Below are 72,089 nucleotides of genomic sequence, written 5' to 3' on the forward strand. Positions count from 1 at the left end.
TGTCATATGGATTACAAATGGCTTCAAGGATGATCATTAGTCATATTTTTGCTTACTAAGGTGTTGATGCACACTACATTGTGAGTGTAGTACTTAGTACATTGTTAGGAATCATGGCTTACAAATGCAGGATATTACTGCCTGGGGCAGATATGATTATGGATGTATATTATCATACCAGTTTCCTGTGGTATTAGCATGGTGTCATGCTTAATCTGGAGATGGTGTGACAGTGTATAGTCTGGTAATTGCAGACAAGCTACTGAGGTTAGGTATTATGTTGTCCTTAGTACCATCTTGGAGTGCAATTCTGGCTTCTTTGAGTTGTATTGGGCTGTATTGCTCGGGCTTTTTCGTAAGGGTATCTAATGAGTCCTACACAGTTCTACCTCATGGAGACTCCACACAAGGTATAGGCCAGTCAGCTGCTACATCCTCACATGCTTGGAGAAATTCAGGAGAATGTTGGATACTTGGACAGCTTTAGAAGTTGGTGTTGTAGGTTGGAGATTCACATTTGCCTTGTCCTTTGGAATGCAAAACTTCGCGCCTGGTGAGAGCTTTAGAAATGCTACATTTGAGGTTTTGCACTTAGGTTATCGATACACACAACATCATACATTGGTGGCTATCTCTTATATTCTTTGTAATAGTTAGCATAGACTTATTAGCTAGTAGTAGCTTTTCATCTTTAAGCTTTGGTTTTGGACAAATTGTAAATATTGAATCTTTATTTTTGGATTGTTATATATATATATATATATATATTAACCACTAGGCATCCTCCTAGTGGTATATTTGCTAGAACAAAACTGTGTAGCAGACATAAGAACTCAGCCAACAACCATACTTTTACCATCCAAAAATTCTGCCAACTCCAATTTACCATTCAAAAATTTTGTCAACTCCATGAAATAAAACCAAGTGAAGCCATCTTCTCCACCATGAAAAACTTCGTTGAAACAACCACTGAGGCTCCATAGCTATGGAAGTAACTTGAACCTCCAAAAACACCATCCAAGAACCTCAATTTTCTCCAAAAAAAAAAGACCACCAAAACGTCACCTTAAATCACCTAAATAATGCAGCGGAAATCAGTCCAAAGCATCAAGCAAAAACGCAGCAACAACAGTAGCTGAAACCTCCAAAATGCCGCCCTCAAACCCAGCAAAATATAGCTCCAAAACGAGCTGAAAAACACCCCCCAACCCAGCAATAATGAGCTGAAAAACAGCCCCAATTACCCAACGAAAATCAGCCAAAAACGACCTGAAAAATAGCTCCAAAAACGAGCTGAAAAACTGCAGTAAAACCTCCATTAAACCACCCTTAAACTACATAAAATAGCCCCCAACCCCACCTCAAAACAGTCCCAAAATGTCACCCTAAAACAACCTCAAAACAACCCGTCCAACCCAGCAAAAACAATACTAAAAATAGCTCAACTACTATTTGTACCCGCGCGTTACGCGGAGAATATTTTGTACTATCTTGACACTTGGCTTAATCATATGAATAATATTTTTTTGGTCCTAAAATTGTTAATTGACTTTTTATTATGATGTCACTCGGCTTAATATGATGTCCTTCCCTTTCCTTTTATTATATAAAGATAATATAATATATAATATATAGATACATCCTTTAATATAACATAGATTTCTTACTTCGTCCAAAATATATGAATTTTATTATTTTGTAAAAAATGTATCAATATTTTGATTATTTGTTTTCTACATTATATGGAATAAGGTTAGACTTTTCTTCTATTTTGTTTTCAAAATAAAGTTTTGATATTTACATATTTTACTCCGTCCAAAATATATGTTCTTTTATTATTTGTGTAAATGTATCAATATTTTAGAATATATTTTCTTCATTATATGAAATAAGCAATTAGACTTTTCTTCTATCTTATTTTCAACATTTTTATATTTTTATATTTTTAACTATGTTGCTTGTAATTATTTCAAATTCAAATTAAACTTTTCTTCTATATTTAAATTATTAAAAAAGAGTAACTAATTATTAATAATAAATAATGTATAACGTAATTTTATTAAAATTTAAATTAAAAAAGAAACTGATTATAACCTAATCTAACTAATTTTATCCTAAAATTATCAAGTGAATTCTTATTATGTTGTCACTTGTCTTAATATGGTGTCTTTGCCTCTCCTATTATATATAAATAGATATATAAATAGATTTTCGTTCCTCTCAAGTTTGTTTTCTACTTTATTCCTCCTTTTTTCCTCCTTTTTTTCTAAGTGTTGAAAGTGCAGGTTTTATAGTGCAGTGTGTTAATTTAAGAGAGGCCTAAAGAGAGAGGGAATCCTGGGGTGTGTGCTGAGTGAACGTGAAGGGTTAAGGGAAAAAGACGTGAGTGTGTGGGAAGTGTAGGGAAGTTGGTCAGATTAGATAAGAGTTAACCTTTTGGTTTGTTTATTTAATTACTTTTTTGTTCTTTTCGTTAATTGCCTTTTTTCTTAAATAACTTTTACTTATTTTAATTTTTTATATTTTTTTGAAATGAAGAAAAGAGAAAGTAAAATGCATAGCTAAAAATATTAGCCCAATACTTTTAGACTTAAATATTATATACATAAGAAAAATAAATATTTATACTATAGTTTATATTATACTAAGAAAAATACCATAGCTTACGTTTAAAATCCTAATTAAAAGAAAATAAATATTTTTTATAAATTTTCTTCTATTTTAAAATAGGGATAAAACTTATACTGTAAGAATGTGCACCTTTTGTAGTTTTATTTTTAATTTTCTCAAAAATAACCTATTAAAAATGAGATAAAAGTTTAAAATATCAAGATTAGACCTAAAAGAAATATTTATACTAAAATAATATAGAGTTCGGGTGTGGTAAAAAATTAGTTGTTCACAAACTGCATGCCTCGATCGGAGATAATAGACACCGGTATACCATGAAAACGAACAATCTCACGGATTTATATCTGAGCGAGTTGCTCTGAAGAGTAGGTAGTCACAACCCGTATGAAGTGTGCAGACTTTGTTAGTCTAGCTCCCACTTCCACTCTAAAAATGTCAAGTGTCTGAAGCAAACCGCCTGGTCTCTGATGCTCGTACTTCACCTGCTGACAGTTCAAATACCGACCCATATACTCCGCTATAACTTTCTTCATTCATCTCCACCAGTAGTGTTGCCTCAAATCCTACTACATCTTCGAGGCACCCGGATGACTAGAATACCGCGAACTGTGGGCCTCCTCAAGAATCAACTCATGAACCCATCCATGTTGGGCATACAAATCCGGCCATGCAACCTCAACACCCCATCATCTCCAATAGAAACATCTTTGGCATCACTATGATGCACTGTGTCCTTAAGGACAAGCAAATGGGGGTCATCATATTGACACGCCTTGATGCTCTCATACAAAGAAGACCGAGAAACTACGCAAGCAAGAACCCAACAAGGCTCCAAAATATCCAACCTCATAAACTGATTGGCCAAAGCCTAAACATCCAATGCTAATAGTCTCTCTCCAACTGTAATATATGCAAGGCTACCCATACTCTCAGCCTTTCTACTCAAGGCATCGGCCACCATATTGACCTTCTCGGGATGATAAAGAATGGTGATATCATAGTCCTTTAATAGCTCAAATCATCTCCACAGCCTTAAGTTCAGTTCCTTTTGCTTAAACAAGTGTTGTAGACTTTGATGATCTGTAAATACCTCACAAGACACGCTGCAAAGATAGTGCCTCCAAATCTTCAGTCCGTAAACAATTGCTGCCAACTCAATAATAAATGGGGTAGTTGTTCTCATTGGGCTTCAACTGACATGAATCATAAGCAATCATTCTACCCCTCCTCCCCTCCCCCCTCCCCCCCAACAAGCACCCAATGCCAATCCACGAAGCATCACAATAAATTATATAAGAACCCGATGCTGAAGGCAAAACCAAAACTGGAGTTGTGGTCAAGGCGGTCTTGAACTTCTGAAAGTTTCCCTCACACTCGTCGCACCACCTGAATGGAGCACCTTTCTGAGTCAATCTGGTCAAAAGAGCTGCGGTGGATGAAAATTCCTCTACAAAACAATGATAGTAACCAGCTAAGCCTAGAAAACTCTGGATCTCAATAGAAGAAGACGGTCTGGGCCAACAATGAACTGCCTCCACCTTCTTCAGATCTACCTTAATCCCCTCACTAGAAACCACATGACCCAAAAATGTCACCGAATCAAGCCAAAATTCACACTTGGAGAATTTTGCATATAACATCTTCTCCTTCAAGGTCTGGAACACGATCCTCAAGTGCTTCATGATTCTCCCGGCTGCAAGAATACACCAATATGTCTTCAACTAACACGATAATGAAAGATTCAAGATATGGCGGGAATACACTGTTCATCAAGTGCATAAATATTATTGGGTCATTTGTCAAGCCAAATGACATCACAAAAAACTCATAGTGACCATAGCGAGTCCTGAAAGCCGTCTTCAAAATATTTGAATCCCGAACTTCAATTGATGGTACCCCGATATCAAATCAATCTTCGAAAATGCCTTAGCACCCTGAAACTGGTCGAACAGATCATCAATACGCGATAGTGGGTACTTGTTCTTGATTGTAACCTTGTTCAGATGCCTTTAATCAATACACATCCTCATAGAACCATCTTTCTTCTTCACAAATTAAACTGGAGCACCCTAAGGCGAGACACTCGGCCGAATGAAACCCTTATCAAGCAACGCTTGAAGTTGTTCCTCTAATTCCTTTAACTCCACTGGTGCCATATGATATAGTGGAATAGAAATGGGTTGAGTTCCCAGCATCAGGTCAATACCAAAATTGATATCCATATCAAGCGGCATGCCTGACAGGTCTTCTGAAAACACATGTGAAAAATCTCTCACTATCAAAACTGACTCAACGGTAGGAGTATCAGCACTGACATCCCTCACAAAGGTTAGATATGCTTCACACCCCTTCCAAAACATTCGTTGTGCGATTAGAAACGACACCACCCTCCTAGGAATATGATCCATGTACCCCTCAACTCCAACCGCGCCAACCCTGGCATAGCCAATGTCACGGTCTTGGCATGACAGTCCAGAATAGCATGATAGGGCTACAACCAATCCATGCCCAATATCATATCAATATCTACCATACTGAGTTGTAGAAGATTAATTGAAGTTTCATAACCACCGAAAGTTACCAAACACGACCGATAAATACGGTCTATGATAATAGAATCTCCCACAGGCATGGACACATATACATGAGCACTCAAAGAATCACGAGATATATCCAAATATAAAGCAAAGTATGATGACACATACGAATACGTGGAACCCGAATCAAATAAAATCGATGCATCCCTATGACAGACCGGATCAATACCTATGATGGCAGCATTTGATGTGATCGCCTCGGTCCTACACAAAAAAGCATAAAAACGAGCCTAGCCTCCTCCTTTATGAAGATCCCTACCTTCCTAACCTCTACCCCTAGTTAGCGGTGCAGGTGGAGTCTCAACTGGAGAAGCAACCATAGCCTGTAAACCCTGTGGAGCCGATGAAGGTGCACTCCGCCTAAGTCTGGGATAGTCCCTCACCATATGCCTAGTATCACCATACTCAAAACAACCTCTCGGCTGGCGTGGCTACTGAAATTAAATCTGACTCGATCGACTAGACTAATCGCTGAAGGCACCTCGTGCAGGAGGTGCAGTAGAATATGGCACAAGATCTCTTTATTCCCTCCAAAAGAAAAACTAACTACACCTGATTCAAATAAAAAATCCTTGAAAAAGAACCGCGGCATAAAAAAAACTAAGAGAAAATTGTTACACAATTTAAGAAAATAAAATAATTAAAATAAAATAAAATACATTTTTTTAGATTTTCAATTTTTTTTGTATTTTTTTCTTTTGACTTTAAATCCCATAAGAAGACAGTCGAAGAAATTCATCGTCGGGCAAAGTCAAAACTAAGCAATTTCTAACTATTACAGGGCAACCCAAATTTAGAATACAGATTATTACCGGCCAAATTGTCTAAGAAACACAAGAAATAAATCAAACAACACCAAGTGGCAAAGTCAAAACAAACAAGTACAAACAAATAGGAATACCCCAACCAGCACTTAAGAAATTGGATTGTCCCCAGTGTAAAGCAACAGAAACAAGGGTGAAAAGGTGACTCCCTGGAGCCCCAGGTGTAATCATCAGCATCTTCGAAGGTGTGCAGATACTCCACATCATCTGACGGAATAGAGTTCATATCCTCATCTGGCGGCAGCCCACCACCCTTAGCCAAACACAACCACTGTTGTGTGATAGCAGAAAGGGGATGATCCTACTGCAGATCAGCCAAGTCAACCTCCCCCCTCCAAGCACGAATGCGCATATTAGAAACATCAACTATAAAGTCTCCTCCACACGAACCATCCTCTAGTCCATGGTAGCTGCAACAAGAGTAGGGTCACTCACTGAAGTATCATCAAAGGCCTTAATAGGCCACGAGACTAGAATCACCCGATCATAGTGATACTCCTCATCCACGTGATGCATCCTCAGTAGCCGAGTGATCATACTCAAGTAAAACAGACGGTGAGCCCTAAAAGGGCACATCCTAGCCATGTGCTCTAGCATAATCTTCTCGAGATCAAACTCCATCCAGGTCAAGAAAGCATATATCAGACACACCTTCACCCTTGACACATCCGTCTCACTAGTAAGAGGGAAAATCTTGGCATTGATCAAATGCAAAAGAACCTTGGCCGGACATTGGAAAGTGTCGTTCTTCATGTCCTTGTGACATTTGTTGGCGTCCCTCGACCAAGTAGCAACAGAATTTTCTCCACATAGATGGCGGTAGATGTCAGGACAGTCAGGCCTCCGAAGAAACCTCTGAAATAGTCTATGAGAATGCTTTATGAATCCCACAACTTGGTTGATCACTTGGTAGGAAAAAGGAATCCTCTTGCCTCGCACCTCTACCTCATAAACAGCATCCAAACTAGCCTCGGGCTACTACTTGGCATAAATTTCCTTCACCATATTCACATTTACCGCATCACCAGGGCGGAACAAGCTCTCAAAGCCCAAAGCCCAAATGTTATGATAGATAGCCTAATATTTTCACGACAACCCTCTATCATCAATGGTAACCTCGGGATCCGAGTTCACTACAGGAACAAAAGTCCTATACCACTACCTAGAATGCGCTTGCATAGCCCGAAAGCCAAACCTGCACCTAGGGACCATGTCAACATCTGGATCAATCTTCTCCATCTCTTAGTCCACTAGGACAGTGGGTTCTACCCGCCTACCTCCTATCCTACTGCTAGAAACAACTCTGGAGGAATCGATGTTAGCACGCTTGCTCGCACGATGAGAAATTATACCTGCACAAGACAAACACAATTAGCCATAACACTTAGAACAAAATACAAGACCAAAAGGGTGACTATCCCACACTTATGTCATTGGTATGTTCACAAGTACGATGTATATTGGGGATTCAGACAACCCCATTGCAATCAACTCACAAGTCGTCACCAACCTCCCCAACCACCTAAATACTAATACAACAACGACATAATGACTCAACTACACGATACTAAACACAAAACGAAGAAGCTATATTGCTAACTATGAAACAAAAGATCAAGAAGTTATACTAATTGACTACGACCAAAAATAAGAAGTTACACTACAAAAACTACACAAGAACATGACACGAATCGGACAACTCAATTAGAAACTAGTGTGACAATAGCATGGGGCGGTTGATCGATTAGCACTCGAGGCCAACACTTCACAATTGTAAAATTTAGAACATGACTGCCCACCCCATGCTTATCATCTATCATCAACTTCATCACTAAGCACACATAGTTCAATGCTCAAAATTCACCACTTATGTCATTTGGGAATTTTTACAAACACGTAGTAGGTACTAGTTTCATATTATAACCTATACTACAATTAGACATGAATCCCCCAAAAATGCTTACCAACAATCAAACTAATAACAACTTGAACACCACTGCAACAAAACAATAGCACAAGATGCACCAAAATCAACCGAAAAGCCACCTATTTTTGTTTATAATGCACCCCCCTCCCCCGCCATACTTTCTCACAAAAAAAATTCAACATTACCATTACACCCCAAAAACCATCCACAAGTACAAGAACTAAGCAACCCCACACTTGTACATCACAAAATTTGGCCAAATTAAGAATAACAACTAAAGATTTACTAAAAACAAAGGTTAGGAAAAAATTAAACTAAAACAATCTAAATACTCCTAATAACTACTAAGAGAAAGAGAAAAGATGAGAGAAGAAAATTTACCTTGATGAGGTATGGGGATAGGAGGATTTGAAGTTGGAAGAAATTGGGGATGAAGTGTGGAATTTGGGAGTAAGGTTGAGAGAAAGAATAGAAAAAAGAATGAGAGAGGGGAAAAGAGGGGAAGGGGTCGAGTGAAAAAGGGTGAAAAGGGATGGAAAAACGCGTTAAAAAAATAAAAAAGATTAAACTATCTTTTTTTTCAATTGCAGGTCGAAATCGTATACTATCGCGCCACGGTAGTGGAGATTTTCAAAGGTTGGTTCTGACAAATTTTATCCCTTTTTACCTAGCGCGCCGCGCTACGCGGCGCCCAATGCAAGTTTCTCAGAGTTTAGATTCTTTTTTTATATTTTGCTTGAGGGATTTTCTCCAACTTTATTTTGTACTTATTTTATGTTTAATTCATGCCAATACTTGTCCCTACACTTACCAAAACTCCTAAAACACTAGTAGTCCTAATCTACATTCAATTAAACTACTCTACAAAAGTAAAAAAAGGGTTAAAAATAGTTCTGAATTATAGTCGCCAGCTTGACTCTGTCACTTAGGCTCATTTGATCATAATGCTAGAGGATTTCTTGTCAAATCATCCAACATGGTACGGTTTGAACATGTGCCCATTCACCTTGAAGCTTTCTATCCCTTCCTCATCTTGACATTTAATCATGCCATATGGTGAGAGATGTTTCATCGCATATGGACCCATCCACCTTGACTAGAATTTTTTGGAAAACAACCTAAGCCTACTATTGTATTGTATGACTTTATCCCTTCATGAAACTCTTTTGGCTTAATCAACCGATCACACCACCTCTTTGTCTTTTCCTTAAAATTTTGCGTATTTTCATATGCGTCCTATCTAAATACCTCCAGCTCATTCATCTTCTACAATCTGTATTCTCCTGCAAGGCTAAGATCATATTAAGTAATTTAATTGTACGATAAGCTTTATGTTCTATCTCAACAGGTAGATGACATAATTTTTCATACACTAATTTGAATGGTAAAGTTCCCATGTTATTTTGAATGTAGTTCTATACACCTCTAGAGCTTTATCTAACTTTACAGACCAATCCTTATAAGAAGCACTAACCATCTTATAAAGAATTCGTTTGAGCTCACGGTTAGCCACTTCAACTTGTCCACAAGTTTGGGCATGGTGCGGGGTTCCTATTTTATGAGTTACCCCATACTTATCCAACAATGCAACGAATTGCTTATTCACAAAGTGTGACCCATTATCTCTAATAATTATTCGAAATATCCCAAAGTGGGTAAAGATGTTCTTTCGTAAGAACTTACGCACCACCTGAGCATCATTGGTCCTAGTAGAGATTTCTTTGACCCAATTAAAAACGTAGTCAACGGCTACTATGATGTACTCATAAGAATGGGACGATAGGAACAACCCCATAAAGTCAATGTCCCAAACATCAAAAATTTCACATACTAGAATAAAGTTCAAAGGCATCTCGTCCCTCTTGCTAATATTCTTTAGTACTTGTCACATGCAAGTGCATATGCTCGTGCATCTTTATACAATGTTGACCAATAGAAACCTGCTTCCATGATCTTTCCTGTAGTGCAATTTCCACCATAGTATCCTCCAACTGCTCCATCATGGTAATGGGTAAAATACTTGTCATTTCTCCTTAAGGTACAAATCTACGAATCATACCATTTGCACACAATTTAAACAAGAAAGGGTCAGTCCAAAAATAAATTTTTACCTCACCTTAAAGCTTCCTTCTTTGATCACAAGAGAAGTCGTGAGGCAACCATCCACTAGTCAAAAAATTGGCTACATCAGCATACCATGGCGGTTTTTCGAAGACCGTAGAAATGGAGATCATCTGCTCATTAGGGAATTCTTCCTTTATTTCTACTGTCTCTACTGGAGGTCTCTCAAGTCGAGATATACGATATGTAACTTGATTTTCAGTACCCTTTTTTTGTCCTTGAACTCGAGGTCAAATTGTTCAAGCAACAACACTCATGACATCATACGCGGCTTGGACTCCTTCTTACTTAGCAAATGTTTCAAAGTTGAGTGATCAGTGTGCACAATTACCTTACTCCCTATGAGATATGATCTAAACTTATCGAAAGAAAAGACCGCAACAAAGAATTCCTTCTTTGTTGTAGCATAATTCATTGTTCATCATTCAACGTTTGACTTGTATAGTAGATGGGTCTAAAGATTTTTTCTTTCCTTTGCCCCAGAATTTCTCCCATGGCTACATCACTAGCATCACACATTATCTCAAATGGTTGGCTCCAATCAGGTATCACCATAATAGGACCACTAACAAGTTTTTCCTTTATTAATTTGAATGATCTTAGGCACTCAACAGTGAATACAAACTTGATATCCATTGCTTGCAATACGGTCAATGGCTTGGTAATACCGGAAATTATTTTGATGAACCTCCTATGCTTATGCTTTTCACGGAAGTCGGTAGTGAAATTCTAGCAATTACATCAACCTTCGCTCTGTCAACTTCAATACCATGTGTAGTCACTTTGTGGCCTAGAACAATTCCCTCTTTTATCATAAAGTGACATTTCTCCAGTTAAGAACCAGATGAGTGGATTCGCGACATTTAAGCAATCAAAGTTCTTTAAAAATTCATCAAAATGATAACCAAATAAAGTGAACTTATCCATGAATACCTCAAAACAATTCCCATTCAGATCTGAGAAGATAGACATCATGCATCTCTGAAAAGTAGCCGGTATATTATACCGCCCAAAAGGCATCCTTCGGTAAGCAAAAATTCCCGCAGGACAAGTGAAAGTAGTCTTCTCAATATCTTCAGGGGAAATGGATATTTGATTGTAGTCTGAGTACCCATCCAAGAAAGAGTAACAGCCATGTCCAGCAACTTTCTCGAGCATCGGATAAATAAAGGATAGTGGAAAGTGGTCCGTCCTTATTGCATCATCCAACCTCCTATAATCAATGCATATTCTCCATCCAGTAACTATTCTTGTGGGGATCAACTCATTATTTTTGTTCTTCACCACTATCATGCCCCCCTTTTTAGGTACAACTTGTACTGGCTAATCCATTTGCTATCAGATATGGGGAAATCACTCCTGAATCTAGCAGTTTGATAATTTCTTTTTGCACTACCTTTTTCAGAGTTTTGTTCATTTTGCGTTGAGGTTGTACCACTGGCTTGCTATTTTCTTCCAGCAAAATTTTGTGTATGCAAATGGCTGGACTGATTCCCTGAATATCAGCTATGGTCAAGCCAATGGCTTTTTTGTACTTTCTCAGCATCTCCACCAGCTTTTGTTCCTATGCACCTAACAATTAAGCAGAAATAATCATAGGAAAATTGTTAGTCTCAAGAAAGCATATTTCAAGTAAGTAGGGGGATTTTCAATTCCACACTAGGCCTAGACGCCTCCTTTTTTAGTTCCTCCTCATATACTACTTGATTCTCAATCTCAAGAACTTCAGTCTCTTTCTTGATTTCAGGATCTCCATCCTCCACTATGCTAGACTGAGTGATACACCTCTCTAGAGAGTGCCATACAATCTTATCAAACTTGTATTTTTCAGCTAACTCCACACAACGTCAAGCTAGAAACACGAGTAGGAAGATGTCTCACCACTAGGATATTTCATCATTCTCTTCATCTAAAAAACCACCTTCTCATTACCTACTCTGAGCATGATTTGTCCCTTATAGATATCAAGAATTTCTCTACTCGTGCATAGAAATGGCCTCCCTAGAATTAGAGGCACCTTTTTATTCTCTTCCATGTCCACCACAATAAAGTCTACGGAGAACATAAACAAGTCTGTCCGTATGAGAATATCTTCAATGATTCCCTCAGGTATGATGGTGGTCTGGTCAGCCAGTTGTAAGGACACTGGTATGGACTTGATCATTCCAAGTTCATCTTTAAGTTTCCTGAATACAGACAAAGGTATTTAGATTTATAGACGCACTAGAATCACATAAGGCCTTGTCAAATTTCTCACTCCCCAAAAAGCATGGTATGGTTAATCATCCTAGATCTTCATATTTTTGAGGAATTATATTTTGCAATATGGCACTGCAATGGGCATTCAGCTTGACCGTTGTTGTTTTCTCTAACTTCCTCTTGCTAAACAAGAATTCTCTAGCGAACCAGCCGGTCGTTTTATGTATTTGAGCCCCGTTTTTCCATTTTATTCTTCTCTTGTTCTTAATTATTATTTTATAACTTGCGGGGATGGTTGGTTTGGGTTCGGGAAGGTTTTGAATGAAAATGAAACACTTAGTTCCAAGGTTGGAAGCTTAAGTTATAAGAGTTAATCAACGTTTGACTATTGTAATCACGACTCCGAAATAGTGTTTTGATGGTTCTAAGAGGTTCGTATGGTGATTTGAGACTTAGGCGTACACCCAAAATTTGATTTGAAGGTTCCTGGATGATTTGGCTCTTTTTACCAAAAGTTGGCAATTTGAAGGTTTAGAAATTTTATAAGTTTGACCAGGGGTTGACTGTGTGGCTATCGGGTTAGGATTATTATTTTAGAACTTGGAATAGGTCTGTTTTGTCATTTAAAACTTGTGTGCAAAGTTTGGTATATTCCGAGTTATTTTGGTAGGAATCGAACGCCTGATTGTGAATATTGTTGTTATTGAGTTTCAAAGCTTGCAAGATGTGTTTTGATATTCGATTCGTGGTTTTATATGTTATTTTGATATTCCAAGCTAGCGAGAAAGTTCATATGAGGTTTATATACTTGTGTGGACGTTTGGTGTGGGACCCGAGGGGCTCGATAAGTTTCAGAATGATTTTAGAGTGTTTTGGTTTGCTTCAGATTTTTCAAGTGCTGCAGACCTCGCATTTGCAAAGGTATGCTTGCATTTATGATGGCTGCATTTGCAGTGGCCTTCTCGTACTTGCGATGAGGGGGCTGCCTGGGGTGACCTCGCAAATTTCAAGGAATTTGTTCGCATTTTCTACAATGGGATGTCAACTGAGACTTCGCATTTGCAAAGAGATGCTCGCATTTGCGAGGTTAGAAGGGACAGTAGTGCTTTGCAATTGTGATGTGTTTGGTCGCATTTGCGACATCAGCTGGGCAGGCTGTCTTCGTATTTGCAATCCCAAGATCGCATTTGCGAACCTCTGGTCGCAAATACGACATCTGCAACTCGTTTATAACTGGCTATTTCGGAACTTAGGCTTATTTTATCATATTTTGAGTCGTAGACTTGGTGGGGGCGAATTTTGAAGGAGATTTTCACACATAGGTATTGGGTAAGTGATTTTTACTTTATTTTTTATAATATATCTTGATTTTCTCATGTAATATTACATAAAATAAATGGAATTTGAAAGGAATTTTTGTGGGAATTTTTTACTATGTTTCGAAAAATAAAAATTTAAGATTTGAGAATTGATTTGGACTCAATTTTGAAAACTAATCATATATTTAGACTCGTGGGATTATGGATAGTCGAGATCTACCCCTCGACTCGATTTTTGACAGTTCGAGCCTAGGGTTGATTTGTGTTGACTTTTTGAGAATTGGGTAAAGATTAGGACTTTATTATTTGGAATTAATTTTTTTAGCATTATTTAAAATTATTGAGTCATTTTTTTGCTAGATTTGATCCGGACGAAGGTGAATTTTAAAGGAAAGGCATTTTGGAGTATTGTTAGCTTGTTTGAAGTAAGTATCTTGCCTAACCTTGTATGGGAGAATACCCCTTAGGATTTGACCTTAAATTGCCTATCTGTGTTATGTGAAAAGGGGCGTGTACATGAGGTGGCGAGCGTTTACACGGGCGTAAATGTGGTTTATGACCGGATTAGACCTTAGGCTATTAATATGCCTTAATTTGGGGTTGTTTTTTATATCAAACATGCTTAATCACTTTGTGTCTACGTGAATATGATCACTACAATTGTATTAGTCGTAGCAATGCTTTATAAGTTGAACATTCATCCGCATTTTTGCTATTTTCATGTCCTTATGCACCTTGTTGGTAAATTATGAACTTATACTTTTGATGAGGTTTTGGTATTATCATTTTTTTAATAATTGTGTCACATATGGACATGTTGAGTGGATTGATTGAGGGTTCAGAACGAGGTCTTTGACGTGCGATTGTGTCTATCGTTGTGCGCGTAGGACGAAATAAGGGTGGCATTTTCTGTAGTTGCCCACATGGTGAAATAAGGGTAGAGATATGCGCATGTGGCGAAATAAGGAGGGCATTTCGTTGTTATGTGCACATGCAGCAAAATAAGGGTGACATTGTTGATGATGTTATGTGATGATTTGGGGGTGTCTTGCTTGATGTTGTTTATGTGTTGAAACGGGGTTCATATTTTGATCGCATACATGTTTCTTAAAAGTTTTTGTCTTATTTCTTTTTCATGAGTTGTTAGTTAAATTTGACATGGTATCGCATGCCCCACTTCTACTTGATGATTTGTAGGCAAAGATGGATTTTCTACATTGAGTTGTTATCACATGCTCTACGAGATGGTTGATATTGTTTTCCCTTATATATTTTGTTGCCAGTTATTGATATATTGCACAGGTTATTGAATAGTGAGTATCATATGAGTTGAACCTTGTCATTACTTCACCAAGGTTAGTCTTGATACTTACTGGATACCGAATGTGGTATACCCATACTATACTTTTGTATATTGTTTTGCAGATTCAGGTGAGAGCTTGCTTGTTCACGAGGATTCAACGTAGAGCCACATGCTATCGCAGTCCCTTGGAGTCTCATCTTTTATATAGATACTTTTAATTTACACTCGAATAGTATTGTATCTTTTGGGATACTCCATATGTACTCAGTTAGAGCTCATGACTCTGTACTACCTAGTTCTGGGAGATTATTGAGTATTGCCACTTTGACTTGTATTAACTCTATTTCCGCTTATATATTAATTTATGTCTTATTATATCATGATTTGTTGATTTAATTTTGTTAAGTAATACACTTACTTAGTTTTAGAGATTAGGTGTCATCACGACCCCTATCGTGGGATTCGGGTCGTGGCAATCTCCTTCAAGAATTTAGCATAAGCATGCATGTAAATAAGAACTCTGTGAAGGGAATGTTCATAAATAGTTGTTTGAGCATATCCAAGAACTGCCTAAAGCACTTGTCTAATTTTTCCCTTTTCATCTTTTGAGGGAATGGTAGAACTGGCATATGTCTACTCTCTTCAACCTCTTTTTGCACATCATTACTCTCACCCTTTTATTCTCCACTCTTTTGCTCCTCCATAGTCTCAGTATGCTTTCTCACCACCTATGGTCTAGTTTTACAACCAGATCTATCAATATTTTAGCACTTTTCAGAGACACAACCTTGATGGTTTCTTTCTAGTTATTTTCTGTGTTAGATGGTAGAGTCCCCGAAGCCCTCTCAGATAACAAGTTAGCAATTTGGCCCACTTGTCTTTCCAGATTTTGAATTGCAGTACTGTGAGTATCAAATCTCTTGTCAGACTTGTTGATGAAAGCGTTCATGAAATCTTCCATACTACACTAATTTAACGGTTGTGGATGGTATTGTTGCTTTGGCTGATTCTGAAAACCTGGAGGTCCTTGACCCCAGGGTCAAGGATTATTCTACTGACACGAGTTTAAACTCCTATTTGGTGAGCTCCACAAGAAACCTTGATGTCTTTGACCCATCGCAATGAAGTTGTTTCCACCTTGATAGTTTCCTCTATTGTAGTTTCCTACAACATTAACTTCCTCAGCTGAAGCTTGACACTTATGAGTAGGGTGGATAGGATAGGTGCAAGATAATTATTTGAGATCTAACTCTAGATAATTCACTTCTAATGTTTAAGTGAGTCTCTCGAATTCACTCAATTATTAGTTCTAACGCTCGGCAAAAACTCCCCTCTCGATTAAGTCTTAACCTCACGAGATGAACCAATTTAAGCACGTGAAGATATGTAAGAATGCGTAGTGGATTGGTCTTTAGGAGAACCTCTCTCGATTATCCTCCAACTAGGTTTAATCAATGATTCAACTAGCCTCTTTCAATTACTAAGAAGAATTAATGAACTCAACCAACAAGATAATGCAACGATATCACAAGTTATGTCGCTCTCGATTATATGAACAAGTGAATATAAATACAACAATTAAATTATTCAAAAATGCTTCAATACATAAAACTAGAGTTATAATCCATAAACAATCATCAATACACCAAATCCATCAAACCCTAAAGGTAACTACTCCATAAATATGGAGCAACTCATCACAGATAAAATTAAAGTATAGGAAAACATAAATTCAATCCAAACTCGTGTCTTGAGTGAGGAAGAAATGATGAGGGCAGTCGTGCCGCCCCACACGCCGCGGCAGTGGAGCTTTCTCAAAGTACGAAATTTGCTTCGCTATTTGATATCCAGATGTGGTTTTTGACCCCCGAACGCGATCCTGGCTTAATCTCTTGGACTTTTACTCAGACATCAAAGCTCCAAATCACTCAAATTCATTGCATAACATCTACATAGCTCGGAATCACTCCTACAAGGCATAAAAACACACAATAAGTTCAAAACACTATCAATTAAAGCTCAAAACGAATAAAGTGCAGTGAATTAGAGTGCAATAAGCAACTAAAATACGTAATTGTAGCCTACCATCAACACCCCACACTTAAACCATTGCTCATCCTCGAGCAATCAAACTACACTTCATAAAAGACATGACCTTTTTAAACAAATCTCATAATTCATCATACCAAGAATATTTAACACATATTAAGCACAATACCGTAACATCTTAGCCTCAAGATTTGACTCAAAAGAACCACGCATTATTTATAACTCGCTCACTTACTCTAACACAAAGGTTAACGATATTACCTTTCCTTCATGAATAAAGTAAACGACATTAACTTTCCTTCATGAATAAAGTACCCTCTCACAATAATAGAGAGTAGTTCCACACACAATGAAAATTAAGAACAATTAGGAACTCAAGATAGAAAGAATTCGCTCACTCTCAGAAGCAACATTCATATGCCACAAAAGATGCACCATAGGCTTGCCCGTAGTGTACTACTCTACTAATTGAGCTCATTCAGTCAAGGATCAAGTAGGACTTCATTTGGTTGTAATGTAGGTTGCGGGATGGGTGGATATATTTAGATATAAGAGTGACTACACCTCCCTAAGTCCTTTTAATACATATATTTCACTGTTTAAAACCCCACACTTATGTCAAACCATAACTCCACCTTCACAATAACATATATTAACTCCCTACTTCTTTAAGAACAATTACATCAAGAGTTACCACTATCAAAGAATGTTTTTTCACAACAATACAACTATTTTTCTTTTTCTTTTTCAATTCAAGTGGCTCTTACTTTTTCAATATAGTGCACCTTTCTCCTTATTTCATTAGTTTCACTCAAAAGCCAAAACAACCACCCCACACTTCAGCTTTTACAAAGTTCATAACAAACTCAAGTGCTCACGAGACGTAAAAAGGTTCAAATAAATGGGCAATTCGAAAAAATGGGTAAGGCTTGTGATGTGGTTTCCAAAGAAACAAGATTACAGGCTCAAAGGGGTTAACTAAGATATATAACAATTAGATGGGTAAAAGCATATAACTAGATCAACAAAGAAATGCCTAAATCACTTCCAAGACTGAACAAACTACCATTTCGCTTTGCAAACACACAGGGCAAGTTCTAGACATCAAATGCAATGCACAGAATAACACAAAACCTCACACCCACATAGCACATAACTCATTCAGGATCGGATTCATCAAGACACTCTAGTCAAAGCAGTAAAGCAAAGTTAAGATCATACAATTTAAGGTACTTATACAAGAATCAAAAACTGAGCCTAAGCGTCATAACTAAAGTACTCACTATTCCCAAGGCATACTAAAGTTAAGAGACATTGCCATCAATTCAAATCATAGCACAAGGCTTCCTACTACTAATAAAAATAAAAACTAACTACACCCGGTTCAAACAAAATCCTTGGAAAAGAACTGCGGCACAAAGAAAAACTAAGGAGGAATTAATACACTACCTAATAAAAGAAAATATTTTTGTATTTTTCTTTCGACTTTAATCCCTGAAGAAACCTGTCGAATGATATCTATCATCAGAAAAACTCAAAAATTTAAAACATTTATGTTTTTTCAATTTTTTTCTATCTCTAACCTACTAAACAAAAACTAAACTAACATACATACAACATACAACATATCCCCCACCCCCACACTTTAAGTTGTGGCATGTCCCCATGACACACAATTAAAAAGTAAGAGGTAAAGGAAACTTCCCTGAATTTTCTTCTTTTCCAAGAACTTATGAACTCCACCCCCTAATTCTGAATTAATTCCTCGTTTTTGCTCCTTAGGATTTTTTGTGGAGCTCATTAAGCCCAATTCTTTTGAGGATACCTGCAAGACCCGCTCTTTTCTTTTTTTCTTGTCCTTATCTTGAGCGGTGAATTGCTCGTTCATGATGATTCTTAACTTGCTTCTGCAATCTTTCACAGGATCAATCCATACATATTCCTGTAAATTCCCAAAAATAAAATCTACATGATCAAGGTTAGAATAAGAAAACAAAGCACAAAGGTCATTGAATATTCATGTGGCATGTCCAAGACCATTTGTTTCTCATTCTCTTCTACTAAAGGGTGCAAATGTGGAAAGGTTGATGGGGGTTTGAACTCTTCCTCCATTGCTTCATAGTCAACCAAAACCTTATTTTCGATGAATCATAGTCCTCTTGTAGAGTGGAAAGCTCTCTTTATAGATGCTCATTCTCTTAGGTAAACTCATTCTCACAGGACATCTCCTCTGTATAATTACTATCACAATGCAATGAGCTTTCTGAAAGTATATTTACCATTTGACTCACTTATGTTGTTAGGTTCTTAATGGATTCAGAAATTTGTATAAGTCCTTCTTGATTTTGTGCAAATCTTTCTTCAACACTATTCATGAACTTATACATAAGCTCTTCTAAACTACCATTCTCCTATTGAGGTTATTGTCTCACTTTGCTTTCATTCCAGTCATAATAAGGGTATTTATCCCAACCAGAGTCAGAATTATGCCCATATGAATCCTCATACCTGTACGAACTAGAAACAGAGTGAGACTGCTCAAAATACGAACCATAGGAAGAATACATACCCGCTTGACAGTCAACCGACAGATGATTTTGACTGCATTTAAAACACATAGCAGATCGCTGATAATGTTCATCTGATAACTCTTCAACCATTTTCTTAGGCTGGTTGTACTCCATCTTCACATCATTTAGAGTTCAAAATTTACAGTATCTTCTCTAACTTGTTAGGTACTACAAAACAAATCTTGAAAAGAAGTTAACTAATAAAGAAAATAAAATTAAAAAGGAAAAGAAAATAAATAAAAAAACTAAAACCTAATTCCTGAATTAGAACCAAAAACTATTTCAAACACTATTAATTGCCAATCCTTGGCAACGGCGCCAAAATTTGACGAGCTCAAATACACACACTTACATTATGTTCGTTAATCAAATATAGCATAGTATAATATCGTATCCATGGGGATTAGATTTAAACAGTATTCTTGTAGTTTCTAGCTTGATTTCTATTCAAGATGATCAACAATTGAGATTTCTATAATAAATAACTAAAAATAACTAAGAATCTAAAGATATTGACTAATGACAATCGAAATAAAGGTAAGCAAGGAAGTTATCAATGGGAGAAAATAGGGGTTGATAGGATAGGTGCAAGATAATTATTTTGGATCTAACTCTAGATAATTTACTTCTAATGTTTAAGTGAGTCTCTCGAATTCACTCAATTATTAGTTCAAACGTTCAGCATAAACTCCTCTCTCGATTAAGTCTAAACCTCACGAGATGAACTAATTTACGCACGTAAAGATATGCAAGAATGCGTAGTAAATTGATATTTAGGAGAACCTCTCTCGATTATCCTACTAACTAGGTTTAATCAAAGATTCAACTAGCTTCTTTCAATTATTAAGAAGAATTAATAAACTCAACCAACAAGATAATGCAAAGATATCACAAGTTATGCCACTCTCAATTACATGAATAAGTGAATATAAATACAATAATTAAATCATCCAAAAATGCTTCAATACATAAAACTAGAGTTCTAATCCACAAACAATCATCAATACACCAAATCCATCAAACCCTAAAGGTAACTACTCCATAAATATGGAGAAATTCATCAAAGATAAAATTAAAGTATAGAAAAACATAAATTCAATCCAAACTCGTGTCTTGAGTGAGGAAGGAATGATGAAATCCTTGTGCTCATGTTCTTCCAACCCCTCCTTAGCCTCCTTAGGTCGAAAGTATGTCAAAAATCCAAAAAATGACATTTTTTCATGTATTTATACCAAGTAGGGTTGGACCTAGACGAAATCACCTTCTCCTAATCGAAATCGGATTGTCACTCTGTAAATATTGCACAGGCGCGCCGCATGGGGCGACGCACCATGCGAAGCATTAGTGGGGAAATCCAGAGAGTTGATTTCTGACAGACAGCAGGAAAATGGGCAGCCGCGGCGCCCCATGCACTGCGACAGTGGGGCTTTCTCAGAGTACGAAATTTGCCTTGCTTTTTGATATCTAGATGTGATTTTTGACCCCCGAACGCGATCCCGGCTTAATCTCATGAGCTTTTATTCAGACATCAAAGCTCCAAATCACTCAAATTCATTGCATAACATCTACATAACTCAGAATCACTCCTACAAGGCATAAAACACACAATAAGTTTAAAACACTATCAATTAAAGCTCACAACGAATAAAGTGCAGTGAATTAGAGTGCAATAAGCGACTAAAATATGTAATTGTAGCCTACCATCAGTGTCCCATTCCCCAAATATCACATGCTGCTTGCGGCTCACTTTGTACTTTTGCTAAGGTCAAATTTCTTATTTCTTTGACCATGGTTTCTAGTTAAGCTTGCACTAATGTGTTAGAGTCCACTTGGTGAACCCCAACTGATTTTCTTTTGTGTTTACTCTCAGCAAGCCATTGGTTAGCATCTTCCAATAATTCATCATGGACTATGGTATCACTTTCTTTGTAGAACATCGAGTCATACACTACAGAAATTGGACCTATTACGTGCACACAAGTGAGAAAACATGAATATAAGAAAATAAAATTGGTTCCTGGGTTAGAATCAAAACTATTTTGAACACTATTAATTTCCAAACCCAGACAATGGTGCCAAAATTTGACGAGCGCAAAACACAATACGAAATTAATGCTTGCTAACCAAAAATAGTATAGTTTAATTATTGTCTCCACATGGATTGAATTTAAATAATGTTCAAATATTTTTTAGTTAACTGCTATCCAGAATGATTAACACTTTGATTTGAATGATTATTAACTATAATTAACTACTAAAATTAAAGCAATTATCAATTGATCACGGAAAATAAAAGTTGAGCAACACATAAATATCATTGGGAGAAGTAAGGGCCATTGACTAGACAGGTGCAAGATAACTAACTAGAGATCCAATTCTCGAGTTAGTTCACTTCTAAATTACTACTGATTCTCACGAATTCACTAGGTAATAGGATTATACTTAAAGTTAAAGTTCCTCTTTCGATTAAACATTAATTCCCAGAAATAATCCAATTGAAGCATTGTGAACAATTGCTACGAACGCAGTAACTATTTTAGTCTAAAGGGTAACTTCTCACGAATATTTTCCTATTTTCTAGTTTAACTAACAATTCAAGAGGCTCTTTCGATTACCTAGATGAATCACAAATTTAAACTAGAGCATACGATGCAAAGAAATTCAATATCAAACTCCTCTTTCGATTAAGAAAAATAATGAACAACTTTACAATATAATTCAAAACCCCATCAATTAATTCAAGCTAGTATCAATAATCGAATTCCTAGTTAAATTCTCAATACACCATGTCTGTCAAAAACCCTAAGGAAATACTACTCCATAACAGTAGGAGAAATCATCACAGATAAATTTAAGTAAGATAACATGAATTCAATCCAAACTCGGGTAATGAGTTGATGGAAGAATGATTAATTCTTGTACCTTAGAGTCTCCAATGCTTTTCAAATCTATCGTAGGTCAAAAGTCCTCTCAAAATCGTATTTTTGGTATACTTATACCATGTAAAAATAGGTTCATACGGAACTATCCATTTCAAGCCGAAAAGGAAAACTGGATTGCCGAAATGTACAGGCGCGGCGCACCATGTGCCACATTTTTAAGGATCTTCATAGGGCTATTTTTTGACAGGCAGCACAATATGCATTGCCGCGCCGCGTCCCATGCGACGCGGTAGTGCAAAAATATTAGAGCCCCGGATTTTATCACCTTTTAACATACAAAATTGGTTCTCGACCCCCGAATGCGATTCCGGTTTAATTTCTTGGGCTTCTAATCAGACTTCAAAGCTCCAAATCATCTATTTTAACTCCAAAATTGCTTCCTTACGCAGAATCACGTCCTACAAAGCATAATACACGTAATAAGCGTAAATCATCATAATTAACCTCAAACACGAATAAAGTGCAATAATTAGAGTGTAAAATGTAGTTAAAACACGAGTTACTAGCCTACCAACAACCTCCTAATTGTAAGCTTTCCTAAAAGCATGCTTATAGGTGTTCGACAAATTATTTGAATGATTTACTATGTTTAAAAGGTATGTTTATTCACTATGTTTAAAAGGTATGTTTAGATTGAAAAATAATGTGACAAGAAGTTTCAAAAAATGAACTAAGTTCTTTTAGCATATTTGGTGCTTTGTATGTCATGTAATTGTGAAAAGTAGTATATTTTGATAAGTTGGCATTTATGAGTTATACCATGATATCTTCTGCTTATTAATGCTTGGCACATCTTAATGCTGATTTTATAAAAACAGAGATGTCGTATGGCGTATGAGACATTATGTTCACATGTTGTATTAATATATGTGCTCAGTTGACTTAATGGTCTCATTATGATTGATTACGTACAAGTTGAATTGATCCTCTTACGAATGTGTTTAGATTGTCTATATCGGGTTGAAGCCCTATTCCTAGCAAGTAATGCATAATTTCCGAGGTTGAGGCCTCCATGCAATTAAAGATGCATGTAATTATCGAGGTAGAGAACCCCAAGAATGAGTTAAAGAGCTAGTTTTATTTGTGTTTAAGGAAAAACCCCCAAACATGACATCAATAATTAATGAGGTTGAGGCTTTCATGCTTGCAGAGCCAGTTTTATCGGGGTTGAAGCCTCATAGATATGATGATTGAGATGTTATTCAGTTACTCCCTCCGTATACTTAAAAATAAATTTTCATTTTTACTTGTTACTTTACGTATATCAAGAAAAGACAATTTTATTTTCTATTATACCCACAATATTTATTACTCATTTCAAATCATTTTTTTAAATCCAATAAAATATGCATCAATTAATATGGGTATCATGATAAATTATGCACTTCATTTATTATTTTTTAAGGGACGTGAAAAGTCAAAACGTGTTAAGTAAAAGTGAACGGAGGGAGTATATGTTTTCAATTGCTCAGTTGCATACTACATTATTAAGTTATCAACTTTCTCAATATTTCAGTTCTAGTTTCCTTCATAAATGTTATATGCTACTTATGCATTGGATATTTTACTTAAAGCTTGTCCTGCCACTTGGTAGGTCATCTATAAGACTTATTGGATATTATGTAATAGCTCGACCGGTCGTTTTGAGCATTATAACCACAACCCTCTATTTGATGCTTTTCATAAGTGTATTTGATATTTTATGACTTGTGAGGATGGTCGGTTTGGTTCCGGGAAGGTTCAGGAGTGAATTGGAATACTTAGTTTTATTTTGGAAGCCTTAAGTTGTAAGAGTTGGCCAAGGTTTGACTTTTGGGTAAACGACCTCGAAGTTGGATTTTGATGGTTCCAATAGGTTCTATGGTGATTTTGGATCATGGCATATCTTCGGATTTTGTTTTTAATGTTCCTAGAAGATTTTGGTTCCATTTGTCGAAAGTTGGCAATTTGAAGAATTGGAGAGTTTATAAGTTTGACCGATAGTTAACTTTAGGGTTATCGAATTTTGATTGTCGTTCCGAGACTGAAGATGGGTTCTGTTAATGTATGAGACTTGTGTGCAATGTTTGGTTGATATCCGAGGTGTGTAAGCATGAATCAGATGCTTGGTTGGAAGTTTAGAAGTTTATGAACTTGAGAGAGTTCAACATGTAGTTTGGCCTTTGATTCTTAGGCATGATGGTTCTGTATATATTTTGAGGCCTTCGATAGGTAGGTGAGTTTTTGGATCACCCAGAGCATGTTTGGTGGTGGGAGGTTTTCTGATATCTGGTGTTCATCGCGTTCACAAGGGGTGTCCCGAGTTCTTGATGAAGCATTTGGACTGGGGCTATTGTACTTCACGTTCGCGAAGGGGATATCACGTTCGCAAAGGCTAGAGACAGTTAGGCATCACATTCGCGGGGTGTTAGTTTCGTTCACATAAAGGAGCTAGGTGAAGCTTCGCGATCACGAGGGTTTGTCTGCGATAGCTAAAGAGGATTTCCAGGTGATGGCAACTTGTGCTTCGTGAACTCGAGGCTAAGGCTGCATTTACGAAAGGTAGTTCTGGCAGAGGCATTTTAAGTCTAAATTTTAAAATTTTGCCCATTTTTCACATTTTTGAGTTTTGGAGAACGAGGGGAGAAGAATTTGAAGAGAGATTTCACTACTAGTAGAGATAAGTAATCTACACTTCGATTTAATCATATATCTTGATTCCCCATGAATTTCTACACCTAAAATATAGAATTTTAAAGTAAACTTTGGGGTTTTTATTTACAACTTTAGAGAATGTAAATGGTGGTTTTGAGCATCGACTTGGACTTGGATTTGAAAATTAAATACATGTTAGGAGTCGTGAGGTTATAAGTAAATGGAACTACCCCTAAGCACGGGTTTTTTCCACGAAGGCCCAGGTTAAATTTTGTTGACTTTTTGGGAATTGATTAGAAATTAAAACATTATTATTTGGAATTGATTCATTTATTTGACTTATTTGAGTATAGTTTGATTAAATTTGAGCCGGTTGGAGGTAATGTCTAAGGAAAAAGGCAGTTTTGGAGGACTGATTGGGCTTGTATAAGGTAAGTATCTTGTCTAGGCTTGGCTGGGAATCTATCATAGGAAATTGACCTTATTTGATTATTTGCTACATTTTGGGGGCGTTGTATATGTGTGGTGGCAAGAGTATATGCAAGTGTGGACTATTCATGCTCGGGGTAATTTTTAAGCTACTTTATACTTTGAATTTACATCATATGCTATTTATGACTTGTTGTTATTCTTGTATGAATACGTGAGCTCTCTCAATCATGCTAGAACCCATGTTTTAAGCTTTTGGTACCTTGTTAAGTGTAAATAGCTATTTGTGACATCATGTTCTACTTGTTCTAGTCGTAGTCACACTGTTCGCATGCACATGTCTTTGCATGTATATTTCATATGTTTATATACATAACTTATGCTATTTATGGTGTGTATGCACACTCTAAATAGGGAAACTCTTATATGGACTGAGGTTGAGGCATGTGATTTGTTTGTGCGAGATACATTTTGTAGCACGTGAGTTGTCCGTGCGAGTGTTATTGGCACATGAGTTGTTCTCTCCGAAGACAAGTGATCATCCATTGTATGTTGGGCCCTGTGTGCGCTGGTTTGTTGGACAATTGGGGAGTGTCGGTTGATGATACCGAGTCTTATTTATGCTTAGACATTATAGACTTACATATTTGGCATTTATAATAATGCTCTGTAATGCATATCATTTACATATAATGATTTGTTGTTCCAGTATGAGCTTTCGGTAAAATTCTTGTTCGAAAGAATGTTATTATCTCTGTTAGTTGTATTTGATTATTTTATACATTATTTATGCTAGATTCTGGTATTGTATTTATTTATCGTCCGTTCAGATTAAGATAGTAAGTATCAGTTGATAAATCTGGCCACTATTTCGCTGAGGTTAATTTTGGTACTTACTGAGTACATTAGGTCAGTTGTACTCATACTATACTTCTGCATAATTTTATACTGATCCAGGTATTGGCACGAGCTGAGCTGAGGAGCATATCGTTTAGTGCTAGGAGACTCGAGGTAGTGCATCATGTTCAGCCGTAGGCCTCCAGGTCACCTTTTTTTCCTATATTGAGACTATTGTTTATTTCAGACAGTGTTGTATTTATTCATGCTATTATTTTCCGACACTATTAGAGCCCATGCACTTTTTGACATTAGTTTTGGGGAGATTGTATTATTGTTTCGCTTATTGAGGTTGGTTTTAGACTTATTTATGCTAGAAATTACTATTAGACTTGTAATATTGATTTATTTCTATTTTTGATTCGATTGTTGTGTGATTGGTTTGCGTAGCCGACATGTTAGGTGTTATCACGATCGTTGGTGGGATTTTTGGTCTTAACATACTATGACGATGTACTTAATCATTTTCTACCACACTTACTTTCCTGTAGCTGAGACAGCAGGGAACAATACAACCAGTTAGAGCCACACTCCTTTCCGCTTTGGTGATGCGCCACGCTTATATTTCAGTGGTGGCCATTCCTTCGACTCTTTATTCTATTGTTTTGGGGAATGCTTCGATGATATAGAATGTATTCTTTTCTGCATTCTAGTTAGCTCATGACTAGACTTAATGGGTTTACAGTTATTCTTTTGGGTGTATAATAACTAATGTTTCCATCGTTGGAGTTATACCTATTACAGTGTTTCAAGAAGAAGGTATGTTTAATGACTCGTTTATAACTTTATGAATTATTGTATGGATAGTAACATAATAATCAGACGGTTCACCTGACGCGAGTTAGATAATTTGGTGCCGGTCACGTGACTCTAAATTTGAAGTCGTATACTATGCAATTTTAATTTTTGGTTTCCGATATATTTCTAGTGCCCTTAAACAAGACGAGCATGAAAGAAAATAAATAATATCATTAATATATATTCAATCGAACAATACCAACGGTATAAGGATAAAATCGAGGCTAATGAGCACTCTCATTTTTTGGTGGCGCAAACGAAACAAGGACGTAACTACAAGGAATTGGAATCGAAGCCAGGAACCTCTCTTATCAAGGCTCGAACAAAACACCGCCCTCGGAGCCATCGAGACCATGCCCCCCGGATTCGGTTCGAGTTCCAAGACCTCGAAAATTATTACCAGCGACCGCGCACGATTAATAAAGGGCCGTGATATCCGTGCCCAACCGGATATCACGGAGTGAATCTCGGTCCGTATCGGTAGCAGATCAGTGATTAGAGAAAAGGAAGATTTTTTCCTTTCTTAGAATTGTACTTAGGGTAAAATATCCCTATTATATAAAGAGGAAGTTGATTATTCAATAGACACACTGTAACACGCATACCAGGACAATATACATATGTTTTCTTTGCTCCTAAAAGTGACTCAAAATCCTTAATTTTGCTCATAGTTCATCATAAGTGTTTGGCTCCGAACCGAAGGCAGGCTAATTGTTAAGCTCATAACCAAGCCCGGACTCAATAATACTACTGGTTTGGCTGTTTATTCTATCTTTAATTTGCTCATCTAACGTTATTAATCACTTGTATTAAATTAGTCCACATATCCTTAAAACCGCGTATAAATTCAATTGTTATCCATTTTTAAGGGTAAACAGTTTGGCGTCCACCGTGGGGCTAAGGATAATAGTGGTAATTTGATACAAATTTTTATAACACTCTTTGTTTTACTCTTGTTCTATGAGATTCTAATTTCAGGTCAACCTAAAAATGCCAAACTCTCGGTCTACTCACTTGAATGTTGATGCTGAATCTGGCCATCACGGCGAAAACAATAATATAGTGCCTAGCAACGAGGTGCCCTCTGCTGATCCTAACGGAGTCCCGGTTGCAGACCCAGTTGACGCCAACTCGCATGTGGCCATCGACGTCAACCTGTCGACCGACCCTGAGAACAATGTTCGCGGAGGAGCCCGACCTATGACTCGAGGTACACCCGAAGGTGAAGGCGACGGAATAAATCTACAGGTGATCTTCAAAATATTACAGACCCAACATGCAGCGATAGCACAGCTGCATAATCAAAGCCGCACCATCCCGGGAAAATGCCCGAAGGAGTGAGTAAGCCGCAGAAAGGCCGGGTGAAGTTGAGCCCGGGACCAACCACGAAATAATAAAAATGCTTGAGGAACAGACAAAGCGGGTGGGATCGGGGGAGAAGAAAATTGAGGCCAACGACAACAAAAGCGGAGACCTATAACTCCAGAGTCGATCAAATCCCAGGAGCGCCTCCAATATTGAAAGGCCTGGATTCCAAGAAATTTATCCAAAAGCCTTTCCCTCCGAGTGCGGCACTGAAGCCAATCCCGAAGAAGTTTCGCATACCCGAAATTCCGAAGTATAATGGAACCACAGATCCAAATGAGCACGTGACCTCCTACACGTGTGCCATCAAGGGAAACGACCTAGAAGATGACGAAATCGAGTGGGTTTTGCTAAAAAGGTTCGAGGAAACCCTGTCCAAAGGAGCAATGATATGGTATCACAACTTACCCCCAAATTCTATTGATTTGTTTGCTATGCTTGCAGATACCTTTGTGAAAGCACATGCCGGGGCCATTAAGATCGAGACCAAAAAATCGGACCTTTTCAAGATAAAACGAAGAGATAACTAAATGCTCAGGGAATTCGTATCGAGGTTTCAAATTGAACAGATGGATCTGCCCCCGGTTTCGGATGATTGGGTTGTTCAGGCGTTCACTCAAAGACTCAACCCCGAAGCTCCTTGGCTTCACAATAATTGAAACAGAATTTTATAGAGTACCCGGCGGTAAGTTGGGCCGACGTCCATAATAGGTACCAGTCAAAACTCAGAGCTGAGGAGGATCAGATCGGGGGCCCCTATGGGTCTATTTATAAAACTAATGACAGGCCTAAGAGAGTCGTCGATCATGAACCAAGACTGAACAAAAACCGATATGAACCGTATAGCGGGGATCGGAGGGGAAATGGATCTGGGCGTAACCCCACGAGAAACGAAAAGAGGAATGATCGAGGCCACAGTAGTCGGGGACTCATGAGCAAAAACAGTTTCAAAATGCCACTCGGGGCCAGGGAGGCACCAAATTTATTGGAATATAACTTCAATGTCGATGCTGCCAGCGTCGTATCTTCCATCGGGCGCATCAAAGAAACCAAGTGGCCTCTACTATTGCAATCCGACCCTTCCCAGAGAGACCCAAACTTAATGTGTAAGTATCATGGCACTCATGGACATAGAAGCGAGGACTGCCGACAGTTAAGAGAAGAAGTGTCCCGGTTATTCAATAACGGGCATCTCCGAGAAATTCTGAGTGATCGAGCCAAAAATCACTTCAGGAATAGGGACTCCAACAAACAGATCGAACAAGAGAAACCTCAGCACGTGATCATTGGTGGAGTTGACATCCCCGAGGGACCAATGCTAAAGTGCACCAAAGTGTCCATCACAAGGAAAAAATGAACCCGAGATTATATCCCGGAGGGAACCATTTTGTTCAACGATGAGGACGCCGAAGGCATCGTACAACCGCATAATGATGCACTAGTAATATCTGTACTTATAAATAAATCTCGAGTTAAGTGTGTATTGATTGATCCAGGTAGCTCGGCCAATATCATCAGATCAAGGGTCGTGGAACAGTTGGTCTACAAGACCAAATAGTGTTGGCAGTCCAGGTTTTAAACGGATTCAACATTGCATGCGAAAATACTAAAGGGGAGATAACCCTACCGGTGAACACCGCCGGGACCATTCAGGAAATAAAATTCTATGTGATCGAAGGGGATATGAGATATAATGCTCTATTCGGAAGACCGTGGATTCACAACATGAGGGCGGTACCCTCGACACTACACCAGGCACTGAAGTTCCCCACATCGGGAGGAAGTAAGACTGTTTATGAAGAGCAGCCGGTCGCAAAAAAAATATTCGCGGTCGTTGAGGTGATCCCGATGTCCGCAGTCTCGACATCAAAGAACACGGAGCCAATCATGAAGGAAGAAACTAAATAGCAATCACCGATATCGGCCTTGACCGAACCGGAGAAGCAAGGAGCAGACGAGGATGATGAGTACGGAGTTCTTAGGTCATTCATCACCCCTGATGATTCCAATGCCACCAAATCAACTATCGAGGAGCTGGAGCAAGTCATATTAATCGAACACTTGCCCAATCGGAAAGTATACATGGGCACGGGGTTAACTCGGAGCTCAAGAAAAAGCTCATTAAATTCCTTATAGCTAACATAGATTATTTCGCTTGGTCCCATCTTGATATGACAGGGATCCCGCCAGAAATAACTACTCATAAGTTGAGCTTGGATCCGAAGTTCCACCCGGTTAAACAGAAGAGGTGGCCTCAGTCTGAAGTCAAGCATGCATTCATCAAAGACGAGGTATCCAAACTCCTTAAAATAGGTTCCATTCGGGAAGTTAAGTACCCGGATTGGTTAACTAACGTAGTGGTAGTGCCTAAAAAGGGAAATCAATTAAGAATGTGCGTAGATTACAAAAACTTGAACAAGGCGTGCCCTAAGGACTCTTTTCCTTTGCCTAACATTGATCGCATTATCGATGCAACGGCCGGGCACGAGATACTCATCTTTCTCGACGCCTATTCCGGGTACAACCAAGTCTGGATAGACCCGGGCGATCAAGAAAAAACTTTCTTTATCACTAAATTTATCACCTATTGTTATAACGGAATGTTGTTCGGACTACATAACGCCGGTTCCACTTATCAACGCCTAGTAAACCGGATGTTCGAAGAACAAATAGAAAAATCAACGGAGGTTTATATTGATGACATGTTAGTTAAGTCCCTGCGAGCAGAGGACTATTTGAAACATTTGCAGGAAACCTTTGACATACTGAAGAGTAGGGTTATGCATTTGGATCGGATATCCAAAATACGAACTGATCCACTCAATTTCGGATTTTCGGATGTTTGGATTGGATATGGATTATGTTTTATAAAATTTCGGATATCCGAATTGGATTTGGATTGGTATAATTTTAATCTGATCCGGCCCAAAATCCGAAATTATATTGACCAATATAAATACTAGACTAAAATGTTAGGGTTAGGCTTCTTTCTTATTTCATTTTTCAGACAACCCACTTAGGTTATATCGATATCTCTCTCACATTTCTCTGTTCCGCCTCTCTTCTCCAAGAGTCCAAATCCCTGTTAATCAGATTGTGTTTTCTCATAACGTAAGTCCTAACCAACAATCTTACTGGTGGAATTTTTAAGCAACATTTGAAACGTCTTTGGAAATTCCTGGTCTTTGGAAATTCCTATGTTAGTTGGCGGCATCTGCTACAACAAGAGTATGACTTAATTCATTCTTGTTTTAATTGATAAGCACCAATCTCAATGGTAAGATACATAGAGCATTAAGAAAGGGTGAGTATGATTGGCAATAAGCCATAATAATGCGGACAATCTGATCCGACAATCCGAAATATTTATCCGATCCAAACTTTAAAATCCGATCCAATATTAATTCGGATCGGATTCGGATTGCATTTTGTAAAATTCGAAATCTGAAATTTCAATAGGAAATGTACTAAATCTAATCCGATCCGATCTGTGAACAGCCCTACTGAAGAGATACAATATGAAGCTGAACCCGGAGAAATGCGCATTCAGGGTCGGATCTGGGAAATTCCTTGGATTCATGGTGTCCAACCGAGGGATTGAGATCAATCCCGACAAAATCAAAGCTATAGAAGATATCACCATGGTAGACAGTGTCAATGTCGTTCAGAGGCTAACCGGACGCATAGCCTCCCTAGGCCAGTTCGTATCGAGGTCTTCAGATAAGAGACATCGGCTATTCTCATTATTGAAGAAGAAGAGTAACTTTTCTTGGACCCCGGAATGCCAACAAGCTTCGGAAGAACTCAAACGGTACCTTTCGAGTCCACCCTTGCTTCATACTCCGAAGGCGGATGAATAGTTGTACCTGTACTTGGTGGTATCCGAGGTAGTGGTAAGTGGAGTCCTAGTCCGGGAAGAGGAAGGTACGCAATTTCCTATTTACTATGTTAGTAGAACTCTAGGCGAGGCAGAAACAAGGTATCCTCACCTGGAAAAATTGGCGCTCGCTTTGTTAAGCTCCTCTAGAAAGTTAAAGTCATATTTTCAATGCCACCCCGTATGTATCGTAACTTCTTACCCACTAAGGAACATAATGCACAAACCTGAGCTCTCGGGCCGGTTAGCCAAATGGGCCATAGAAATTAGCGGGTACGATATCGAATATCAACCCCGAACATCCATCAAATCATAAATTTTGGCAGACTTCGTGGATGACTTTATGCCGGCCTTAATACCCGAAGTCGAAAAGGAATTGTTGTTAACCTCGGGGACTTCCTCGGGAATTTGGACCCTCTTTACGGATGGTGCCTCGAACGCAAAGGGGTCCGGACTCGGCATCATATTGAAGCCGCCTACGGGTAACGTAGTTAGGCAGTCCATTAGAAATGTGAAATTGACTAACAATGAGGTCGAGTATGAGGCCATGATTGTAGGTCTCGAATTGGCTAAAAGCCTTAGGGCCGAGGTGGTCGAAGCCAAGTGTGACTCCCTCCTTGTGGTAAATCAAGTTAATGGGACGTTTGAAGTAAAGGAGTAACAAATGCGAAGGTCTTTAGACAAATTGCAGGTAAACTTGCATCAATTCAAGGAGTGGACCCTACAGCACGTACCCCGAGATCAAAATAGCGAGGCCGATGCTCTGGTTAACTTGGGGTCATCGGGTGATGGCGATGAATTCAGCTCAGGAACGGTCGTACAGCTCATGAAATCGGTAATGGAAGAAGGCCGCGTCGAAATAAACTCAAAAAGTTTAACTTGGGATTGGAGAAACAAATACATAGATTATTTGAAGACTGGGAAGTTGCCTCTGATCCTAAAGAATCGAGAGCTCTACGCACGAAGGCGGCCAAGTTCAGCCTGTTTGAAGGGACTTTGTTCATAAGAACATTCGGTGGCCCGCTCACCATATGTTTGGGGTCGGGAGATACCGAATATGTCTTGAGAGAAGTTCACGAAGGCACCTACGAAAACCATTCGAGGGCGGAATCTTTGGTTCAGAAGATAATCAAGGCCGGCTATTACTGGATCGACATGGAGAAAGATGCAAAGGAGTTTGTACGAAGATGCGACGGTTGTCAAAGACACGCACCGATGATCCATTAACCCGGAGAGCTACTCCATTCGGTCTTATTCCCATGGTCGTTTATGAAATGGGGAATGGATATCATCGGTCCCCTGCCATGGGCACTTGGTAAGGCTTAATTCATACTGCTTATGACCGATTTATTTCTCTAAATGGATCGAAGCTCAAGCGTTCGAGATTGTCCGGGAAAATGAAGTCATTGACTTCATTTGGGACAACATAATATGTCGATTCAGATACCGGCCGAGATCGTGTGTGATAATGGGAAGCAATTCATCGGCAGCAAGGTAAATAAGTTTTTCGAAGACCACAAGATTAAAAAGATACTCTCCACACCCTATCACCCTAGTGGGAACGGACAAGCGGAATCTACAAACAAGACCATACTCCAAAACTTGAAAAAGAGATTGATCGATGCCAAAGGGAAGTGGAAGGAAATTCTGCCCAAAGTCTTGTAGGCGTACCGTACAACTTCAAAATCTAGTACCGGGGCCACCTCGTTTTCATTGGTCTACGGTACCGAAGCATTAATACCGGTCGAAGTGGGAGAACTGAGCCTCAGGTTTCGATATGTGACCGAAGAATCAAATGGTGAGGCCATGAGTACGAGCCTGGAACTATTGGATGGAAGACGAGAGGCCGCCCTAGTCCGGTTAGCCGCCCAGAAATAGCGGATAGAAAGATATTACAACCGAAGAACCAACCTCCGACGCTTCAATATCGGGGACTTGGTGTTAAGAAAAGTAACACTGCATACATCTAAATGAGGGAAAGTTGGGACCGAATTGGGAAGGACCATATCAAGTCATCGGAATTACAGGCAAGGGCTCGTACAAACTCGAAGCAGGAAACGGTGCACCGCTACCGAACAACTGGAACGTGATGCACTTAAAGTGGTACTACTGCTAAGGTACGATCTCATTTACTTTTTCATAATGTTATGAATCGGACTAACACTTGCATGCAACAGCCAAAGGAGATTGTGACTATTAGGTCTGAAAGCACGCGTTGCACTCTTTTTTTCTTGAACCGGTTTTGTCCCAAATGGGTTTTCCGCCAAGATTTTAACGAGGCAACAGTAAATCGTGCTAACTTAAATTCGAAAAACGGTTTTAAATCTGAGTCAATGGGCGCATTAACAGTATCCGAGCTCTCTCAATATCGACCTCGAACCTAATACAAGCTTTTATACGCTTTCGATTATGTACTTTACACACATAAATGAAAGAAAGTTCCCACCTTGTTATAACGTATTTTTGCCTCTTCAAACATAGAGCCCAGGGGCTATCCCTATTCGGGGACTATCGAGCCTAGGGCTATCCCTATTCGGGGACTATCGAGCCTAAGGGCTACCCCTACTCGGGGACTGTCGTCTGAAATAAATTCGGCCAACTCGGGCTACAAAATCCCGGAGGCACAAAACCTATTAAGTAGTTCCCCAACACGAAAGGCTACGGCCACCCCAAAAAATGGCTTGGAGACATTCGAAGCTCGTAATTAGAATATAAGGCCTTTATAAAAATTCAAAACCTGCTAAAAGATTACCCTCAGCAATAACATCATTTAAAATTACTTAAGCATCTTGGGAAAACTACCGGACACACCAAGTTTTCAAGGCCTCGAGCAATTAAAGTTGCATCGAGGTCGGGCCATGTTCGGACATATGAAAAACGAACGACTTATTACTACATTTGATTCAATGCTAAGGCGTAAGAAATATTTGCAAAAATAAAGATTATGAAAAGATGCTAAAAAGTGGAGACTTGAAATTGCCAGAAAGGGAAATTCTATATATTCCGAAATATACACACCGTAACACGCATACCAAGGAAATATACATCAATTTTCTTTGCTCCTAAAAGTGACTCAAAGTCCTTAATTTTTCTCATAGTTCATCATAAGTGTTTGGCTCTGAATCGAAGGCAGGCTAATTGTTAAGCTCATAACCGAGCTCGGACTCAATACTACTACTGGTTTGGCTGTTAATTTTATCTTTAATTTGCTCATCTAATATTATTAATCACTTGTAATGAATTAGTCCACATATCTTTAAAACCGCATACAAATTCAATTGTTATCCATTTTGAAGGGTAAACACCAACAAAAACTAGTACTTCCAAACGGTGTACCTCGACGGTAATATACAATACACCTAAAAAAAACTATCATAAAAACACTTGTTAAAGGAAGCATATATAATGTTCATGCTGCTCATTTCATCGATTATTTCTAATATGAGAATTGCAACTTTTCATGTTACACTAAATGTTAATATTTTATTTAACAGATGAAATTACTAGTTATTCCTCTATACTAATTTATGGAACACACTTCCTTTTCAATCAGTTCCAAAAAGAATAATATTGTTTCGTATAGCAACATTTTCACTTTAAATTACTATTTTAGTCTTAATCTGATGATATATATAGCTACAAAAATTTCTTTAGCTTGTTTTAAACCACTTTAAAAGTATTTCTTTCATATGCCCAATCAAACACCAAATAAATTGGAAACGAGGAAGTTAATAATATTCTTTTTTTGAGGTCTTAAAGTTAACCTTAGAGAATTCGAGATGATTCGAGGTCTTAAAATTAACCTAAGAGAATTCGAGATGATTCGACCGTTCAAAAAAGTTCATTTTTATTTTATTCTTAAGGAAAAATTAGTACGATACAATTTCTTGGAATAACCGGTCAAACTAAACCATTGACTCTTTAGCAAAGCTTGTTGTTCTTGTTCCAACAACACGGTAGCATTTATGAAACACCTAAGAGTTGTTAACCTTTAGACTATTTTTCAAAATATTACGAACTGAGAGAAATTGAAACTGTCGGCCACCATTCCGTTACAACCCTTTAAGATCTTCAATTTAAACTTAGAACCCTATAGAAGAAATAAACACTAGTTAGAAGGGTTGAAACAACAAGTACCTTGTTTTATTCTTCTCACAAAGAAAGACCAATATTTAGCTCCTACAATTGAGACCCAATAAGTTGATGCCCTTAGTACCAAGAATGAGTTACAAGTCCATCTAATTCCAATTTAAATCTTTTTATTCAAAAAAAAAAAAAAAAAAAAAAGACTAACAAAGTACTAATGCAGTACTAAGAATTCACCAATAATATGCCATGCAGCAGTCACCGTTATTAGCATTAATGCATGATGGTCAAATGTAACACAATGGCTCACTTCCCATTGTGTTGTTTATCAAATATTCTATTCAATATCATGAATTATCCACAACATAGCACACAAAACCCACAAGATTGATGATGAATTATCCCAAAAGATGTAACTAAGAAGTCAGTGCCAAGCGGCTACAATCTGTCCTGAACCTCTCTGAACGTGATAATCAGGAATTATTATCACATTCACAGTGAGGGTATACTGCCAAAAGAACTGTACAATGAGCCTTTTTTTCTACCTTTTTTACATTATATAAATATTATGGCACAACAACCGAGAAAATCAGTAACGTACTTAATAAAGCCAAGAAAGGGTCAAAAAGACATACTCTGCTTTAGTATCTACAACTTTATCTCCCCAGTCTCTATCTCCTGTCTGCCTAGAATCTCTGTTTCGTTAGCATCTATGGTACAAATTCCCATTCAATCTCTAGACAAGTCGAAAATCAGTCTACAACTTTCACAGGGACAGAGGAGGGAACTCATCTTCATTCTTAAGGCGGAATAAATGACCTGAAGTCCTGAAAGCCCAAATCAGAAAGTGCTTTAGATAGCTTTCCGGCAACAAAGTGCAAAGGACCAAACTACAATAACATAACATTGTGATCCTACCTGTCATTTTTACCCAATGCTGGTTTTGAACATGGCACACTGTGCGAGACACTCCGGACCGGGAGCACATCGTCGGAGGAGTGTGTAAGCATATCCTTGGTAAGCTTCCCCAGAGATCCAAATTCTAGTCTACATGATGATCTTGTGAAATCATTGGCATGCGAATTTTCAATACGGCGATGAGAATGGCCCGATACGGCAAACTCCTCATGACCTTGAACAATAGATTGTACACCTGAACCCTCTTGGGTGCATTTTCCCGAAAAGTTAGTCTCAGAAAAAGTAGGAACCCGACCATTAATGTGATGAGGTAGGTCTGATACAGCAAACTCCCCATGACTTTGAACAGTAGATTGTACACCTGAAACCCCTTGGGTGCATTTTCCCGAAGAGTTAGTCTCAGAAAAAGTAGGAACCCGACCATTAATGTGATGAGGTAGGCCTGATACAGCAAACTCTCCATGACTTTGAACAGTAGATTGTACACCTGAAACCTCTTGGGTGCATTTTCCCGAAGATTTAGTGTCAGAAAATGCAGGAACCAAACCATTAATATGATGAGGTTGGCCCGATACAGCAAACTCCCCATGACTCTGAACAGTAGATTGTACACCTGAAACCTCTTGGATGCATTTTCCCGAATAGTTAGTGTCAGAAAAAGCAGGAACCCAACCATTAATGTGGTTGCTATTATACATGTGCAACTGAGTATAAGTTCCGGATGCCAGATTCCGGTCCCATCCTTTAGGTATCTCCGGACAAGAATAATTCTGCAAGACATCCAAATAAAATCTTTACAAAAATGGAGCTTCACAAAAATTATTGACGAAAACAGAGCCTTGCATATTTAAATATGCTCAAACATTCCTAAAAGAAAAAAGAGGAGAATCACATCAAAAAGACCCTGAGCTTTAGAAAGGGAAGACTGGCATACTTAGAGAAACTGAAATACGTGACAAATGAGGAAAGAGAAGCCTGCAGAAAAGGGAGGAAACAAATACCGTATTCAGAGAGTAAGTGCCAGTTCCCCGTGCCGATTCTTTCACTTCGGAACTTAACATAGCAGTAGATGGTAGAGAGTAACAAGAAAGTTGAACAGTTGGACACACAAACATATTATTCATATTCATTTGCGAGAAAGGTTGATGTCTCAGCGGCATTGATTGTTGGACAGTATGCCAGAAGTTTTCACTTTGAAACCAAGATGGTGACGATGGATAATTGGACAGTGCAGGTGCTGACAAAGAAAACCCATGGCAACATTGTCCATAAAGCAAACTGCGTATATGGCTATCATAGTCCCCATTTAAGTCGGCTAAAGGATTTATAGCTTCCATATCTCCAGCCAAGCTAGCAGAGTCCTTTTCCCGTATATCAAGAGATAAACTTTCTAAAATGCTGGTCTTTGGACTCGAGATTGCTGAACCACCAGACCAGATGTCCTCGCTATACTCTGTACCTGACTGGTATATGCTGCTGCTCTCCAGAGGGTTATCTCTGGTTTCTACCCAAAAATCAGAGCCCAACTTCTCATCAATACAATCAGATAGGTCACTCTGGCACAAACTTCCAGGCCCACAGTTCCCATGTCCAGAACATGGTTCACTGAAGTTACAATAAGTAGTACTGTATTGCTTCCCAGAAGGAGAACTCATGTTATTTCCTGTACCTAAACACTCAGATGTACCATTCACAACATTCAGATTTGCAGAAATACAAGCTGCAAGATCATTTCCATCTCTAGATAGACAAAGTCCTGATACTGCTTGCCCATCTAAAAAGTAGCCATTTCCTGACACCATACATGACAAAGCCCCATTCATCGAGTTACTCTCCAGTGCAGATCTTGGTATTGAATATTTATAAACCATTTCCACATTATCATTCTCCAAATCACCCTCTGAAAATTTGAGCAGAATGTTATCGTCACAATAAAATTCAGCAGGGAACAATGAAGAAAATGCGCCTTCATCATCAAAATTTGGGCAAGAATTCTGTAAATGAGCAAAATGTTTGCATCCATGCCTCTCAAGGGTGTTTGCAAAGAACTTCTTGATCTCATTGGCAACTTTATCAGATGGTGACAAAAGAATGCGCCCAAGCTTGCAGGCCCCATACTTAAAAGCCCTACTTATTCGATGGAAACTACCTGGAGGCAATCAAAGTAATAATCTAGACGTGAGGAATAAAAAGAAGGAAACAAATCCACCAATATTACCAACACAAAACACCAAAAACATGCTCTTATATCTAACATAGTACAAATCATATGCTAAAGCTTACAAGTATAAGAACTTCTCGCAAAACTTATCTGTTCCTACGCAGGTCATGGTGATAGAAATTATATATGCTCCAATACTGACTCCAGTTAGAGAATAGTCAGTTGAGTAGAAATGCGTGATTACTCATAAGGTATTGGCTATAAATGAAAAGGTCTCATCACTACAAGTATTTGTTTATCAGGGATCCAGAAAGAGGTAGCAAGTACATCTTTTGCCAGTAATTCAATGAATGAATTTGACCACTTGATGACCTTGAATCCAATCAAATGGTAACTTTAGTAATCCTGTTGTGGGAAAAAATCAGAATGCAAAGAAATATAGGAACTCTTACGAAGAATCCAGAAAAAGATTTCTTCTAAATACTCAATGACCAGAACCACAGCACCAGATCATAAGATTCTTTAAATTCTTTACAACATTCTCCAAGTAAACAAAGTACAAGAAAATGTGAAGGAGGAACCGGTGCGTTTCAATTTATGTAATGTAGTTTGACTTGGAACAAAGTTCAAAAAGAAAAAAGAAAACTTTTGAAACTTGTGGTCTAAAACATGCCATAATAGTTGTGTGGCTTGAAACTTGTGGTCTTAAACATTCCAAAACATTTATGTGGCTATAAAAGCTTCTCATTAAGGGTAAGATGGGTAAAATTAAATTGTTTTCAAATATAGAAATGTGTCAATTATTTTCGGAACGAAATAATAAGGAAGGTATGTCACATAAATTGAAAGGAAGGGAGTAATTATCTTCTTAGTACAAAGTAGAAAGTAATGATTCAAGTTTACCTCTGTGGACACTGCGCCCCAGGTTATTATTTTCTTTCAAGGGGTCAATTATATTTAGATACTTTTGTTGAAATGCTCGTGTGTTCATCTCAGCGTCTCTGGATGGAACTGAGAACATTTCCATACAGTTTCTCAAGAACTCCTCACTAAGCAACACATTGTTCCTTACATTATCTGGCATATCAACTGCGGAGAGAGAAAAGAGATAACCATAAGTAAAGCATTGAAGAAGGATATATCAAATTCTTCCTGCAACTAAACCATAAAAAGATATCCAATCATTTTGTAAGTTCATGCATGACCATAGCCAAAAATTCGTAGAGGGTCATAAACATGTTAGAGATAGTGCAAGCAACTTATAAAGAATGAAAAAATATGCACTGCTTACCCACTATGTCAGGAAGGGATGCTTTGCGAACTGGACCATTCAAACTGACACAATAGATGTCCCAATCAAATTTGCTGTAGTAATCCAAAAATCGGTAGAGAACCTAAAAGAGAGCAAGAAAATGACTATTAAATAGAATCATGCATGCATACCAACCAATAATGTCCAAAACTGACAAGCATGAAGCAAGCACTTACCTCTAAAGGACCACTTAATGATGAATGGAACATATGAAATATATATAAGACCAGAATTTCCAAAGCATATGTGGAAATCAGCCCGTGGTGTGCACCAAGAATACGGCTTTCATAATAGCACCAAGCCTTAGCCAAAATAATGCTTCGCTTGAAAAGATGATTTTTACCAACAAGACGGTCTATCTGTGCTCAAGGAACAAAGAAATCAAGAAGAATATAGGATCAGATGCTCATAACTACATCTGACATTAAACAGAGTAATACGATTGTACTTATGACATATGGCTGTCCAAACTTGCACAGGAAATAAAAGGGAGATAAAGCAAATGCTCTGCGGAGTTTGAGTTTACAAGCTGACCCAAACCCCAACAACAAGTGAAAAGATCACATTTATGACATTTATTATATCTCTTTTCTAAACACCCTCCCCAAACCCCACTTGTGGGAATATAGTGGGTATGTTGTCATTGTTGTTGCATTTTTAAACACAAACTGGAAAGAAAGATAGGTAAGCACACTGCAGAGAGGAAGTTAAGAGTAGATGCCAACACCATCATACATATAAAACTAGCAAAGTTACTAACAATTGAAAATAAACATCGTCCGTGATTTGGGGACACGGTCAGGAAAGAGAGACAAGATCTGACTACTCATTATCCTACATCATCGAACAGTGAACTGCAACAGTGAATCAATACCTAAACCCAGAAAAGGGTTTAGTCTGTACCATAGATGCTTATAGAACTATTTCACATTCCTCCATAATCGAGATCCTCGCAACAATCTTTCCTAAAGAGTCCCCACAACTAAATTAGCACACAATTGATCTATCACACAAGTTCCAACAAGATTATGTGAATATTGACAATATGCTCTGAACTTTACCTGCTCAAGGAAACAAAGGGAACAGAGTCCTCCTAGCTGATTAAAGGATATGTCAATCACAGTATTTTGTACAAGGCATTTCACGAGCTTTACCTGCCACCAGCAATCCAAATTTCTCAATAATAAAACGATCAGAAGATCAATTAAGCATAGGTGATAAAACTACTGAATTATTAGACACTATTAATAGATTCTTCAAGACAACCAAAATGCTAAAGCAAAATTGTCAATCTAAAATCACAATGTAAACCTCCAAATAAATTAAGAATGCTGAAGGTTCCACTATGCCTATAATCAAATAAACTTCTTTGAGCAGCAGCATACTGAGACAAATATTTGTGAAAACAACTAGAAACTGCAGAGAGCTGCGAAGAACTTCATTCATTCAACTTGTTTCATAGAATCTTGAAAACAAAACACTTCCACCATAAAGAGTTAGAGAAAAAACCTCAGCATCAATAAATTGGGCATCCTTGACATCAAACTCAGCATTTTCTCTATTTTCCTCTTCCTGTAGAACAGCAAGAACATCACGGGCCAATGCCTCTTCACCATAATTACTGCTCAGTGCAGTCAAATCGATGTCACCATCAGGAAGGTACGTCTTCAATGGTACAGATCCATATGGAAAAACCTGTACAAGAAGCAATCAGCCTCAGCATTATTCAGTTACCGAAAAAGAAAGCAAAGTTTTCCTATTGACTAATTCAGTTCAAGGATCATCAGTTGGAAAGTAATGTAATTCTTTGTTTAAGAAAAACAAAATCGCATAGTTCAATCTGCAGCAAGATCTTCCATATTCAACCAATACCAGAAAAACAACCGGGACCTAATCTGAAGTGAGAATACTTTAACAAATTTTACCCGAAATTCAGATCATAAGAAATAAGATGATTTCTTTTTCATTTCACATCAAACTTCCATTACATATCACTAGAAAATTTAAAACTAAATGATACTAATAAGATTAACGCTGTAATATGTCATAGATATGTAAATGCATGCTATAAACACTATGTAAAGCCATTGAGAACCACAAAATTACATATAACTCAGAAATATTTTGGTCTACCATCCAGAAATTAGTTAAGTACATGTCACGTTTGAGGAGCGCTAATTTAAAGGTCAAACCATAATCCTCTAAAAGACCTTCGCAGTACCTTGTCAGACCAATAAATCCTTATAGAGGCCAATTAACAAGTAGTCCAAACACAACAGGATCCAAGAAAAGCCCATCCCGCAACCATACGTCAAACTATCAACATACTATTTATTCTCTAAGACCAAAAATCAGATAACGACACATAACATTCTTTAGAGATTTTCAAGCCCCAATATCTGGAAATGACTTGAATATTTTAACAACGGAAAAGGGTCAGATGTGTCCCTGTACTATCAAAAATTAGTTATTAGTAACCCCCCCACCCCCCACCCCGGGTTATACTATCCTTCACTATCTACCCCTGCAGTTACCCATTTTAATATTTCTGCCCCCACATTTAACGGACTCTTTCTATAAGACACGTGGCACGATCTTAAACAATCTAACCATCTACCCTTTTACCCTACCCGTTCAGCCCCGAGCCGATATCAGTGTTGTCAAAGGCGCGCTTAAGCCCTGAAGCGAGGCTCAAAACACGTTGAGTGCTTCGCCTCGCTTTGTGGGCGCTTTAGTGTCGCATCAAATCTCTAAGGCATACTTTTCCTTGCCAATGAGTGTAATCCTGAAAAGGCGACATTAAACAATTGATATTTCACTTTATCGTGAATTGTTTTTCAATTTCTTTGTCCATATAATTGTTATTCGTGCTTATAATGCTTAGTCTTGGACTACATGCATATTTTTACTTTTTCTCCCGTAGCGCCTTTTTTCATTAAAGCCCACGCTTTATTTGCGCTTTGCGCTTAAAGCACCAACGGACCTTAGAGCTTTTTTGCGCTTTTCGCCTTTGATAACACTGGCCGATATCCAAACCCACCCCAAAAGAACCCTAAATTTAATCCATACATATGGATCTTCTCCTTCGTTTATATGGAGGAAACTGTTTCAAGCCATCTAAGGCTGCTGGATTCAAAAAAACAAAATCAGATAATTCTTTAACTTCGGTATTTAGGGAAATCCGTAGTAGAAATTTCAAGTTTGAGTTTTAAGAGTTGGTTGTGTTTCAAATCGGGAGCTGAAAACTTAAATTCAAATTGTGGCTCATTGTTTGGACGATTTGGTATTCGAACACTAACTTTCAAGTTCTTTGTGATGCTGGTAGTTTGAGTTTTGTGTGGAAATTTCAGATCCACCATTGATGAACAAACTTTGAACTTTAGAAGTGGGTTTGATGTTTGAACTCGAAAAAGACGAACTGGATATTTTAATTTCGTTGATGTTTGTTCGAATTGGTGCTTTCTATTGTCCTTAGTATTGTTTATCAAGCTTCAGTTGTAAGTACACTACTTACAACTGTTGAAACTTGGATTGAAGAAGAAGAATCTCACTGCTAAAATTTCGAGAGCTATTCGTTCACAAAAATTAAAAAAACAGAAATGCCATTGTTGAACCTTGAAGGTCTTGGGATTGAACTAGATTGGAAGGTTATTTGGGACAAATTTGAACTAGATTTGGTCGACATTTGACAACTCAAAATGCAGCAATTGTTTATCTTCAAGAACTTTGCATAATTCTGAAAATTGCTGCAATTTTACCATTGCGCTTTAATGTGTTCTAACTTCATTTCTTTGTTTACTCTTGGTTAGATTAGCTTGGCATTAATACATATTATCTAAAATCTAGTTTTTATGTTCTTAAACTGAATCTAGTTTTTGTGTTCTTAAACTGTCTGTGCTAATTTTGTTCGCACTAGATTAGCTTAGGCCGGTGAAAAATATTAGTTTTCAAGGAAAGAGAATTTTGTAAAAGAAAGACCTAATGCAAAGAAAGAGAAGAGATGGATATAAGGAAAAGTTATAAATTGCACTAATGATGAAATTAAGGAGAGTGAAAAAGGAAATGTAAATGGGTTTGGAGTTACGGGTATGGATACTAGGTTGAAAATGGAAAATGGGTCTGGACACTTAAAAAACTGCCACGTGTACGCAGGGCACGACTCCGTTAAATGTGGGGGCAGGAATATTAAAATGGGTAACGGCAGAAATAGTGAAGAATAGTATAACGGGGATACTAATAACAATTTTTCGATAGTACAGGGACATATAGCATTATGACCTATGTTGCACGGACTCTCCAAAACAACTGCCGCACCCGGGTCAGATCCTCCAAAAATGCACTACTTTTGGAGGATCTGACACACACCCATCCACATTTTCGGAGCGGCCGAGCAGCATAGATTATGACTAAAATTAAGCATCCAATAGCAGTTGGATTAGGCTAAATCTGCAGTAGGATATCTGCTAACCATAGCACTTGGATTAGGCTAAAACTGTGGTAGGATATGCACAAAAAACAAAAGTGAAAGAATAAAGTATGATCATGAACTTTAAAAGAAACTGAATTGATTCAGAGGTATATATAGAATCATCTTAAAGGCGCTACTAATGACTTGACAGAAAAAGAAACATCAAATAGCTCGAGAGGAGTGTCATTAGTAAGAAAATGGCTAGCTGCTACATATTTCTACAACTTTCTAGGTGAACCATCAAAAGTTCAAACTTGATGCAGTCGGATCACGACCCCATGCTCTTAGCTGAAAAGGCAGTTATACTTCTATTAGTAAAATAAAAAATGCATTAGATAGACCATTCATCTTTCTCTTCTATTGGTGTACTGATGGGCAGATATAAATTTTGGTAAAGGAGTATAACTGCCAGAAGCAAATTCGTGGCTGAACACCACATGAGATTGAAGTAATTCTATCGCAATGATTCGAAAAGGCCCACAATAAATACCGATGAATAGATATAATTTTGGTAGGTGAGGATAACTGTCAGAAGCAATTTCAAGGCTTAACACCACAAGATACTGCCAAGATTATAGTAATTCTATCCAATGATGCTAAAAAGCCCAAAACAACTTTGATTCTCTTTTGGTTTCTCCTTCTTTCGCACCGGTACCATCATAGATTAGTAAAAAGAAGCCAAACAATAAATAGAACCTTATCTATACAGAAATCTAAGCTATCGCATATAAAAAGCGGGTCAGAGAATAATCTTAAACTCAAATAGCATTAACTAAATAAAAACAAGTAGTAATCAATTTCCTATTCAGTGAAACGAATGCAGCTTAACCACTGAATTCAGAAACGCAACTAACTGTAGAGGGGAAAAAGGGCATGCAAACTGAAAAAGGGAATTAACGAACCTCACAACCAAGGGAACATCGAATGAGTCTTTGCACGTAATCAATCACATCTTTTCTCTTTTCCTCAGTGTCAAGAGTTGGGTGAATACAATTCACCACTTCCTGAATGGTTTCTTCAGCAAGAAGCCAACGGTCCTCGCTAATTGACATAGGATCAGGGCTAGACAACAAGCTCCAACGTTGCTCCATTATCCTAACAGGGCTGTTTGTACCTCCGTAAGAACCCATAACAAATAACAACCAAAATTATATATTTCTATATATATATATATATATATATATACAGACACCTAATTATCCCCAAAACAGAGCCTAGGGCTTTTGAAAAGGCATCTGCGGCGGAGAAATACGACTGGTATTGGACTACATGGAAATTCTAGAGGGGGGGGGGGGGGGGGGGTAGAGAGAGAAAATCGGATTATATATAGAATCTATACGTATATGTGTTGTTAAATCTGGTAGTATTAATATCAAAGAAGAAAAAAATGGGAACGTAAAATTCGGTGGAGGAGACAATTCACAATTGCCCTCACACCTTCTAATTCTAAATTCTAAATTCTAAATAAAAAAGAAAAAGAAAAACCCTCCACTCCTCAGACCTCAAACCGTGTCTCTATCTGCATGAAATTTGTATCTTTACACTTTGCTATATTTATAGGTATAGGTGTACAGGTTTGGTTTGATTGTGTTCTTGAATTGCCGCGAGTCGACTTTGCGACGCTACGAAAGGGGAAGCCTGAATATGCCTACAGATTCATTTATGTGTCGTTTTTTGGATATTATATCCATCTTTACGACGTCGTTTATTTCCTCTTTTCTACCTTTCCTCCAATCCCTTTTTTTATGATTGGGATTCCTGGTGACGATGGTGGGCTCCGTTACATGTGCTGGTATTTTTAAAATAATGTTTTTTTCATGAATAAATAAATATAACTCCAAAAGGCAATAACGATATGAAACTGCTTTCACCGCGTAATTCCATTTCCTGGCTCGGCCTCAACAACAAACACACCCCCCCCCCCCCCCCCAAACCACACCGGTCCTGCCAAAACCCCAAATGTAAAATATATAACCCCTTATGTCAATGGAAAAAGCAATTAACTACTTTAGAGATTTAATCAATTTACATTATGTATGTTGACGGGGACAAATTTGATCTTTTTCAATTTTCGATAAATATTATTTCATCATAATAATTGACTTGTTCGAATTTTCGTGAGATGAAGAAAAAAACAAAATTGTTTGTTACCTTAATATGAAAAACCTAGTTCCGATTCCGAAAAGCGATTTGGTCACTTCATTTTATGGTAAGTACAAATAATTTTTTGAGAAATTTATCTTTTCTATCTTTTTTTTCTTCTATTTTACGTTTCTTATATGTTTGAGAAATGCAAAGACAAAAGTCGAGCTTTATAGCTAATAAGTGTAAAAATTAGGAAAGAGATTTGACCAAATCTTTTTGTGGTAAAGACAGAATATGATCTTTTGATAAGTTATTGCATTTAGTTTCTTAATTAAGGATTTCGAATGTGTGTGGAGTACAAACAAGAAAAGATCATGTTGTTAAATATAGTTTACTATAGTATGATAATTTTTAATCATTTAATATATGATTATTTGTTCTTTGTACACATAATATATTCGATTTTACCTGATTGTAGTAAACACAAATATAATCTGTTGATAATTTTATCGTATTTAGTTTCTTAATTAACATTTTGAATGTTTGCAAAGACAAGACAAAATTCTGCCATTAAAAATATTTTACTATAATACGATAAGTTTTATCTTTTAATGTATGACTATCTATAAAAATATAATCTTTTTATAATATTTTTGAATTCTTTTGAAGCGAAGACAAGACAATGTTATGCCGCTAAATACATCATACTATAATTCGACAACCTTTGTAATCACTGATGTATGATTATTATTTTTTTTTTATACATATATATCAGATTTTATTTGATTATGTCAAGCATAATGTATGGTTCATTTCTTTTCTTTTCTTTTTTTCACTTGAGCAAGTGTCAAATCAATAAATTACTAATGAAAACTCCATTCTTAATAATGATATTTTTGACTTTTGTTCTTATGTAGGTATCTGTTACATAATGTTAAAGTCAAGTATCCTGGTTGCTCTCATAAGGAGACAAGTTGTTATTAATACTCAATAGTAAATTATGGAGATCTCATAGCATTTATGATATGTTTATCTACATATGTTCACTTTAAGAGGATAGTATTTTTTTCGCAAAAATAAGGTAGATTTTTCCTCTAAAAAATAAATGATGATGTTAAGGCTGTACTACTTTCATATTTCACAATGTGACTCATGCTTTAAATTTCATAAATGAAAATTATTAACAATCACGCAATTGTTAGTCTTTATGAGCTTTTGTTTTAAAGTTTATATTGAATGTTCCAAAAGTTTATAGATAGAGATACTACTAAGCTATCTTTAATGGTCACGTATATTTCATGATCAAACAACAAAATTATATCGTTTATACGTAATATATGACATAAGTATTTTATTAGGAATATATATGGAAATTTAATTAAATATAATATGTTAAGTGTAATGATTATCTAAATTCCGCTCGAATAAGACAAATCAAATCATTCCATAATGAAAAAAACTATATAGTCATTTTCAACTTGGATCAACGTAATCCTGTGATAAATGTTGTAAATTTCATAAATAAAAATGATTAAAAATCATGTGTAAAGTTTAGTTAAATGTTCCAAAAGTTTCAAAATAAAGATAAGACTAAAGTATCTTTAATTGTCACGTATATTTCACTACCAATTAAATATAGGTGAGAAGTAGTCTTATTTAAATCAGTAATAATTTATATATAATATTTAGAGTCGATGAATTAAAGATAAGTAAAAATCTGTCTGTAATTTATCCGAATCTCGCTTGTATACGACAAACATCAATCATTCTAAACTAGAAAATTATCTATTCATCGATACTTCAGTTTATGATCAACGCAATCTGAATCAAACAAAATCATGTCATTTCTACATAAGATACGACAAAATTATATTATTAGCAACAATTAATATTTTATATTTAGAATCGGTGAATTAAATATAAAAAAATTGTAACTATTACCTAAATCGTGCTCGTATACGAAAAATATAAATCATTCTAAAATGGAATATTATCTATTCATCCGTACATCAGCTCATGGTCAACCTAATCCAAATCAAACAAAACATCTCTTTACACAATTCTATGGAGTATAAACAAGTTGCACACATTGTTAAAAATCCATAGAGTTAACTAAAATTAGTAATTTCTATAGGTAGCATTTTCTTTTATAATATAAAATTCTCGTGTACTCTTCATATCATAGGGGTTTGTTGAGAGATGAAAAAAGGAAATAAACATCTCTCGCCGTACTACATGTATACTATAACAGTTGAAGAATTTGAGAAAAAGTAAAATGGGAAGCAAGATCAGAATAGCATATATAGACATTAAAAAATTTAAAGCATAAAAGTTTCAAAGAATCATCACAAATCGAATAAAAAGAAAGAAAGAAAGAGTATACAGATTCATAACGGGAAAATGATTTACTCTCGTTACCTTAGGAAGTGCAACCTGTTTGTAACTAGAGGAGCCTTTGAATCAAATTCTCTTCTCGGAAATAGTTTTTTTTTTTTTTTGTGTGTGTGAGTGAGTGAACAAAAAACTGAGATTGGGAAATTTATGGGCAGCGAGGGGAAATTAGAGTAAATTACACTATATATAAATAATAAAAAGAGGGTTCTGACTGTTGGGGTTGGGGGGTGGGGTTGCAAGCATAGCCTTTAATTTAACCAGATTAGTTTTAAGTCAAATATACAGAACACACGAGTACCAAGGGTAATTTGTTCAGATATGACCATATTTAAGATCTTTCTACCTCTTTTTTATTTTATGTCAAATAGCAATAAATCAAATCTACAAAAGAGACAAAGACCGAAAACGTATTAGAACTCGGTGCACCTATTAAACTATGTATGTTAATTTTATTATCATTAAGAGATATATTGAGGTAAGAATAAACATTAACCGATCATGATTAGTTAATGTATAACCTCTTGTATATTGCTTTGATGATGCACTAAATGCAGATATATATTTTATTTCGTGTCCTTCCTCGTAATTAGATACTACTTTTAATGCAGATAAAAAAAATTTGGACCTCTTTTTAAAAATAACTATTAATTGAGTTGTCGATAATTATATTTTGTTCTTTAATCGTATTCGTATTGTTAGTACAAGTATAAAGTTTTTCTTTCTAAAAATTTTTTTTTCCAGAGAAATGCCTTTAGTATTGAAATTATTCTCAAGATAATTATGACAACTTCGTTAGTATTAGAATTGTTACACAAATAGGCGGTCAGATTCAATGTTTACTTTTTCTAGCCAGAATACATAGATTATACATTGATTTTATATAGTTATACATGTATTGCACATGAATTATACATATATTATATATCTGCTGACTAGTTTTAGTTTAAGAGATTAGGTGGCGACTATTTGGGCTAATTATTCTTATACATACTAATAGTAGAATCTGGGCCATGGTGTGAATAGAACTCCGGTGATGAATCAGGTATTAAAAACTGAAAATAATAGTTATACGTTGGTAGAGCAGGTGACAAGAAGCAAATGTAAAATAATTAAAGAGGAAAAATGAGTTACACTCTTCAATGACATAGATGATCATATCTTTCTATTTGGAAGGAAAAATATTCACTACTAGAAATTCGGTAAAAACAGACCAAAAAAACCAACTAACGTTGGTCGGTAATGGCGGAAAACCGACCAAAGCGCGACCATTTATGTGTGGACGGTATTTTTGTGATCGGAAAGGAATACCGACCAAAGTTGGTCGGAAATTACCGACCAACTTTGGTCGGTCAATTAAATTCAAAAAAAAAAATATTGCAAAAAAAATCGACCAAAGTTGGTCGGTATTTTAATTATGTAATAAAAAGATTCACCATCTGGGAATCGAACCGGGGTCTGTACTGTGGCATGATACTATTCTACCACTAGACCATTGGTACATTTTGTTTTAAGATTGTCTTTTATTTGATTTATACTCTTTAATTGTATTTTCGCACGAAAATAACCGACCAAAGTTGGTCGGTTTTATTAAAAAGTAAAATTACCGACCAAAGTTGGTCGGTTTTTTTAAATGACCCGCCGAATTAACCGACCAATTTTGGTCGGTTTTTTTAATATTAATTTTTATTTATTTTAATTGAAAAACCGACCAAAGTTGGTCGGTTTCGTAAAAAAAAAAAAATTAAAAAAAATATTTTGAAAAACCGACCAACTTTGGTCTGTTTTTTGACCGACCAAAGTTGGTCGGTCGACCTTGGTCGGTTTTTGTCGAATTTTTAGTAGTGATTACTAAAAAATATAAAGAAACTACATAATAAAATTCTATAATTTAATTAAGGATAATTAAATATTGTTTGAAAAACTATCTTATGTCGTGCAAAACACATCTTCTGAAGAACTACATATTCTTGCTATATACTTGGAGTATGTATTATAGTCCTACCCAGGGGCGGATTTACCTCCGTCTGACACCGCTTGGTCGAAATTTTCTGTTAAATACACATATAAATAATATTAAATTTAGGTTATATAAAATAAAATGACATCATTGAACGTAAAGAACATCTTGCTTTATTGGTCGGGCACTTCTTCTCCTGAGCTCGGGTCTCGAGTTTGAGTCTCAATTTCGACATGTAGTTTAACATATGTTTTTTCCGAATTTCTGTTTTTTAAAAAGTAATGCTCCGAAGGATTGAACCCAACACCTATTTTAAAGCAAGTACGAACAAAACCACAAGTAGTACTGCTTTTTGTGCCTTCCATCTGCAAAAGTTACCCCAAATAGGCTATTATAAATATATTTCAAAAAGTGTAAATTCGTCGAGTCGAGTTGTCATATATATATATATATATATATATATATATATATATATATATATATATATATATTCCGGATTTCTGTTTTTTAAAAAGTAATGCTCCGAAGGATTGAACCCAACACTTATTTTAAAGCAAGTACGAACAAAACCACAAGTAGTACTGTTTTTTGTGCCTTCCATCTACAAAAGTTACCCCAAATAGGCTATTATAAATATATTTTAAAAAGTGTAAATTCGTCGAGTCGAGTTATCGTAATATATTTGCATTATATGTTTTATTAATATGTTTTGAATTATTTTTAAAAATATAATATTATTAAAATAATTTATTCACATATTTACTGTTTTAATATCGATACCACTTATGAAAAATCATGCGTACGCCCCTGATCCTACCTCTGCCGAACCCCAAAAGAATTATGAAGAAATATAAAAAAGAAAGAGGACATCAATGCTCAAAAACATAAATAAATATACGATGACATTTAATAGAAATTAGTTGTATTATACGAAAGAATATGTTGCATTGTAATATCTTGAAGAAATGCAATACGTTATAATACCGGGAAGAAATACAATTCAACTTTATCGATACAGGTAGCATTGATTTTTTTTCCTTCTTAAAAATAGTGAATAGTGCAACAAATTCGTGTGTATGAATTATAAAATTGGGATAAGAATAATTCCATTTGAAGAAAATTGTTTACCCTTAAAATGGACAATAATTAAATTTGTACGCGGTTTAAAGGATATGTGATTTAATTTAACACAAATAATCAAAGAACAATAAATATGTTTATCCTAAAAATTGAGTAACAATTAAACTTATATTGTGGTTTTAAGGATATGTGATTTAAACCAGCAATAATTGATAAACAACAAATTAAATAGATAAATTGGACAATAAAATAAATCAAATCGGTCTGCAAACAATGCCTCGACCTCGATTCGAGATAGTTTCGAGGTTAGTTAATAAGAACAACACAGGATGGAACAAGCAGTGATGGACAGTAAGTAAGACAAAGAAAGCATCGTATATGTATATTCTTATCAGTGAATCATGATGCCCTATAAATGATTGGAACTCCTCTTTATATAGTAGAGGAAACATAATTATGGTATGTCTCTAATTACAGAAGGAAATCGTATAAACAACTAGTTAACCGCTTCTGATTTGGTCCGTTCCGAGATTCACGCCATGATCCTCGACCAATCGTGGATATCCGTCCCGAGATTCACGCCGTGATCTTTGACCGGTTACTGATATCTCGCTATTCCGTTATTATGCTCCCCTCGAAATCGATCATACTTGATCTCGATTGTTGCTGATCTCGGTCTCAACGTGCTTTTCGATCACTAGGCTTGATGTCTCATCTTCGAGCTCGAGTCTGATTTATTATGAGGCTACCCCCGATGCAACTCCCTTGTCTCGATCAAACAGCAAAATCGGGTAGGCCCGATTTTGACCGTATACAGATAGTCCCCTCATTTCTTGGAGTGTAACGAGAAGAAACGAACTGAGCCTTTGATTTAGTACTTCGATCAATTATGACGTCAATATCGTGACATAAGCGATTGAAGCGTCGCGTCTGCGCAGTTCCCAAAGTCATTAATCAACGCCAGTTGATGGTCGGCAACCAGTGCTCTCAAACCGTCAAAGTGGCTATTATAAATAGACCACCTTCATAATCTTTTCAAACTTTACTTTCAAACTTCTTTTAATCTTCAAAAGCTCTTCTATTCTCTTCAAGTCCATCAGCTTTGTCGGTTTCCATTTGCCAATCTCTTATTAAAATGCAAATTTCGCCTTTTCCTTCCTTAAACCTCATATAGCAATGGCAAAAACATCAAAGACCGTTCCTCAAGAAGAAAAGGCCTCCTCATCACGGTCGGCCGGTGGCAAAACACTGGTGGAGCCACGCATCGAAGAGTGCATCCCCGGGCAATGTGAACTTACTTCTGACTTTAAAGTCGAAAAACCCTCTTTGGTTCCTGGCCGATGCGAGCCCGTGTCTAGATACATCTGTTCGATATCCGAAGGCGATCTCGAGCAGGTGAAAAAGGACTGCCACTGGGAGAATAAAGAGGTGGTGATTCCTACCCCCGAAGAGGACATCATCACTCATGTGAAAGGGTTCTTAAGTGTGTATACTTACCCTTTCACACTGGGTTCTGTCGATCCCGTCATAATCGACTTCTGCCGCCAATACCGGGTAACCCTAGGCCAGATTTACCCCTCTTTTTGGCGTATTGTCATTTTGCTCAGATTCTTCTCGAGCAAGATCGAGGGGATGTCTTTCACCCTCGATCATCTCATTAGGCTATATAGCCCCCGTCTTTATCGGGGCGGACTGATAAGGCTTCAGCGCCAGTCCACGAAGGTGCTATTCTCGAGCATAGATAAGGACAAGGACCGAGGATGGATGTGTCGGTTTGTCCGAATCAGGACCTCCGATTTAATCCCCACCGAGAAAATGCCATTCCCCGAAGAATGGAACATGAAGCGTAAGTAGAACTTCACCGATAATGTTTGATTACTTGTTATGTTTCCTTTACCTCTTCTCATCTATATTCTTCTTTATGGTGCAGCTTCCCCCTGGTTTCCTGGTGCAGTCCCGGACCTTACAGGTTGGGTTCGACAACTGATTTCAACCTCTTCGTATTCTGAGCACTCGTGGCGTGATTTGGCCAAAGGTCGATGGGAGGCCAAAAATCATGGTACGTTCCCCTGTCCATGTTTGATGCTTTCCTGTGAAATACTTCTTTTTAACTTGATTTCTTCTCATATAGGTCTTGGAGATAATGTCGTTATGAGGCCACCTCCCCTCGGGGAAGAGGAGGTCCCGAAGCATACCAAAGATAAGAAAAGGAGAAGGGCCTCGCCACCAGATACCCCAAGGCCCAAGAAAAGCAGGGCTCGAAAGTTGAAGACTGATCTCGCCGTTCTGACTGCCGATGTAGTCCAAACGCTACGAGATGAAGACGAGTAGGGAGAAGATACCGACTGCCTGCTGGTGGCTCGGAAGAGGGAAAGCATCGAAGCTTCAAAAGCTACTGAGCTGGTGACAGTCAAGGGGTTTCGGTCGCAGACCGAGGTGATCTCGGGGGAAGGTCCGAGCAAAGTCCCCGAATCATCGGGTGTTGATGATGCCTCCTGTCGTGATGAGCAACCGGCAGCTGTGCCCGAAGGGTCTAGTTCTGAGGCCCTTCAAAGAGAAGAGAATGCCCGAAGTGACTCGCTCGGGGCAATTAATATTGATAATTTGCCGCCCGGCCCCACGTTCTCTGAGGGGTAGTTTCGGGATGCCCGGTCCATGGGGACCCCCGATGTGGGGACGGCCCCTGAAGGGGATGATATATTTTGTGGTTGCTTTGCGGGGGTCTATCATGTTTCCGACCTTGACACATCACTCATTTTTGATGAGGCTCAGCGGCTTCTGAACCAAGTGAGTTTTAGCCCATGCTACTATGCTTGCGTTTGTTCTTATTCCTCTAAGTTTGATTTCATTTCTTTCTGTACAGGATACAATGCTCCATCGAGAAGCGTCTTCCAAGTACTGAGCTGAGCTGGCCCGATGTGAGGCTGATCTCAAAAAACTTACGGAGGAGAGAAACGCCCTCAAACTCCTCTATGTGCAAAAAGAAGAGGAGATCATGAGCATTCGAGCGGAGCTGACAAGAACTCATCGAGATTAGACCGAGCTCATTGAACGGGTAATGTAAATTTTTGGGAGTTTGTTATGTATTAACTTGATATTGGAAACTAACACTTTGATCCTGCAGGTTCAGCAGAAGGCCAAATTGGTTGAGCAGCTTCGTGAGGAGGCCAAGATGAAAGAGGCAGAGACTTTGGGGTGGAAGCAGAATATGGACCGTCTCGCCTCGAAGAAAGAAGCGGTTCTGGCCCAACTATCTTCGGTTGAGCATCAACTCCAAAGTGTGAAGGAGGAGAACTTGGCTCGAGCCCAGAAGGTTGAAGAGCTCGAGACTCGGTTGGCTGCTGAGCTTGCAAGGGCCACATCCTAGGCAGAGGCGCTCGTGGCTTCTTACCGAGCTGACGCTGAAGCCACTAACACTCGGGCAAAGGAAATTTTTGATGCTGCTGAGGTTAGATTGTCCCGTGTTGCCGAGCATGTTAGGCGCCAGTCTCGAAGAGAGACTCTTGAGGAGGTACATACTCGTGGCTTCGACCTCACGGCTGATATCGAGAATGTGAAGGTTTTGGAGGATGAGGTCGGAGCTTTGTTTTCCGATGAAGAAGACTCTGCGAGTGGATCTGAGAGCGGAGATGAAGATGAAGCTCCTGAAGATGCGTCTCCCAAGGCGGACTAGGCACTTAGGATTTTTCTCCTTTTGTTTTTTGTGTAAGACCTTGAGTGGTCATTGTAAATACTTTGCATATATGAAAGATTTCTTTTCTTTCTCGTTTCGTCTCCGATTTCTGATTTATGATAAATTCTGTTTTGCCTTTGCCTTGTGAAAACTTTGTTGCAATCGAGTTACTGTAGCCTTTATAATCGAGTGAGAAATAGCTCGAACTCAGAGTAGAACAAACCCTTAGGTTTTTTAGTTAAGCGAGGGCGAGTCCCCGAGCTTAACAATATGTTCAGGATTTTAATTTCGGATGGCTTGATCGAAGCTGTAAATGTATTGCTTTTATAGCCGAGTTCGAGTAAGTTTCGAACTCACAGTAACAGACCCCTTAAGGTTTTATATCAAATAATGACGAATCCTCGAGCTATATTGTATTTGAGCTCGGAATAGTAGAACCCTTAGGACCGAATTAAGTGAGAACAAAATCTCGAACTCTAAGTGTATTGGCCCTTAGGCTCTTTAGATTAGGCCGATATGGCCTCTAAAAGATGGCTATTGTTTCCCTTTTTCGGCTTAGAAGACTTAGTAAAGAAAATGTCTTTATGTCTTAACACGTATTCTTTACCCATTGGGTTTTTTGAGGGTTCGATGTCGATTGAAATCCCTTTGCTTTTTGTGTCTTAGCACGTTTGTGTTAAGATAATTTGATACCTCTTAAGGTTTTTCGAGGGCTGATTTTATCGAAGCCCTTTTGATTACATGCCGAGGGTAGCCTTTTTTAACCAGTTTTTCAAAGAATTCGAAGGCCTATTTTTATTGCGGAATTCGGACGTCTCCGAGCCGCTTTAATTTGGCCGTAGCCTTTGGGTATGCCTCTTGGGCTTATTTCCCAATAACACTTCAAACTTGTTCGAAGTGTTAGTCCCCGAGAGTGATGCCCTTGGCCTATAGATCGAGGGGTGCCTCTTTGAGGTCTTATGAATTTGAGTTTAGATTACTCGAATATGTCGATCGTCGACGGCAGTCCCCGAGTATACGAGGTATATTTGCACTTGGCCTTTGAGCCATTTCTCACAAAATCATAAGCATGGAGCTTGTATAGTAGAAAATTTTCTTTGAGACACAAGATGTTTGATATAGAAAGAATGCTTCTTTGTATAATTTATACATGCGTACATATTTTTCCATTGGGGTTCGACTAATCTATATGGACACGGTTCATTCGACCGTTTGGCCCATTACAAAGTTTCTCTATCGAGACCCTTTGACACGAAGTATTTTCCTCGAAAATGTAACATCCGAGGGTGATGCCCCCCAGTATTCGAGGTTGATTGTAAAGAAGCCTTGGATACTGTTTAATCGTCCTCAAGTAGCACATAATTGTTGCCTCGTTAAAAACCTCTCCGGAAAAACCCACTTGGGACAAAAACTGATCTAAGGGAAAAAGAGTGCAACGCGTGCTTTAAAACCTGAGGTCTCGATATCTTCGATCGATCATCTGCAATGAGTTAGTGTCGAATATATAAATGAAAAAAGGGAATAAAGTCATACCTTAGCAATAATACCGTTTGAGAAGAGATATGCTCCAATTATTTGGCAGTTATTCGCCGTCCATCGTGCCAAGCTTATAAGATCCCTTTCCGACGATGACGAGGACTTGGTAGGGTCCTTCCCAATTTGGGCCGAGCTTCCCTTCATTAGGATCTTGAATGTTGATGGTGACTTTCCTCAGGACTAAGTCCCCGACTCTGAAGTGGCGAAGGTTGGTTCTCCTATTATAGTATCTTTCGATTCGTTACTTTAGTGCAGCCATTCGAACGAGTGCGGCTTCTCGTTTTTCATCCAATAATTCGAGGCTAGTATTCATAGCCTCGTGATTTGACTCTTTTGTTGTATGTCGAAACCTGGCACTGGGTTCCCCGACTTCGATTGGAATCAAGGCTTCGGAGCCATATACTAAGGAGAACAGGGTTGCCCCCGTACTGGATTTTGACGTTGTTCGATATGACCAAACGACTTCGGGTAGAATTTCTCTCCATTTCCCCTTAGCGTCGTTCAACCTTTTCTTTAGGTTTTGAATAATAGTCTTGTTCGTCGACTCGGCTTGTCCGTTCCCACTAGGGTGATACGGCGTTGATAATATCCTTTTTATTTTGTGGTCTTCGAGGAATTTCGTCACTTTGCTGCCAATAAATTATTTTCCATTGTCACACACTATTTCGGCAGATATCCCAAATCGACATACGATGTGATCCCAGATGAAGTCTATAACCTCTTTCTCTCTCACTTTCTCGAACGCCTGTACTTCAACCCATTTAGAAAAATAGTCAGTCATAATTAAAATGAACTTGGCTTTACCTGGTGCCGATTGCAGAGGGCCGACGATATCCATCCCCAATTTCATGAATGGCCTTGGGGATAGGACTGAATGAAGTTATTTTTCGGGCTGATGGATCATCAGTGCAAACCTTTGACATTTATCACATTTTCAAACAAACTCCTTAGTGTCTTTTTCCATGCTATCCCAGTAGTATCCTGCTCTAATGATTTTGTGAATCAGTGATTCGACGCCGGAGTGGTTCCCACAAGTGCCTTCATGGACCTCTCGTAGAACATAATCGGTGTCTCCTGGTCCTAAGCATACTACCAATGGTCCATCGAATGTCCTTCTGTATAATGTTCCATCTTCAGCCAATGTGAATCGAGCAGCTCTGGTTCGTAGGGCCCTCGACTCTTTAGGGTCCGATGGGAGCTTTCCGTTCTTCAAGTATTCAATATATTTATTCCTCCAATCCCAGGTTAAGCTTGTAGAGTTTATCTCGGCGTGACCTTCCCCGATCACAGATCTCGAGAGTTGAACGACAGTCCCCGAGTTGATCTCATCTTCCTCGACCGATGACCCTAAACTTGCAAGTGCATCGGCCTCACTGTTTTGTTCTCGAGGTACATGCTGTAAAGTCCATTCCATGAAACGATGCAAGTTTACCTGCAGCTTGTCCAAATACCTTTGCATTCTATCCTCTCAAACTTCGAAAGTTTTGTTTACTTGGTTCACCACCAGTAAAGAGTCACACTTGGCTTCAATGACTTCTGCTCCTAAGCTTTTAGCTAGCTCGAGACCTGCAATCATGGCCTCGTACTTGGCCTCATTGTTAGTCAACCTAGAAGTTTTGATAGATTGCCTAATTGTGCTACCCGTGGGCGGCTTCAAAATGATGCTAGCCCGGACCCCTTCACATTCGAAGCACCGTCTGTAAAAAGGGTCCATACCCCCGATGATGTACCCAATTTTAACAAGAGTTCCTTTTCGACTTCGGGTACGAGGGTTGGCATGAAATCGGCCACGAAGTCCGCTAAAATTTGAGACTTGATGGCCGTCCGGGGTTGATATTCGATATCGTGCCGACTGAGTTCGACGGCCCATTTGGCCAATCGGCCCGATAGTTCGGGTTTGTGCAAAATATTACGAAGTGGGTAAGTGGTTAATACGCATATGGGGTGACATTGAAAGTATGGTCTTAACTTTCTAGAGGCACTTATTAGTGCAAGTGCCAATTTCTCCAAATGTGGATATCTAGTTTCTGCTTCTCCTAAGGTTCTACTTACATAATAAACGGGAAATTGCGTACCTTGCTCTTCCCGAACTAGGACACCACTTACCGCGATTTCCAATACTACCAAGTACAAGTAAAGTTTTTCATCTGCCTTTGGAGTGTCAAGCAATGGTGGGCTCGATAGGTATCGCTTCAATTCCTCTAATGCCTGTTGGCATTCCGGGATCCAGGCGAAATCGTTCTTTTTTTTGAGCAGATAGAAAAATCTGTGGCTTCGATCCAATGACCTCGAAATGAATCGGCCTAAGGCAGCTATCCGTCCAGTCAGCCTCTGCACGACTTTTACACTGTCCACGACGGTGATGTCTTTGATGGCCTTGATTTTTTCGGGGTTGATCTTGATCCCCCGATTCGATACCATGAAGCCAAGGAACTTGCCCGAACCGACACCGAAAGCACATTTCTCGGGGTTGTGCTTCATGTTGTATTTCCTTAAAATCTCGAACGTTTCCTGCAAATGAGCCAAATGGTCCTCTACGTGCAAGGACTTAACTAGCATGTCATTAATATAAACTTCCATTAATTTACCTATTTGTTCTTCGAACATTTTATTTACTAGGAGTTGATAAGTAGCTCCTGTATTTTTTAGCCCGAATGGCATTACATTATAACAATATGTTCCATACTTGGTGATAAATGAAGTCTTTTCTCGGTCGTCCGGGTTCATTTGTTTTTGATTTTACCTGGAATAGGCATCGAGAAAAGTAAGGATCTCGTGGACGGCCGTGGCATCGATCATGCGATCAATATTAGGCGGTGGAAAAGAATCTTTGGGGCACTCCTTGTTTAAATCCTTATAATCTACTCACATTCTAAGTTTGTTCCCTTTTTTAGGGACTACAACTACATTGGCTAACCATTCGGTATATGTCACCTCCCGAATGGACTATATTTTGATAAGTTTAGCTACCTCATCCTTTATGAATGCGTACTTTACCTCGGACTGGAGTCTTCTCTTTTGCTTCACCGGTTTGAACCTAGGGTCCAGGGTTAGCCGATGCGTCGTTATCTCTGGTGGGATCCCTATCATGTCTAAATGGGACCAAGAAAAACAATCTATGTTATCAATAAGAAATTGAATAAGCTTTTTCCTGAGTTCGGGGGTTAATCCTGTTCCCAGGTATACCTTTCGCTCGGGTAGGTACTCAGTCAATATAACCTGTTCCAGCTTTTCGATCGTTGATTTGGTGGCGTCAGAATCTTTGGGAACAATAAAAGTTCGAGGGGTCAGAAAATCCTCCTCCTCTTCTTCTTCTTCTTCTTCTTCTTCTTCTTCTTCTTCTTCTTCTTCTTCTTCTTCTTCTTCTTCTTCTTCTTCTATCTCCTGCTTCCCTGATTCGGTCGAGGCTGGTGGCTGTGATTGCTATTTGACTTCCTATTTACTTTTGATGTTCGACCTTTCCGAGGTTGATAGTGTCGATATCGGCGTTACATCATCGATCGCAAATATTTTCTTTGCAGTATGCTGCTTCCCGTATACTGTTTTTACACCGGCCGGCGTCTGGAATTTCATCATTTGGTGGAGAGTCGAAGGTACTGCCCTCATATTGTGGATCCAAGGCCTTCCGAGTAGGGCATTGTACCTCATGTCGCCCTCGATTACGTGGAACTTGGTATCTTGAATGGTTTCATCCACGTTCACCGGTAGAATAATCTCCCCTTTAGTTGTTTCACTGGCCATATTGAAGCCGTTTAAGACCCGAGCTGCGGGCACGATTTGATTTTGTAGGCAGAACTGCTCCACGGCCCTCAATCGAATGATATTCGCTGAGCTACATAGATCCACTAAAACATGCTTAACTTGAACTTTATTTAATAAGATAGAAATTACCAGAGCGTCATTGTGGGGCTGAGAAATGCCTTCTGCTTCTTCGTCATTGAATGATAAAGTGCCTTCGGGCACATAATCTCGGGTTCGTTTTCCCCTAGTGATTGATACCTTAGTGCGTTTGAATATGGGTCCCTGTGGAATGTCTACCCCACCGACGATCATATGAATGACATGTTGGGGTTCCTCCTGTTCATTTTTCCTGTTGGCGTCCCTTTCTCTGAAATGATTCTTGGCTCGATCGTTGAGGAACTCTCGAAGGTGCCCTTCATTGAATAGACGGGCTACCTCCTCCCTTAATTGCCTGCAATCCTCGGTCTTGTGACTATGCGTGCTATGATACTTGCACATCAAATTTGGGTTTCTTTGGGAAGGATCGGTTTGTATGGGTCTGGGCCACCTAGTATCTTTGATCCTTCCGATTGCCGATAGAATACTCGATGCATCAATGCTAAAGTTATATTCTGATAACCGAGGTGCCTTTGTGGGATCGACATACTTGTCAAAACCACTTTTGCTCATAAGTCTCCGAGAATTCTATTCTCGATCACTTCTTTGATCGCTCCGGGCGAAATTGCGTCCTGAACCATTGTTCCTTCGATCTGTGGTATATGGTTGATATCGGTCTCTGTTCGATCTTGGCTCCCTATCGACGTCCCTCTGGTTTTTAACTACCGACCTGTTTGGATGTACTGAACTGGAAGGGGCTCTTAATTGGTCGTCCTCGACCCTGATCTTCGATTGATATCGATTGTGCACATCTGCCCAAGTTACAGCTATATACTCGATCAAATTTTATTTCAACTGATGTGATGCTATCGAACTCCGCTCGTTCAACCCTTGGGTGAAAGCTTGAACGCCCTAATCATCTGTGACCGGTGGCAACTCCATGCATTCCATTTAAAATCGGGATACGAACTCCCTCAACATTTCATTATCCCTTTGTCTTACCTTGAAAAGGTCTTATTTCCTCGTTGCGACCTTTATGGCCCCGGCATGTGCCTTTACGAAAGAATCTACTAACATGGCAAATGAGTCGATGGAATTTGGTGGCAGGTTGTGATACCAAATCATTGCTCCCTTCAAAAGGGTCTCTCCGAATTTTTTCAACAACACAGATTCGATTTCTTCATCTTCTAAATCGTTACCCTTGATGGCGCATGTATATCAAGTAACATGCTCGTTGGGATTGGTGGTCCCATTATATTTGGGTATGTCTGGCATACGAAACTTCTTTGGAATAGGCTTCGGAGCCGTACTTGGAGGAATCGGCTTTTGTACAAACTTCTTCGAATCCATCCCTTTCAAGATTGGCAGTGCCCCCGGTATCTGGTCAACTCGAGAGTTGTATGTTTCCACTTTTTTATCGTTGGCTTTGATTCTCTTCTCCCCCGATTCAATTCTTTTGGTGAGCTCCTCGAGCATTTTCATTACCGCAGGATCAGTCCCCGATTCGTTACCATTCAACCTTTCCGGGACTGGCTCGGTACGGCGAGTAATTTCCGGCTCGACCCTATTCAGAGCTCTATGTTGATTTTGTAACTGAGCAATAGCGGCTTGCTGAGCCTAAAGCATCTCGAATATCACTTGGGGACTGACTCCTTCGTCTCCTCTACCCTGTGTTCCTTGGTCACTAGATCGGCCTTCTCTACGTACGCTCCCATTGAGACCTGCGCCTAGGTCCGCATTTAGAACAACGTGCAAATTGACATCGACTGGGTTGGCAACCTATGCTCTCCCGAAATTAGTCTGTGGCACCTCGACTCCTGGAGCAATCACATTTTCGTTTTCACGTGGAATCCGAGGCCGTTGTCACCGTGTGTGGATGTGTTTTGTGAGTTTGACATGTTTTAAACTGAAAGCAAAGATACTTGACAAAAGCAAGTGTAAAATAGTACGTTTTACCAGAATCAGTACTGAACAATCACTATTATTCTTAGCCCCACGGTGGGCGCCAAACTGTTTACCCTAAAAATTGAGTAACAATTAAACTTATATTATGGTTTTAAGAATTTGTGATTTAAACCAGTACCAATTGATAAACAACGAATTAAATAGAAAAATTGAACAATGAAATAAATCAAACCGGTCTGCAAACAATGCCTCGACCTCGATTCGAGATAGTTTCGAGGTTAGTTAATAAGAACAACAGAGGATGAAAAAAGCAGTGATGAACAGTAAGTAAGACAAATAAAGCAGCGTATATGTATATTTTTATCAGTGAATCATGATTCCCTACAAATGATTGGAACTCCTCTTTATATAGTAGAGGAAACCTGATTATGGTATGTCTCTAATTACAGAAGAAAATCGTATAAACAACTAGTTAACCGCTTCTGATTTGGTCCGTTCAGAGATTCACGCCATGATCCTTGACCAATCACGGATATCCGTCCTGAGATTCACGCCGCGATCTTCGACTGGTTACTGATATCTCGCCATTCCGTTATTATGCTCCCCTCGAAGTCGGTCATACATGATCTCGATTGTTGCTAACCTCAGTCTCAACGTACACTTCGATCTCTAGGCTTGATGTCTCATCTTCGAGGTCAGGTCTGATTTATTACGAGGCTACCCCCGATGCAACTCCCATGTCTCGATCAAACAGCAAAATCGGGTAGGCCCGATTATGACCATATACAAAATAGTTGAATTGAAATAAGAAGGAATGATCAAACCAAAGTGACACAGTAATTAAGCCTTGCGTTTAACTTAAATGCCAATGATCGGTCTAGATTGAGCCCTCAAGATAGAGCTTGGATCCGAATAAACAAGTAAATAACTGAAGAACGCTTAAAACGATTGCTGAGAGCTAAAGTAAATTTTATTGCCTTCTTATGCGTGAAAAAGTCCATCCAAAAATGAAGGGGTCCTCCTCTTTATATAGTAGAGGAGATTTAACCCTAGCATAAGCCTAAATGAAGTAAAAATATTTTACTTCCTTCTTTCCCAAGAAAATAAGATCTGCGGCCAATACCGAGTGTGATTTGCTCCGCTTCTCGTTTGTCTCTTTCAACCACCTTTTCTTTACCCTCGATTCTTCACTCGATCTTGATTCCCTCCGGGTTCAGCCATGCTCGAGACCCGTTATATCATTTGTCCGTTATTGGTTCCGATCTGTGAGTATCTTCGAGCTCACCTGAGCTAGTAACAAGTAACGTCGTTCCTCGTTTCACAACGGGAAATTAGGGATAACTCTATCCTCAATTTTACACGTATACAGATAGTCCCCTTACTTCTTGAAGAGTAGATTATAGGAGCGATGAGAAGTGACCAACACCCCGGTTCCTTCCCTCGTAAGTCATGCGTAAGCCGACGAACCGAAATATCCTATTAGTTACGTCGCTCTAACTTTGGACATGTGTCAGTCGTAAGTTGAGCACGACAGTTATCGAATTCTAAATGTCTCGCAATCATTACTCTTTCCCTATAAAAGCTCTGATTTCTCACTTTCACTTTTGTTTTTACTTTCTTACTTCAAATTTTCTTATGTTACCTTTGAGCTTTTCATATCTTCATCTGTTTGTCCATCCTTCATTCCCATCTCCTCAAACCTTCACAACTTGTTCTTCATACCTTCATATCTTCATAGTTCATCTTTGATTCTTCATACCATATCTTCAAATCTTCATATCAAATCCCCAGATCTTCATATTCTCAGATAGAGATAGCGAAGACCTCAAAATCAGTACCTCAAAACACTATACCGATGACTTCTTCCTCGGCCACTGGCACCGAGGCAGTGCCTCCGGCAGTATCCCTCGAACCTCCACTTATTGATTTTATCCCCGATGGCTGCTCCATAGATAATGACTTCAAAGTCGAGAAAGACTCCACACAAGGAGTTCGGGGCGAGGAGGCATGGAGGTATATTTGCTCTATTACCAAGGAGACAATCAAGACTGTCTGAGAAGACTGCAAATGGGAAGACAAAGACGTAGTCGTTCCCAGTCCTGACGAGGACATCACAACACACTTGGATGGGTATTTAAGTGTTTACACATATCCTTTCACGTTTGGTCCTATTGACACGGCAGTCCTCGAGTTTTGTAAGAGATATAACATTCGGGCAAGTTCACCCATCCTTTTGGAGGATCGTGTCTCTTCTCCGCCATTTTGCAAACAATATGAAGGAGCCACAGTTCACAGTTGATCACTTTCTTCGAGTGTACAACCCCCATATCTTTCAAGGTGGGTTAATCAAACTTGCCCGACGGGCAAAGAAGGCTCCCTTCTCCTACATAAATGAAGATAGGGACCTAGGTTGGCAAGGGAGGTTCGTTAGGATAAAGACCGAGGACCTCATTCCTCCCGAATTTATGTCATTCCGTGAGAAGTGGAACTCGAATCGTAAGTTTACTTCCTCTTAAGTCGTCAAAGTTTTTTCTTGTATTTACTTTTCCCATTCATGACATATCTTATCCGACGTGCAGCGGCCCCCCGAGTCCCCAATGCGATCCCGCATTGGAGGGAGTGGATAGAGGGTATATGCAAGCAACTCACCTACTCCGAGTGTGAGTGGCGTAACCTCTCCAAAGGCAAGTGGAAGGCTAGTTCCCATAGTGAGTGCTTTTTACTTTTAAATCTCTTTCTTGTCGCTCTTTATTTCGGCATTGACACAACCTTCATTCCCTCTATCACAGGCTTGCCAAAGACCACTAAGCTTTGGGAAGTCGTCGGTACCGTGGTATCAACCCCGTCTTCCAAACCCTCCACCTCTCTACAGTCCGTTGCCGATGTTGCTACAGAGAAGGAGGAGAAAACGAAGAAGAAAAGGATATCCCTCGAATTCTCGGATGCTCTTGCTGAGGTCAAGAAAAGAAGGCGGATCGTGCTTAGGGTCAAGAACAACACCAATAAAAAGACTTCGGATGCCCGGGCCTCTGGCTCCGAAGCCCTTCGTCAGCTCAAGGATTTTTCCTAGGATGACGAAGATATGGAAAACACCAGCCAAGAGCCGAAAGAGTTGGAAAACACCGATCGAGGGTCGGTGGATTTGGAAAATGCAAACCAAGAGCTGAAAAGATCGGACAACACCGACAAAGAGTTGGTGGCTCTTGAGGCGGATGCTCATGAAGCCGAATCATCAATAACTAGGGGACTTGAAGAAGAACATGCGGTTGCTGCTTCGGAAGAAGCCCCTCCGGTCCCAAGAAGGGTAGTTTTTTAAGGTGATGCTGTTATCCATATCCACTAGTCACCTCCCCTGATGAAGGCCACTTTAAATGAGGGTCGGGCCATTGAAGAGAAGCCGGCCAAAACATCCTGGGCTGTAGATGATGCCAGTAACTCATTTTTTGAGGGTGTGGACATCGGTGTGTTGGAAGACTACTCTAGATTTGACCATCTGGAGATCCCGAAAAAGGTTGTGAAATCGGAATCAGGTGGGGCGAGTCCGAGCTCAAATCTTGAGAAGTAGTTTCCTGCCCCGAGTGCGGACCCCGAGCAAAAGAGGACGGTCATGTTCTCGGTGCCCGCGGACACTAGCATGTTGTCCGGGCCAGTCGGAGTGGCCTATCTCCGTTCCCTGGTAACCGAGGAGGACCAAATAAAAATGAAAGAGGTAGGAGGGCCAAGCCTTTTCAATAAAGCTCAGCATGCACTAAATCGGGTATGCCTTCTTTCATTTTTATTTTAACGAGTTCTTGTTTCTCTAACTGTATTTAACAGTCTTTTTCCTCGGTATCTCAGGCCTCGGTGCTTCACCACAAGAGCTTCCACCGTTCTAGGATGGAGGTGAGTCATCTCGAATTCAAATTCAAGGAATAAGTCCAACAAACAGAGATGTACGAAGCTCTCTGTGAGCACAAGGGTGAAGTCCTTAGGGACACGACTGACCTCTCCACCCTTCAGGCTGAACTGCAGAAGGCCGAGAAAGAGTCCTCAAAAGCAAAACATGATATTCCTTTCTAGTTGAGAGGGTAAGAGTGCTCGAGATTGATAATGAAAGGCTAAACGTCAATGCTAACGCCACAACCTCCCAAGTACAGGAAAAGATAACTCTGATCGACCAGCTCAGGACCCAAATGAACGGGGTCAAGGCTATAACCAATGAGCTGAGAGGCAAAATGGATCGCCTAGCATCGAAGCGAGATACCACCAAAGAGGTCTTGGCATAAACCTAAGAACAACTCCGAGTGATGAAAGACAAGGCCGAAAAATGGTCTCGGTTGAACGAGGAGCTCCGGGCACAACTCGCTTCGGCCGTGGCAGAGCGCGATTCTCTTGGTCAAGAATATACTGCGCTGAAGTACCAATTGGAAGTTGCTTCGATCAAGACTCGGATGCCTAGGATATGCTGGCCCGGCATAAGGATAATGTCGAGATAACCGAAGCCCGGATTATAACAAAGGCCGAGTACGTGAGGTGGCTATCTCGGAGGGAGGCTTTCAAGGAGATCCCAGCTGGAGGATTCGATGTAGCGACCAAGATTGAAGAGGCCAAGAGGTTCGAAGCCGAAGCGAAGTATCAGGCCGAGGGGTCAGATTGCGAGCTGGGCTCTGATGAAGATTAGGCAGGGAATGCCTTAGTTTATGTTGTTTTTGTTTCTCTGTACTCGTTCATTTTGTAATTTGGGGCCGTTTTTTCCTGCCTTTGTAAATATGTTTTTGGTAAATATATGGAATTACCTTTCGGCTATACATTGTGTCCTTTAACTTTTCCGCACTTACTTTTTGCTTAGGACGTAGAATATATAACTTGTATCTCAGATTTAGTATGACTAAGGTATCATCGTTGCCTTAATTGTTTGACTGCTAAAGTACGAATAAGATCTCAGTCAAATAACGGCTCCGAGTTGCTTTGACTTCGTCGGATCTGACAGAAATGAAACGAAGTCTTAATTTTGGGTATTCGAATAATTTATTCGGATACAGTTAGTCTTTGCCGAATGTGACCTTTGCATTGGCTAAAATTCAAAACTGATTGATCCGATCAAACCGGATATAGTCTTTGTAGACTTAAAATGTGTAAGGACTTTACTTTTTATATTTACGAATTCAGATGTCTCCGAGTCGTTTATACATTGGGGTCGAAGCTCCAATGGCTTCAGACCTTAATTTGACCATATCCTTTTGTATTTAGGCCCTGCCTCGTAGTCTTGGTGCCCTCGGGATTTTTTAACCCTATTTGCCTGGTCTTATTGTCATATGGCAGTTCATAGTTCAGGGTGATCCGTAGGCTTAGGGGTCTTTAAATGATTAGGCACAGTCTCGTGGACTTTTACTGCCTTTGGGGTTTTATGCCCCCAGTTAATGATGGCCCGCAGGCTTAGAAGGTTTTGAACCCAATATTTATTCTAAGTGATATAATAGTAACATTGCTCGTGTAAACGTGTACCGATGAACTATAGAGGGTGAATTTCTCACTTTATTACTTTGAATGAAGTGTAAATAGTTGCCGTGGAAAGAATAAACTATCTGGGAATGATTCATTTGATCGTTTGAACCTTACAATAAATCCTATTATTCAAGCCTTGGCTTTGAATGTCAAATAAAATTGTCCTCAAAATTTTTGAACTCAGATCTTTGAATCTTGATTCGGGATGTGATAGTACCCTAGTACTTGAGGCCAAAACTTGAGGGCTCGAGTACTATTGATCCGATGTAGGCAGTCAGTCCCCAGTCCCCGGTCCTTGACCGGTCTTCAAAACTAAAGTAGTACACTTCATGCTGCCTCGTTAAAAACCTTGCCGTAAAACCCACTTCAGAAAAAAAATCGGCCAAAGGGAAAAATACTGCAACATATGCTTTCAGACCTAATTCCATGATTCTTGGTCTTGACTTTGATGATGTACCTGCACAAGTAAGTTTAGAAGGATAATAAACCTTAAAGAAAATTGTATATTCATACCTTAGCAGTAGTACCGCTTTATTTGTTCCATATTCCAGTTATTCTGCAGTTTCTGCCACTTTCGGACTCAAGCTGGTATGAGCCATTTCCGATTATACTGGTGAATCTGTATGGTCCTTCCCAATTCGGGCCTAATTTCCCATCATTCGAGTTCTTGGTATGGAGTGTGACTTTTCTTAAGACCAAGTCCCCGACTCGGAAGTGTCGAAGGTTTTCCCTTCGGTTGTAATATCTTCCCATCCGCTGCTTTTGAGCTGCTAATTGGACCAAGGTGGCTTCTCGCCGATCTTCTGCTAAATCTAAATTTGTGGCCATGGCCTCATCGTTTGACGCTTCCGTAGCATATTGGAACCTCAAGCTCGATTTCCTTACTTAAAACAGTGTTTCACCGGTACTTGACCTCGAGGTTGTTCGATATGCCCACAGGACCTCGAGCAAAATTTCCTTCCACCTTTGTTTTGAATTGGCCAATCTTTTCCTTAGGTTATGTAGTATGATGTTGTTTGTTGACTATGCTTGACCATTCGCGCTCGGGTGGTAAGGGGTTGATAAAATCTTTTTGATTTTATGATCTTCGAAGATTTTATTGACCTTGTTGCCGATGAATTGTCTCCCGTTGTCACATGTAATTTCAGTCAGTATTCCAAACCGACAGATTATGTGATCCAGATGAAGTCGATAACCACCTTCTCTCTAACTTTCTCAAATGGTTGTGCTTCAATCAATTTAGAGAAGTAATCAGTCATAAATAAAATGTAGTGAGCCTTATCGGGTGCCCATGGTAAAGGACCTACTATATCCCTTCCCCACTTCATGAACGGCCAAGGGGAAAGGACCTGATGGAGCAGCTCCCCCGATTTATGGATCATCGGGGCATGCCTCTTACATTCGTCACACTTTTGAATGAAGTCTTTTGCATCCTTCTCCATTTTGTTCCAATAATACTCGGCCTTGATCAACTTCCGGACCAACGATTCTGCTCCCGAATGGTTTCTGCAAGTCCCCTTACGGACTTCCCTCATCACGTAATAGGTCTCCCTAGGCCCCAAACATCTTTCTAATGGTCTGAAAAATGACCTTCAGTACAGTTGGCCATCAACCAAGTAAAACCTAACTGCTTTAGTTTGAAGGCCCCTCGATTCCTTAGGATCTGATGGTAGTTTCCCCTTCTGAAGGTAGTCCACGTATTTGTTCCGCCATCCCAAGTCAAACTTGTTGAGTTTACTTCGCCATAACCGGCCTCTATTACCGAGCTCATCAATTGCACCACCGTTCCAAAGTTGAATTCTTTGGAGTCTACTGACGATCCTAAATTAGCCAATGCATCGGCCTCACTGTTCTGATCTCGAGTGTGTTGTAGCGTCCAATCTTTGAATCGATGTAACACTACTTGCAATTTATCTAAGTACCTCCACATCCGGTCTTCTTTGACTTCGAATGTTCCATTGACCTGGTTAACGACTAGGTGGGAATCGCAGTTGGCTTCGATAACCTCAGTCCCCAAGCTTTTAGCCAATTCTAGACCTGCAATCATAACCTCATACTCGACTTCATTGTTAGTCAGTTTCACAGTTCTAATTGATTGCCTTATTATGTCACCGGTGGTGGTGGTGGTGGTGGGGGGGGGGGGGAGGGAGGTTTAGTACGATGCCCAACCCGGACCCTTTCGCGTTAGAGGCACCATCTGTGAATAGGGTCTAGACACCCAAGCTAGTCCCCGAGGCGAGTAGTAATTCTTTATCGACCTCGGGAATCATGGTCAGTGTGAAATCGACCAATATTTGGGACTTTACTGCTATTTGGGGTTTGTATTCAATATCATACCCACTAATCTCTACGACCCATTTTGCTAGTTGTCCTGAGAGTTCGGGTTTATTCATAACATTCCTTAATGGGTACGAGGTCACAACACATATAGGATGACATTGAAAATATAGTTTTAGTTTCCTAGATGCAGTTAGCAAAGCAAGCGCCATTTTTTCTAGGTGTGGATACCTCGTTTCGGCATCACCTAGAGTTCTACTAATATAATATATAGGAAATTGTGTATCTTCTTCTTCCTGAACCAGGACACCACTTACTGTTATCTCGGACACTGCCAAGTAAAGGTATACTTGCTCGTTCGCCTTCGGGGTGTGCAACAAAGAAGGGTTTGACAAGTATTGTTTGAGTTCCTCCAAAGCTTTTTGGCACTCCGG

At 38.8% G+C, this 72,089-nt stretch overlaps 1 protein-coding gene across 2 annotated transcripts; it reads right to left on the bottom strand.

Moving 5' to 3' along the window:
• Nucleotides 1-36,955: 36,955 nt before the first annotated feature.
• LOC104115734 (uncharacterized) lies at nt 36,956-47,129 on the bottom strand. Of its 2 annotated transcripts, XM_009626426.4 has the most exons (10): nt 46,618-47,129; nt 46,330-46,581; nt 42,469-42,654; nt 42,021-42,113; nt 41,136-41,318; nt 40,939-41,041; nt 40,551-40,736; nt 38,488-39,635; nt 37,487-38,256; nt 36,956-37,395 (listed from the first exon to the last, which is right to left on the bottom strand). In XM_009626426.4, exons 2-10 carry the CDS (start codon nt 46,555-46,557, stop codon nt 37,335-37,337), a joined length of 2,958 nt encoding a protein of 985 aa, XP_009624721.1. In that variant the 5' UTR covers nt 46,558-46,581; nt 46,618-47,129; the 3' UTR covers nt 36,956-37,334. The 2 variants fall into 2 exon arrangements, with proteins under 2 accessions (XP_009624721.1, XP_033517075.1); XM_033661184.2 differs by having other exon boundaries at nt 46,330-47,129.
• Between the last annotated feature and the right edge of the window lie 24,960 nt (nt 47,130-72,089).

Source organism: Nicotiana tomentosiformis, chromosome 7, assembly GCF_000390325.3.
Source record: "Nicotiana tomentosiformis chromosome 7, ASM39032v3, whole genome shotgun sequence".
In the NCBI taxonomy this organism is placed as follows: Eukaryota; Viridiplantae; Streptophyta; class Magnoliopsida; order Solanales; family Solanaceae; genus Nicotiana; species Nicotiana tomentosiformis.

Excerpts from the sequence above, each read along its gene's own strand:
- LOC104115734 (XM_009626426.4), bottom strand. The coding sequence starts at position 46,557 with ATGGGTTCTTACGGAGGTACAAACAGCCCTGTTAGGATAATGGAGCAA. Across the intron at positions 41,042-41,135 it reads CATTAAGTGGTCCTTTAGAG|GTTCTCTACCGATTTTTGGA; the intron begins GTAAGTGCTTGC and ends GCTCTCTTTTAG. Across the intron at positions 39,636-40,550 it reads GGGGCGCAGTGTCCACAGAG|GTAGTTTCCATCGAATAAGT; the intron begins GTAAACTTGAAT and ends GATTGCCTCCAG.